Source organism: Lepidochelys olivacea, assembly GCF_965140295.1.
Source record: "Lepidochelys olivacea isolate rLepOli2 genome assembly, chromosome: 3".
NCBI lineage: Eukaryota > Metazoa > Chordata > Testudines > Cheloniidae > Lepidochelys > Lepidochelys olivacea.
Genome location: NC_140413.1, coordinates 46,228,482 through 46,300,570, shown reverse-complemented (window position 1 = coordinate 46,300,570; position 72,089 = coordinate 46,228,482). Strand labels below are relative to the sequence as shown.

Here is a 72,089-nt window from a genome sequence, read left to right as displayed (position 1 = left end):
GAGATTAAAAGGACTGGGATTTTTCAGTTTGGAAAAGAGATGATTAAGAGGGGATATGTTAGAGGTCTATTAAATCGTGACTGGTGTAGAGAAAGTAAGTGTTATTTACTCCTTCACATAACACAACCACCATGGGTCACCCAATGAAATTAATAGGCAGCAAGTTTAAAAACCAAACATAAAGAAGTACTTCCTCACACTAGGCACAGTCAACCTGTGGAATTTGTTGCTAAGGGATGTTGTGAAAGCCAACACTATAACAAGGTTCAGAAAAGAATTAGACAAATTCCTGGAGAATAGGTCCATCTATGTCTATTAGCTAAGATGGTCAGAGATGCAAACTCATGCTCTGAGTGTCCCTGATTGCTAGAAGCTAGGAATAGGATCATTTGATTGCCCGTTCTGTTCATTCCCTCTGAAGTACCTGGCATTGGCCACTGTTGGAGGACAGGATACTGGGCAAGATGGATGATTGTCTGATCCAGTATGGCCGTTCTTATGTTTCTATTGACAAAAACCCTGGTTTCTTATAAATATAATGCAATAATACATAAAGAACATTTAATTGGGGAAAATTGAGCTATTGTCATATTGACATCCATCTGACAACAGTATTAGTCATTCATCCAGGTCAGAAACCGAAATATAAGGCCCATGGAGCAAAACGTAGAGTTGCAGAAAATCATCTTTGAAGGATCCTATGTTTCCACTCCTTCAGTGATGAAAACAGTCCACCCCTACTGATTGGTAGTTCCAGACATTCCCTTAGCTACCAAAACAGCAACCTGTAGTCAAGGGCATCAACATCTGCTGTGGTCCAGCATAAAACAGAGCTGCCAGCTGAGTTAGATTTATAACAGGAGATCACTTATGATTATTATGTAGGGTCATAACATAAAAGGAAGTTTGGACTCTATACAGAATATCAGGTAACACCAATGTGATCTGCAAAGAACAGACCCACTCTCCAGCTAGAGGAAGGGTGACCTCAGCACTGGAGTTTGAGGGAAAGGGATGAAGTTGGGGCACACTGCAGACACAATTCCTAAAATATAAGTTTATATTTCCTGTAGTTGAAATACTAAACAAAAAAAACCACACACCCCCCAAGCAATAGTTACAGTTTAGTTGCATTCTTTCATACAAAGGTTTTGCTGGTAACATTCATTTACTGACATGACCAGCATGAAGTCATCCAATATCAAATCACGGTGCAGCAACAGCGTACTTACTTGCCCTTTTCAACAGGATGCAGCTGAATAATAGGTCCAGCTGTCCCATAGATCTCTTGCTGCCGCCGAACATTTCTGGGTGGTTTTGCCACACTGTGTATGTAAGCCAGTTTAACCTGTCGCCCTAACATAGAAACAAGGGGAAGGGTGTTTTTAAAGTTAAATATCAAACTTGACTCTTTCCAAGACAAGAAAAAAACATTAAGATAACGATTGTGTGGCAATGTGATTTCCAACATTTAATGAAAAATGTTAAATATAAGAAAACAGTGAAAGGTTTACAAAACTTTACATCAAGGTACCCACTGAACAAGGACAAAGTAATATTACAGAACGTGCACACCTTTCTTCACAGAGACAGTGTCTGGGATGGCTCTAGTGATGGCCCATACAATACAGGAAACAGACAGCCTTGGCTCCCAAGCTCTAAACCATCAAGATCAGACATGGTCTAAAGCATGAATCAGTTACATGAATGAATCTTGTGTGTAATCTTTAAAAGCATTTGAACGCAAAGGAATAGCAATCACCTCTCCCGGAGATGAGCTTTTATTAACATTCAGTGCAATTAAAATAAAAGTCACTAAATCCCACACATTGCATTTCTGAAAATTAGAAAATTGGGAAGGGGGGGTGGTATTCAAGGAAAAGTTACCTGTAGACTTTACTTACCTTTAGGTTTCTCAGACTGAGCTGAAATAATGTTTTTCGTGAGGGTCTTTAGTTTTTCTTCTCTCTGACTGAAGAGCCGCACGTACATTTCACGCCATGACTCATATTCCAGGAGATGCTCGTTTTTAAAATCCTTTTGGCAGTGTTTCTTCCACAAATGATCAGACTCTTCTATAAATGTCTTGGTTTGAAGCAAAAAGGTATTTAACAACACTTAAAGACTTATGGTAAAATTTTCAAGAGCACCTATGGGACTTAGGCACCTAACTCCTATAGATGTTTAATGATAGTTTAGGATCCTAAGTCACCTAGGCACTTTTGAAAATGTTATCCTCCGTTTCAAGACTGAGGAGCAAGCCAAAGGAACTCTAGTAAACATCTCTTCCCACCATGTGCCATAACATTCAGAAGCCTAACAAGCCACATTCAGCAACATCTAATGTATCCATTGGTCAAAGATTAGATTAGGTTTCTTTATACTGTAGACAAAGACGGTTAGTCAAAATTTTCAAACTTGAGTGCCTAAATCTAGGCACCTAAAGAAGCATGGCCTGATTTTCCAAGAGTACTAAGTATCCACAAATCCAGTTCAGAAATAGTATCATGTAATTGAAGCCCTTTCACCATACACATATGTAGAAGAGGGAAGAGTTGAGGTTATTGCAGCAAATTTAGCTTTGACATTTCCTGATTTGTGTGCTTCATTCTGCAGCCTTAACTATTTTTCTCTTGGGAATACATAGATGATTCAAATACTCTCATGTGTTCCAGCTATTTCAAATTGGTTCTGTCTCCTTCCTTTTTTTATTTTAGGGGCAGAAGTAAATGTGTGTCCTATGCTGGCTTCCCTGATTCACCACTAGTAACTCCCCTGGTACTTCAGATCCTGGACATACAGTGAAGAAGCCAGGAGGCACGATAATGACAGTAGGACTAAGAAATCACAGTGATGGGTGATTAGGGTAGACTGTACAGATTCTCTTAACAGCTATAAGGAAGCCAGGGAAAGAACCTTTATTCCCTGCATGGTTCCAAGCTAAGAGTAATAAAAGCAGGCTGCTTGCATCCTCATTCCCTTTTACTACCAATGGCTTCTCCAGCTAATAACCTCCCCAACTCACTCCAAACAGGTCAGTGTAGGAGTCTAGTTCCCCCTCCTCTCAGCTCCCAGAACTGTCTCTGTAGCGATGTGGAGCTGTGTGGGAAGAGGCAACTATCTAGTGCAGTGTCCTAATCTGTCAGATCCCCTTCTGCTTGGTCTGTCACAGTAGTATAAACAGACCCCAGTCCCTGCCTTCAACCAGGAGTTAAAGCAGGAGCTGGGAAAATGAAAATATAATAAAAACTATATTAAAACTATCCCAGAAACAAACGGTGGTCGTTCATTTAATTTTAAATTTCAAGCTAAGAGCCCATTCTTGTCCCCTGGACCTCAACAGGTACCAAGTTTCATCTGAAGTTTTGTTTTGAGCCCTTTCATGTTAACATTGCCAATGCCCTTTTTAATTTTCCCTTGGTGTAGAGGGGACATTTGTCCAGTGGGAGTAAAACAGTTTGAGGCTATGGTCTGCTCAATGGAGCGATGAAGGAGTTTAATCAGTAAGGGGCTAACTTTACTAGGAAAAAAGTAGAATATTGTAGGCAAGGACAAAGATAATTAGTGATGGGGGATAAAACTGAAGTTAATAGAACTCTACACATATTAGAATTAAAAAGTAAAAGGTCAAGGCAGAAGACAGGGAGGGTGACTGTAGTAAGTTATGTTTTGCCTTTCAAAAATATTCACCCCTTCTTCCAGCCCTTTGTGTGTTGTCAATTTGGATTACAAATGTTTTGATGCAGGGACCTGTCCAAGCACACATTATGTAAAGCATGTACCACGCTTCTAGATGCTAATAAATATTCTTTACAGAGTTTAACTCCTAAAAACTGTAGACAAAAAGTCCTACTATATAGAGGGTCTGATCAGTTTGTGAACTAGCCACTGGGTTGGGGGGGGGGGGTGATACTTCACAATTTCTACTTTGTAGTTTGATTTAATGAAAGTTAATTCGATTTTGAGCAGAAGCAGTCATGAAATAGGTTAAGGCATTGAACAAGACAGGCTTTACCGGATTGCACTCCTCTATACGAAACAACTGCTCTGGTGTACAACGTGTTAGCACGGGCTCAAGAATTTCAAAGGGCACTCCTCCTACTTCATGTAGTGCTACAAAGCAAAACAATATTTTAAGTATCCCACCTATATGTGCCCAATAAGATTCACCACTTACCCAACAAAAGATATAGGATTATTTTAATATATACCAGCAGAATATATGTTCTGAAGTCTGGACAACCTAAACTCGTAGATGAGCTGTTCTGTACTGATTATTAAAATGGTAGTCTGAGAAAACATAGTAGGCATCCTTGTCTACCCATTCCACCATCTCTACCCATTCTCTCTCTCTCTCTCTCTCTCCCCCCGCTCGTCTGGATGCATTTTCTCACCCAGACACACACCAAAGCTCAGAATACTCACATGCCAATTAGATGCAAGGAGTGAATGTACATACCAAGTATTTTCTTGACAGTTCATCCCCAATTTATACCAAATACAGGTTTACCTCAGATTAAACATGAGACTAATAGCATCTAGACAGAAAAAAGCAAGAGGGCTTTTTTGGCTTTTGTTTCATGAGGTTTCTATTGCCATGGCATCAGACATCATAATGTAAAGTTGGAACTTCATAAGAAACTTAATTCTTCAATCACAAAAAATATGGTCTTACACTATTGAAAGCCTAGCACTATAATGCCACTCAGCCTGCTGAAACCCATATTAAAGTACTTACAATCAATGTTATTTTGAAGTATGCGGATGCACTGTTCATACAGGGTTAGCATCTTTGAAAGATAGACTGTTTTAGAGCCAGAGTAAACCTGCATTTTAGAGTTCAATCTCCGTCCTGTGAATTGATTTGTATCACTGCTCTGCTGGGGTACTTCTGCAACTGGTGCTACAGAAATTACAAACAAAATAAATCTCAAAAAAGCATTTTACCTATATACTCAGATTCATATTGCAGTTCTTTAAGGATGTTCAAAGCGATCTAGTTTCCTAAAGGCATATAATTAGCTAATTGAGAAACATGGCTGGTAGAAAAAACATGCAGTTCGTTTTTATTGCAATATAAAGTTCTATTACATCTATTCAGGACTTATGGACATTGTACGTGGAGCAAAAGTGTAGATTCAGTTTCAGCTGAGGCAATGAGTTTAAATGCCTTTTACCCATAGAAGCCAGAGTTCAAATGCTGACTTATACCCCAAGTCAAAACACTCTGGTGATTTAGTTCTCGTAAACATTCGTCTAATTTACAAAAAATTGTATGATGGTTTGGTAAAATTAGTAGTTAAACTAAAGAAGCCAAGAGTTGTAACAGCACGGATATTTCAAGGCCAGAATGCAGTTTATCAGTAGAACTGTGCAGGGAAGCCCACATAGCATCCACCTGCACGTTCTCAGATCATATCATGCTCCACATTCAAGGAGTAGCATGTCTGTCAGTTATTATAAGGTTGTCACATCTGCAAGTTTCAGTATTTGTTTTATCCAAACAAGCCTGGTTAATAATACAGAGTGCTAGATTCTCCCCTACTAGGAGGTGCACAAGAGAACAATGAATAAATTGAGAAAAAAAAGCCAGTGTGCCTGAAAGTACATTGGATCAATGTGGCATGCTCCCTCCCCTCAACAGCTTCTTCCACCCCATGGAAGACCCTCCCCGCCATCTCTGTACGGTTTGAATTCCACAAGCGTTGAAGGCCTTGTCGAAGTGGGTGGAACTGGGGAATTGGCTCCTGTATGCTACATTCTCCCTTTAGAGTCTATTGGATCCCCTATGTGGGAGCCAGTGCAGAAGATGAAGTGCTGCACTAGTACAAAACACTGGCATGTTCTTTGTGAGGGTGCAATACAGCCCACACTCACCAGGACTGCTTTGCTAACTGAGCTCATTTTAGTCTCATCTGTAACAGTCTTGCATATTACTTACCTTTGAACTCTGTAGAATATGGGGGAGAAAATAAGGATATCTCTGGCAGAAATTTAGGCAGTGGAGTATTAAGTAGCTCTTGGAGTGATGCTGTCTTGGCCTACATGCATTCAAGGAAACACTGTTACAATATCCCTAATTCTTACTGAAGATAAAGAATTCTTCAAATACATCAAATATTAAAGCAAAACCAAAAGGGTAACTGGACTTGTTGCTTTCTTACACTAAACATTACTTCACCATAACTATGAATTACTTTTCACTTTATCCATTCACTCATCACCAACACTATATTACATACAAAAACCCAATAGGTCACAGGTCCCTTGCTACAATCTGTGCACAAGGTGGGCTTAGAAATGAATCACAAGGGTGTAGTAAATGAGGCTTTCATCAATAGGATGCTGGTCCAAATCATTGGAGAAGTTGCAAGGTGGATAGTGAATGAGGGGACTGCAAAAAGAGAAGAGATGGTTGTATGGTTAGAGGACAGTTGAATACTATCCTGGGGAGGCAGGGAAAGGGACCTTACACCTGCCTCTGCCATGGACTTCCTGCATTTTACTGGGTAAGTCAATTAGTCAAAAGTTTTCACAGATGGCCACTAATTGCGTGTTCCTGCCCAACTTGAGGCATCAGGCTCCTGAGTTTTCTAAAGTGCCAAGTACGTACTACTGCACGTGAAGACAATGGGAGCTGCATATGTTATATGGCGATACTCTTTTTTAAAAAGTTAGGCCCTGGGTATCTTCAGTGATTGGGCATATAACTTATCACTCAAGACTTTCTGCAAATTTTGGGCTTAGTCTCCCTAAGACTCATACCCCCATCTCTAAAAGTCTTCTACTCCCACTCAAGTGTTGTGAAGATAAATTGTTTTAATGATGAGAATCAGATATTTAGGATGAGTGCCATAAGAAAGCCTATGAGGAGTTGTACACTTATTTGGTGTCGGTTCTTGATATTGTGCATTAAGTAAGGTATGGAGCTACCACACATTGAGGAAAAATTACTGTACAGCTACCTCATTACTTAACCAACTATCCTGTCCATAAGGCCCTGATTCAAGGAAACACAAAGTGCATCCCTACTCAGAAAAGCACTTCAACCGTGTGTTTCAATCCTATGGAATCCAAAGGGACTTCATGTTCTTAAAATTAAGCACATCTTTAAGGGATTTCATCAACAACACTTTCCTGAGTCAGGGCCTAAATAAGGCAGAGTCCTGGGGAAGAACAGTATAATCTCATCATTAAAGACTATCATAATCCATATACACAAGGAGGCACAATTAAGGTTTCAAGGGTAATCTCAAATCTGCAGTTTTATTATTTTGGCACTTGACTTTGCAATCTTAAAGATTTAAACTTTTACTCATTATTTGATCCAAGAAACAAACTACAGTCCTATTTCTCTGGGTCAAAAATGATTCCCAATTATTAGTAACCACTTCAGTGTGTGGCTGATATGTCAAAGCCACGCAATCTAAGGTTTGAGTTAAAACATATGGAATTAAACTGCAAAATAAATTTGTTAATATATTAACTATTAAATTAGCACTTTATTTCATGTTAGCTTGACTAAATAGTTTACCTTTTTAGTGGGACTTTCTGACTGATCATCTTCTGATTTGGGTGGTTCTTCCTCGCTCTCTTTCATGACAGGGGATATGGAATTTTTCTGCGATAACGAGCAGTTTTTCTGTTCGCAGCCCTTGACGTTTTTTGACTGTTCACTTGTAGCGCAAGTCTTCCTCTTTCTTTTATTTGAAAATTGATCATAATTAAGATAGGATTCAAAAGACATAACAGGGGGCTCAAAGTCCTCATCACTGGGCAACTTTAGTTTGCTTTCCATACTAAGTGTTTGTTTTAATTTTCCTGGGTCCTCAGAGTTTCTCTGTTTGGAGAGATCCTTACAAGACCCTTTTGTTGGAAATAGATCTTTTTTGTTGGCTCTAGGAGAATGGTGCTTTTCTGAAGGTTTTTTGCTGGCAGCAGAGGTTGTTTCTTTGCAGTCACTTTTTGTGTTTTCAGGATTGATGCTTTGGGACGTATTTTTAGAACTACTGGAGCTATGTATTTTGCTTTCATGCCCTTTATAAGACTCTGTATCTTTATTTCTTTGCTTATTCTCTGTAAAACTATACTCCTTCTTCCATTTATCAGATGTGGGAGATCTTTTACAATCTTCTAAGGCTGGTTCAGATGTTTTTGTCTTGCCAGAGTGCTTATTCTCCTTACAAATTGATGTTTTTGTCTTGTCTTGTTCGTTCCTCTTGTCTGTGTTCTGTTTTTTCCCCTTGCGGTCACTGAAATACAAGACAGAACCAAAACAGACTCCAATTTAATGCTCAGTTACCAAGAGTGACCTTCAGACCTTTTACCAATGTTATTAGTAAAAGGGAAAGTTTTAAAGTCACATGCAACATGCTTCAATGTTTGAGTTGTTTAAAAGTCTTCTAGAAAAGTAATGAAGACATTTGTATTGTTATGAGCTGAATGAAACTTTGTTATGAGTTGACTTCACATCTGTCAATCTCAGCAGGAGGTTAACTGTAAGTATAAGCCCCCCACCTAAAACAAAAAGAGGTGTGAACGTGCCCAGAGCTTTCGGCTGAGTATTGTTTTGGGTAGGGTATGTGTGAGTGAGAAGGGAGATCACACAAAAGGAGAAAAGACAAGTGAGGCAGTCAGGGAGGGGGAGAGAGAGGTTAGCCAAGAAAGCCAAGCAGGAGCCTCTAAGCAAACACTGGTTTCAGAGTAGCAGCCATGTTAGTCTGTATCCACAAAAAGAAAAGGAGGACTTGTGGCACCTTAGAGACTAACACATTTATTTGAGCATAAGCTTTCATGAGCTGCATCCAAAGAAGTGAGCTGTAGCTCACGAAAGCTTATGCTCAAATAAATGCGTTAGTCTCTAAGGTGCCACAAGTCCTCCTTTTCTTTAAGCAAACACTGACAACTCCGAACAAAGCTAGTGCACGCACTTTTGGCTCTGGTGTTGGCTAAAGAGGCTTGGGAGCTGTAAATTAAGAAACTGCTCCTTTTGTTTTTGGTTCCTTCTGCATTCAGAGACACAGGACTTCATACGTGTCTTTTAAATAAAAAAGATTGCAAAGAAAATACCAGACTCCATCAATCTCTACTTCTAGCAGGAACATCCCCCAGGACCCCAAACTTTAACTAGTCGCTCGGTCAAAAAAGGGCAACAGAATTAATACCTTGGTTTTCTACCATGTAAAATTTTCACAAATCCAAGTGTTGGACTTGAAACACTTGATGTCCCTTGAAGCAAAAACACTAGTTCCAGTACTGACAAAGCAGCCAAGTTCAATTTCAAAATCCAGGTAGTGCTCCTAAAAAAGGGACTTCTGAGAAAATACAAGTGTGAAAAATGGTGTGTGTGTGTGTGTGTCTTTAGAGTTTAGTAAATGCAGCTTTAGAAAACTGTGCACACCTGTTTTCCATTAGTGGGGCAACCGATATAGACAGGACTGCATGAAAGCAGTCTGAGCAGTGTTTACACTAGCGCTTACAACTGCACGGTTGTTGGAAAAGGAGTACAAACACATTTTAGTGACAGGGCCTACAGGGTCAGGTGTTTGATATGAAATATTTCCTTCAATCTATTAAGTACCTTTGATACATCAGGCTTTTCTTCCTTTTATTTGCCACTTCAGCAGCTAGAGTAAATCCTATCTGAAGGCACCCCACAATCTCTCAGCCCCTACAGATTGGCATGCCAGGAGCAGCAGCTATCAGCAGATGGCCAGATGCAGCACCTCTCTGCTTGTTCCCACAGCAGCAGATCTCCCTTAACAGCATGCTTTGTTAAATGTACCAGAAATCCTAGTGCTGCTATAACTCTTCCACATTAGCACAGGGTCCAACCAACTAGCAACTGCTGCCACCAGAAAGTGAGAATAAGCAAGCCACACAATCATTTCCCCAGCATGCTTCCTTCCAGAGAGGAACAGCAGCCAAGTATTTATTACCTATTTCAATATACACTGAATTCACCCCAGATTCTGGGCAGTTTAGTGATATTAAAAAAAACATTCAATAGAAATTTAAGATGTAAAACTTACAGTTCAACTAATAATGTACCATGGATTTTTCCACAGCAAAAACAAACCACGAACAAATTACAGAATACCTCTCCTACCCTACCTGACCTACCTAACCCCAAATCCACTGGGACCTTCAGCTCTCAAGCTATCAGCTTCTCTCTGTCCCAAAAATATCAGGTAAGGAACTGTAAAGGGCCTAAAACACATCTGGCCTGATGAGGGCAGCAGTGGCTGTATCAAGGAGACGGAGATTATGTCTATTCAGTGGAGCTAGTGAACAGGAGCAGCAAATGCGAATTTTGCAAGGCAGCTTTCCAGGTGAAGGAGGAGTGACGTGACCCTTTGGGTGAGTTGTCTGTTGTGTGCTTGCGGCTTGACTGTAGCATGTATTTTTATTTATTTATATATATATATATATATATATAAAATGGTTGGTTTGGGGGGGGTGAACAGGGGGGCAGGCCCATGTGCTGAGCCTAGAGGCCTGTTAGGAAAGGCTGAGAGCTTCTTAATGAGGCTTTGATCCCCTATCCCTTTAGGCTCCACTAACCATTAACCAGGGGGCAGGGCTACTCAGGGAAACCAAGGGTTTAAAAAGGCAGCTCTTAAGAAACCATAGGAGCTAGTGAACAAGAGCAGCAAACAGTTTTGTGAGGGAGAGTGACACCCAGATACACCAAACATTATCCAAATCAGTGGTCACCAACTGGTCGATTGCGATCAACTGGTTGATCCTAGAGGATCTGCCAGTCGATTGTGATCTGTCTGAGCACAGCAGGGTTGCTGCTAAGACAGGCTCACTGTCTGCGCTGGTCCCATGCTGCTCCTGGAAGCACACTGCTCCTGTGTGCAAGCACCGACCCCGCAGCTCCCATTGGCCGGGAATGGGGAGCTGCATCCAACGGGAGCTGTGGGGGCAGTGCTTACAGAGAGGGGCAGCACATGGAGCCCCCCCCCCACCAGGAGCGGCAGGGGCATGTTGGCCCCTTCCGGGAGCAGCATGGGGCCGGGGTAGGCAGGGAGCCTACCTCAGCAGCCACACTGCACCACCAATTGGGAGCCGCCAGCGGTAAGTGCTTACTGCTGGAGGCCACACCCTGAACCCCCTCCTGCATCCCAAACCAGCCCTGAGCCCCCTCCCAGAGCCAGCACCCTGTGCCTCCTCCTGCATCCCCAACCCCCTGCCCCAGGCTCAGCCCAGAGCCCCCTCCCACCCTGCGAACCCCTCAGCTCCCGCCCAGAGCCTGCACCCCCTCCTGAACCCCAACTCCCTGCCCCAGCCTGGTAAAGTGAGGGTGTAGGAGAGAGTGATGGAAAGAGGAAGGGGAAATGGAGTGAGGAGGTGGGGCTTTGGGGAAGGGGCAAGGGCAGGGTAGATCCTTGGTTGCCCTTAAATTTAAAAAAAGTGATCTTGGACGTAAAAAGGTTGGAGACCACTGCTCTAAATTTAGGCCAATCAACATCCTACCCAGCCTCCTCCCAACCGCCCCCCAAAAAGCTGCAGGAGTAAAAAGAGTGCAGGTCGAAGCTCAGCAGCAGAATGGGGGCTATCTAGTTTATTGCACTGAACGCAGCATGAGCAGGTAGCATGTGTGTGCATTCAGTGTCTCTCAGAGAGACATAAGTTCTTTGGAGAGTAAGGGCTTGAGACCAGAGTGGCTGAACTGGAAGAGCTAAGGGAGACCAAGAGGTACATCGATGAGACTTGTGGTGACACTGTAGAGTGGGGACAAAGTGTGGTCCCACTCCCAATCTGATAGCCTCTGTGCTGTTGAGGCAGATGAAAGTCTCAGGAAAGGAAAACATCAAACTGGAATGGAGGGAAATGATCCCATAGTTGGGATGCTCGGATGTCAGGCCTTTCACTGAGGCTATTTCTCCAGAGGAGGGAATCCCAGATATTAGGAAGAGACAGGGAATAGTAATGGGGAGATTTGAGCGTAAGGAATACAGATAGCTGTGTTTGTGATGACTAGGAGAAGCACATGGTGAATTGCCTGCCAGGTGCAAAGGCTGCAGATCTCCCAAGATGTCTGAGTAGCATGGTGTGGTATTGCCACCCTTACTTCTGCGCCACTGCCAGAGGTGGGTCTGACTCAGCCCTGGGGCACCCTCAGTCCTGCCCCTCCTGAGCGCTTGGAGGTTAAAGGGGCCTTGGACTGGCTGGGGGGGGAGGAGGCACAGCGCCCCATGCAGCCCAGCTGTAAGGCTGGCCCCTTCCCTTCCCCCAAAAAAGTGACCACTCTCCCACACCATGACACCCTCACTTCTGCATTGCTACTGGCAGTGGTGCTGCCTTCAGAGCTGGGTGCCTGGCCAGCAGCCACCACTCTCTGGCTGTCCAGCTCTGAAGGCAACAGCAGCGCAGAAGTGAGAGTGCTATGGCGACAGAGCTTGTCACTTTTTGAGGGCGGGGCAGGGTCAGCCTTACAGGTGGGTGATGTGGCCAATACTGTGACCTCCCCCCCAATAGCCAGGTTTCACAAGGGAGACCAGATTTCACAGTCTGACATTTTTCATGGCTGTGAATTGGGTAGGGCCCTACATATGAGCAGTGCTGGGGAGTGGCCGGTGGTCATGGTACATGTAGGTACAGTGACATAGGAAAAGGTAGGAGAGGTCCTGGAGGCCAAATTTAGGCTGCTAGGTAAGAGATTAAAGTCAAGGACCTCCATAGTAGCATTCTCTGAAATGTTTCCAATTCCATGTGCAATCAGAGCTACAGGGTCTCAATGTGTGAATGAGACAATGGTGTAGAGAGCAGGGTTTGGGGTTTATTAGGAACTGGGGAGCCTTTGGAAAAAGGAGGTATGGAACAGCTTCCATATGAGGAGAAATTAAAAAAAAAGACTATTTCAGTTTGGGAGACCACTAAGGGGGGGATAAAATAGAGATCTATAAAATCATGACTGGTGTGGAGTAAGTGAATAAGGAAGTGTTAGGTGAAGCTGTAAACACAAGAACCGGGGGCACCCAATGAAATTAATAGGCAGCAGGTTTAAAACAAAAAAAGTACTAATTAACACAACACAGTCAACTTGTGGAACTTGTTGCCAGGAGATGCTGAATCCAGTTTTGGCCTTCACAACAAAGAACTAGGTAAGTTCAAGGAGGATAGGTCCATCAGTGTCTATTAGCCAAGATGGTCAGGGATGCAACCCCATACACTGGGTGTCCCTGCTAGATGCTAGGATAGGACCACAGGGGATGGATCACTCAATAATAGCCCTGTTCTGTTCATTCCCTTTGCATCATCGACACTGGCCATTGTTGCAAGACAGGATACTGGGCGAGATGGACCATAAGTCTAACCCAGTATGGCCGTTCTGATGCATTTGCTCTGTATGCAAGTGGGAATCAAAAGTCAGACAAAGAGGGAGAATTATATAGGAACCTCATATAACTAAGCCATGGTACCATTACAATGCCACAGTACTCAGAACACAGTTTATAGTAAATGCCACTGAAGTCAGAACCAGCAAGTATCAGGAATGGCCCTCAAATACATTAACTTGGAGCTAACTTGAGATGCTTCACACATGCTCCACTTTTTTGTTCTTCTTGAGGAATATTTCATGCATGTTAATAAGCTTGAAGTTGTGAGGTTCCTCCTCTTCCTCTCTTGGAAGTAGCATGGTCAGGGAAAGGAAATCAAATGACTGGAGGTGTGATGAGGAAGGAACAACATTTAACCAAGTACCACCACATTAGCTCCCTTCCTGATCTGTACTTGCCACTTCCCTAAAGAATTAGACAATGACACCCATTCACTGGATTAGTCCAGCCTTCATCAAATCCATGGGCTGAGGACGGGCTGAGGACTGGCTGTTTGTCTACAATTGGTCAAATAATTATTTGCAAACAATACTGTTGAAAGTTTTGGCAATATTTTACCAAATAGCATTCACAAACTAATCTTCCATTCCATCTACTCTATTTCCAAATATGAACTTCTCTTATCTGTCTTATCTTATCATGCTAATTTCATTATATAAAAAAAACAACAGTCTGAACAGATAAAAATATTATATTGGACAACAATTTATCTCAAAATTAAAATTAGACTCACACCTACCTTTCATTTTCTGGTGGAATAAGTTTTTTCCAGTGGTTTACCAGAGATTTAGCTATATTTCCAGCAGTGGCATGTTTCCTAAAACTGTTAACTGTTTTTCCTACTCCAGTTTCCTATTGGAGACAGTGCAAGGAGGACAAACACATGACCAACATCCCAAATATACTTTTTCTACTAACTAATTAAATTCACACAACAATAAGTTGGTAGTTGGAAAAATCCTTTGACAGATCACTCAGATCATAAAGATCATTTTTGTACCAGAAACAAATATTCCAAGGGAGCCAAAGCAAAACCACACGTTTATAACCCAAAATACTGAGTATTTGTAATGCGAGTATCTTCCTATATTTAAGTTTTATGAAACTTCAGCAGAGAAATTAAGTTACTTCTTATCCTTTAGTGGTCTAATTCTAGCAGTTCACTCACCTTGAACATTTTTGTCAGCCCTGTCTACACAGGCACAAAAAGCATCTCTCTCAATAGGATTGGGTTAGATTGATTGACACCCCGCTATTAATACTGACGTAGACAGAATTTAACACCTTTAAGATCATTTGAACTGATTGTGTTGTAGCCAGACTTTATCCACACAGGCATTAAGGTATGTGTGAAGTTTTACTAGAATTAAACTATTTGAACTATTTCAATTGAAAAAACCTACACTTTTTTGCCCAGGCAGACTGGCCCTTGAAAACTAGACTGTTCAGGTTCATTTTCTGGGACTCAGTACAATTATTATTCATATTGCAGTCGTGCTTTGGGGCCCCAGCCATAGATCAGGACACCGCTGTGTTAGGCACCACACAAACTGTCCTTGTCCTGAAGAGCCTGTGGTTGTGGCCACACAACATTGCAGGCGAATTTTCATCATGAGAGCATATCTATTTATATTTGGTTACATAGCCCCCTCTTTTTTAAAATGTACACAAACACTAAAATGGTCCTTGTGACACTGAGCCAGAAAGAGTTAAACAACCACCAGGCTAAGTGACCTAAAGATCACCCTTTATGCACATATTAGGGAAGTACTGACATGGCAAACAGGGCCATTTCTTGTAGATTGTTATCAAAGCCATGTAAGTAGACTAACTCCTTTGAAACATAAGTCTTTTTTGTAAGATAATTAGAAGTAATTACTTATTGTATTTGTCTGTGTTTACCTATATCTGTTAGAAGCCTCACAATGTGATTTCATTAGCTGGTAGATGATACACATCTATTCCTGTATGTTACTATAGTCTATTGATTCAGAGACCAAAAGGAATATTAGCAATTAGATGAAATGTGTGGTGTAATAATATCTTTATTTCTCTCTGAAGTTTGTAGTAAACTACCTGTGGATCTTTGAATGATTAATTGCCTTATGCTCATCAAGGCAACTAATTACCATATTCAACTTGGCTGTCTGGGTGGGAGCCCATGGTTGGATTGCTTTAGAGGAGCTGTATTTTGGCTTCTGGGTAACCCATAAGGTATTGCAGAAGCTGTTTTGTTGCTGGCTTGGTGAATCTAATTATTAGAATAAATCACCAATTTGGGGGATTGGCTGCCCCATTCTTTGGGGTTTGCCCTGATCAATCTCATTGAGGCCCCTCCAGCAACCATAGTAAGTCCTACACTAAGTTCTCTCCAGCTAAAGTGACAAGATATTCCTGTGACATCTGCAAATAAGAGTTATATGTGCTTTTCCTGCACAACCAGCTGTCCATCTGGCTGTTCAAAAAAATTATTTCACTTAACACAGAAGTGGCTTCAGTGACATCATCCAATACTTTTCAGCAATGCTTCCTACATGTATGATAGTTCCCAGTTTGCTTGAAATTCATACAAGAGAAGCTCTAGCTTTTCCTAGGATTAATGTTTGAAACATCTCAGGATATAACAGTACAATAAAATTATATAGAATCCTTAATTGTAACTATCACCCTCTTTTTCCACTTCACTTAAAGGATCCCAAATGGCCTGTCACATTATTATGAACAATGTCAGAGAACTTCAGTTAAATAAGTATCCCACAGTGCTTTCTGATTTTAAATTATCTAATCACTACGTGAAGGGGATTACTTTATCCAGTACTGAAGTGCAGCAACACTGCACACAGGTATGAGACAAAGTGAAGAATACTATATCCACATAGAACTGAATTTAGGCATGCAAGATGCCATGAGGAGATTTGGAAATTGGACAGGATACCTAAGAGAATACATTTCCTTTCGTGAAAAATATCAGGGCATCTTCACAGTCCACAGGTGGTTAGGACCTTGATATGCAGAACTCCGACACCAAGATGGAGAACTGGTTTACTAGTGACTGCAAGGAAGAAAAATGCCACCACTTAAATACCTAAACTATGCCCTATAACGCAAAGGCATACCTTGGAAGTCTCCCATATATGTACTGACACTCCTTATCACAGAAAATCTGATAGGATGTGAGATGGTGTGAAAAATAAAATCCTAGCAGAACCAAGAGCATCATTAACCTGTGACTACTAGGATGCTTGTTCTAACTGCAGAATCACAATTAAAAAGGGATTTTGTGTTCCTTGGAGGAATGGAAGAATAATCACGGATCTAAAAATATGAAGTGGTCATGTTTGTTTCATCTTAGGTACAGAATCAAAGCACCAGCACATGTAAATATAAAATATAATTGTGTGAGCACACAAACCTACTCCATCATATTGGCACAGAGGCCACTGCACTTGGAGGAAAACCCAACCAGCCCGGGATTCTGTTCTCTGGATACTCAGTAGAAGAGCCTAATATTGTCACTATATGCCATGCTGCCATATTTGCTAGACAAGGCAAAGTGCCTCTGGGTGGTTTTTGGGAAAAGACTCCATGGTCCCATATAACTTTTTATATTAAAAATGATTTGGGATTAGGATTCAGGATTGCAAGGTGCAGTAACTTTCCTGGCTTCTATGGTCACAAATCACTGAAGATGCCACAGATAACTTCATAGATGAAGGCTTTCAGCACACAATTTCTCACTTACCACTAGAATGTCCAGTGAAATATCCAAATCCTGAAGTCCCTTAAGTGCTTTTATAATCTGGAAGAAAACATTATGTCAGTCTACAAGTAACATTTCATGAATTTTCTCCTATTATTCTTACCCTCTCCTTGTAACAGAGATGCTATTGAAGAATTCCTATCCTAACCTCTAAATTGATACTTGGCAATCTCAGTGTGTTTATTAGGTTAGAAGTGCACATACTAACTCAGAAAAAATAAAAGCAGCCCTGTGCTCCCAAGTATATATGAGAACATGGAAGAGAATTTCAGATTAAATCTCTTCCACTTACTTCCTTAGTTTTGTGTTTCTGACATTCCAATCTTCTTCGACTGGTGTATTTGATCTTGGGTGAGTAACTTCTATTTTACTGAGAGTTAGCAGTTTTGGCCTATTGATTATGAACTCTATTCTGTTGCCCCTTGAATAATCTTTCCAGCCAAGGACAAGTTTGGCAAGTTTAGCTGTACAGCTCCATAGAAGTATTTCAGCTGCACCCTTCAATTTAGAAGGTATACACAAAAGTCCAGTAAATATCAGTGGCATCACTGTAGAAATGAGGCCAAACGAGATCCTACAATAGAGACTATTTGCATATTCCATCACCACACCTGGCTTGGAGATCTCCAGTCACTGATACAGAGTGTGTCATATGCCAGAGTAGTAAGTTTCCCACTAGATCTCCCCATATGCAAATTACTGACTCTTCCTCAGACAGGGGCACAAAATTACAAAACTCCCTTTTAATTCAAAGGAAATGCAGCCTGAGTTAAAGGTAGGATAAGGCTCCAAGTTTTTATTCCAAGTTATTGTTTCTTTTTGAGGAAGAGGGAGAGCCATTGTTATTCTGTTTCACATGCACATAACATATCAGCCCTGTTCTGAATCCAAATATTTTTCATTGGCAAGCAAAGCAGAAAAAACCCCACAGCTTGATTTTCAGATAATAAACTGAGCTTCTAGTCAATTCTGGCCCAAAAAACCCCAAAACTTTGTTTAGACTTGCAAAAAAGAACAAAAAAATTATTTTAAGCAATTTGATAATACAACTCACAAAAGTATCATTCTCAGAGTCACTTTGCTAGCCATAACCACACTTTAAAAACAGCCTCCCTGCCCTTCCCTTTCCAAAGGCCTTTTTTCTTGTACTATATTAAACCTGTGAGGAAAGAATTAATGATGGACTCCAAGCACAAGCTTCAAATCTATGCTTTTAACTCATCCAAAGTTTGGGAGTATTTGAGCTATCCTTTTAGTCATGCCCATCTCTACAGGCAGCAGATTACAAGAGGATTTTGCCAGGAACATGTACAGGTGCATAGATCATGAGGTAAGGTTCAGAACCTGTTGGCAGTAGCAGACCCTTGTATGTGAACTATAGATTAGCTGACATTTATAGTTTTAGATTAAATGTGGCTACTCAAACCCTGTCTCACATTTTATGGGCTTTTTAGCTACTCTTGTACCAGCAAAGTTACTATACACAAAAGACTAGCAAAAAATAGTGTCTGGTTTTTTCCTCCTTTGATTTTACTTTGTGCATAGTCAGTTTCACTCTGTCTCCTGTATACTGTCAGTCTCCCTGTCTGCATGGATCTTTTATACAGTAAAAAGGGGGAAACATTTTAAAAGAAAATAAGTACACTTGTAAAACCACGAGTTGGTAGAGGGACTCAGACTGGCATAGTACCTGAAGCTGTTACTTTACATTTTTTTAAAAAAAGTGATTTCAAGATTAGTGTCCCTTTAAAGGACTATAAATTTCCTGTATGTAATTCTAAAATTGCAAAAGCAAACTGAAGTTTTAATTAAATAATTAACAATAGGGCTTCCGGGAGCCAACAGAAGCAGCATCATATATAAAAGACTAATTTTGTAAGTGTGTATGTAGTTTGTATCTCAAAAGGTGACAATAATATTTTTCCTTACAATACCCCATCCCCAGTGCTTGGCCTGATTACCATCCATTTAGTAGATCAAACAGTTACAGAGTTGAACTTAGATTAGTTCTCTTCCCTAAGTAACCCATCAGAAAAATCTGATGCACCAGTGGTTACAAAGTAAGGCATTTGTTCATAGGCCTTCAGTAAAAATTATTAGAAATGAAGTTAGCAATATTTAAAAATATAAATATATATTATATATAGTTTCTCTAATCAGTATATAAAAGTAAATTGCATAGCACCACTATTTCTTTTAAATTTATTTTAAGAGTCAAAAGAAGGACATAGCTCAGACATTTAGCCATATAAGATGACTGGACACAAACTAGAACTTATTCCTCAAACTTTGTAAAGGAAAGGTCTTCAGAGTCAAACCTAGAGTCATGGTAAAATTAAGTGTTTTGATCACTAAGAACAGAACAGGAAGAGTTTAAAGACAGTTCAATTTTTTATAGACTTCTGAAAAGTAATTTGGTTTTGTGAATTAACTTATCACAAAGGATCTACAGTAAGATTTCAGGGAATACTTATTGTATGATCGGCAACGTCAACATCAAATCTATTGGACACACCACTTCAAAACCAGCAGACCAATGTACCACAAGTACATGTAGATGGCAAGCAATTCTGATAACATACCAACATATTTTAATAGGAGATTTAAAAGTTCTCATCCCCAGTAGAGTTACTATACCAGGGCTGCAATATCAATTTTGTTTCCTTGAAATACAGGATACAATTAGGAAGTTAACACAAGAACCAACTGATTGCATTAAAAAAAATCTAAACTAAAAGAATAAATCAGATTCCCTGACCATCCTTTTTATGGAAAGCACCTCCTGTTCACTAGAAAGCATGGGACGGCTGAGTCTGCAGTGAGATCAGTCACTATGTATGGGAATACCAGAGGACAGACAGCTCCATTTACTTTGTACTATAAATGGGCAACGTAAATGCCAGCAGCGACTCTAGCAATAAAAAAAATGGCTGACCTCACAATCCAATACAGGAGAGTGCAAAGCATGAACAGTGACAGCAACACACACAGATGCAACCGTTCCTGTCTCATTTAGGAGCCAAACATTCATACAGGTATGACCAAAGAAGAAAATGTAGCTTATTGAACAAGCCTGTAGTTTCTGAGCTGTCATCTGAAGAAATTTGCTATCTAGTTTGCCAGACAGCTTTTATTTCAGCTTTTTCTTAAAATCTGATTTTTACCTAAGTAACCATGATTCAATGCCTATCAACATATGGCCTTTGCCAAAATTAGAGCATACAACAAGGCATAATAAAAATACACTTAAACTTTTCATTTGACAGCCTCAGAGCTCTCCACGATCATGAATTTAGTTCCAGAATACTCCTTTGGTATTTCTTTATGTAAAGCAAACTAAGGCAGAGAAATTAAGTGATTTGCCCAATATCTCAGAGTTATTAGCAGGTCTTCAAATAAAATCTGAAAGTCCTAGTTTCTCTGCTTTGCTCTAACAGCTATGAGAATGCAAATTATGGCCTAACTATACTTCACTCATGGGACTGTACTCAAAAATTGATGTAGTTTTTCCCATAAATATTTTATTTTACAGAATGTTATTCCCTCCACTATTTGTAAAGATAAAACGTTTAAGCTATTTTATAACAAAGTGACATTAGCTACATTCTTATGGAAAGTCCCATACAATTTGATAGTGATCTACAGAAATTCTTTTTAAAAAGAAAAACCTATAGAAGGTAAAGAAAGCCTATCAATAAAAAAAATAAAGTTATTTCCTAATTATCTGTATTATGGCAGCACAAGAGGCACCAAACCAAGATGACTGTACAGTGCCTAGAACAATCACACAGTAAGGGATAGGGGAAGGGACTAAGATCCACAAAGGCCCAGATCCACAAAGGTACTTGGACAACTAACCCCCTAGAATTAGACACCTAAGTCTGGTTTTCAGCCACCACTGCACTCCCCAAAACCCTTGTTCAGCTGCCACCTAATTCTGTAGGTGCCTAAACTCACTCAGTGCTTAAGTTTTTCCAGTAGAAGTTTTCTAGGTGCTTAAGTTTCTGTCTCTGGATGTGCACACTGATTCCTCACTCTAAGCATCCGGAAGCCTATCTCCTTTCTAACCCCCAGCACAATCTATGAACTAGGAGAAGATGGGCCTTTGACTTCCTAGCTCACCCATAGGGCCCAATCCTGTAGGTGTGCTTAGAAACTCCCTACCAGATTGGGTCCCATTCAAAATCTGTCCAGAACAGGAGGATGAGGTGAGGGGTGGGGGGGGGGGGGTCATGTAATGTAAGGCACTGGGTCGCAGCGGTGCTAGTCAGCACCAACCAGGCCATTAAAAGTCCCGTCAGTGGTGCTGCCTTGTTAAGTCAGGCTAGACCCTACCTGTTCTGACACTGTGCTGCACCCTGGGAACAGCCAGCACCAGGTCCAGCTCCTAGGTGGGGGCGCCACAGGGCTCCATTCACTGCCCTCGCCCTGACCACTAGCTCCACACTCCCATTGGCCGGTTCCTGGCAAATGGGAGCTGGGGTGGAGGGGTGCTGCCTACAGGCAAAAGCCATACAGAGCTGCTTGTGTGCTTCTGCCTAGGAGCCAGACCTGCTGCTGGCCGCTTCCAGGGCACAGCGCCGTCCACCATGCCAGAACAAGCAGGAAGCCTGCCTTAGCACCCCCACTGCGCTGCTGACCAGGAGCCACCCAAAGTAAGCCCACGCCCCAACCCCACACCCCAACCCCCTTCCCCAAATCCAGAGCCCTCCCCAAATCCATAGCCCTCTCTGGCACCCCACCCCCCCCATCCCCAGCCCAGAGCTCTGACCCCCTCCAACACCCAAACCCCCTGCTCCAAAACCAGAGCGCCCCCCCCCCCACCCACACACCCCAAACCCCTCATCCCCAGCTCCATTGGGTCACGGACATCAACAATTTTCTTCAGCTGGGTCGCCAGAGAAAAGTTGGAAAACCACTGGGTTCAAGCACTCTCCTGAGAGGTGAGGGAGACTGTCATTCAAACCTTCTTCTCCAGCTCAAGCTGAGGGGGGAATTGAACCTGTGGTCTCCTACATCCCAGGAGCAGTGCTCTAGCCACTGGGCTAAAAGTTGTAATGTGGGCAGCACTTCCTCCTCTCCCCACCCCCATTTTGGGTGGCTTGCGGCAGGTGCCTTACTCATTTTCACAGGAAATTACTTAGACACCTAAGCTGCCTGATTTCAGGAAAGGGGTTTCCCAGTTGTGGGTTACAAACAGACAGGCACCACCTGGAAGCCTGGATTTAGATGTCTAACTCCACGAGAGGGGCAGGGCTTAGGAAACACCCCTCTTGTCAGCATCTCCCACCATGGACTAGCTTAGGCAGCTCTCTGCCTAGCATGATGGCTTTTGTGGATCGCATTCTAAGGCGCCCATCTCTCCTCATGTATTGTATAGCGGGCCCAGGTACTTAACTGGGCTTTACAGATCACATTGTTGTTCCAATGTTTTTCTAGATGCTCAAGACTTGTGAAGCTAAGTGATGCAATACTTAAGTCCCTTTGTGGATCCTGGCCAAAGTTGTGAAGTTCCCCCCTTCTCCCCCCAGTTATATAGACACAAGTTTTAAAATTGCCAGCCATGCAAACTCAGCCAGGGCTCTGAAAGTCAAACATGATCCCCCCTTCTGATCTTCCATCACCAATAATAAACATTCCACAGGGCAACTAAGGCTTGCAGTCACACCTGTGTAATGCCAGTAATGATTAGTGAGTTTGAAGAGCTGAAAGTGGGAGCATAATTTGCAAGCAACAGTTGCACAGGTGTCACTGAGGATATGGCCTGCAGAAACAAAAACCATTCAGCACAGGAAAACAACCTGCTACTTTGACTCGCATAGCCAGCACATATAGCAAATAGCTTCACTTATATTTCAAGGGTAAGACACAGGTGTCTAAATAAAATTATGAATTTTTATATTATGTATAAAATCACACACAAGAGAGGGAAGACAGAAAAATGTAACCATAAATGAGTTCCAAGTTTTAAGTTCAGTAACCACTGATTGTTATTTAAAAATTATTATAGCTGTTCTCTGCATACAACAGCTATGACAGAAATTGAGAACTTTAACCTCTTACTACATTCAGTCCAGGCTTGTAACTTTCAACTATGGTGCCTGATTAAATGTTATACTTCGGACAGGTCTACACTGGGAACTTGCATCCAAAATCCACACCCCTGAGCAATGGTCCCTCTAATTTTTGACAGGTTGTGTTTGCAAAAAATTTCTTCTGTGCAAATTTTTGTGTGCGTGGTGTTTCGCCGTGTGCGCCGGGTTTAGGATCTGTGTGCACACGCACAGCTTAGAGGGAACAGTGCCCCTGAGACAGGTAAGTAGGCTGACCTAACCCTTGGTATAGGCAGTGCTAGGTGAACAGGAAAATTCCTTTATTGATTCTTGACCTATCTGCTGCCTCTTGGGGAGGTGAATTACCTTCAGCAATGGGAGAACTTCTCCTGTTGGCGTAGGTAATGTCTTCACAAAGCTCTACTGCTGTAGCGTTTTAAGCATAGACATACCCTCAGTTTCCTTTAAACATGAGATTGGATGCCGATTAGTTGTCAAGATATTGTGACTGGTAAAGGGATAAACAGCAGCCAGTGGAATCCTGCTAATCTTCCCTCTCAGGTCTGGTTTCATCTTAGTTTGCTTTAGTGGTCAAATGCTGATCCTTCAGATCAGACAGATCTGCGTTTGAGGTTTGGTTCTGGGTACTTTCCATCTAGTTCTAACTTCGTAGGACTCCTGGGCAATCCTGCTATCCTACTGGTTACTGGATTCCTTTTTAAGTTTAGGAGCAGCTTTGTCCTTCCTATATGACTGGAATATGTGATAACTTTCTTACACTGACAGTTCCATTCTCTTTGTTGTATAGTATTAGCAAAGTCATAAAGGCTCATCTGTCACACTTAGAACTACTATCAAATACAAAGTAGTTTGCACCCCAGAAGCTCAACATGTTTTAGCTTTCTAGTCTGAGTGCCAAGAAGCCTTCTGACAAACACTGTCTGTTACCTTGGGCTTGTCTACATTACCTGCTGGATTGACTGGCAGCAATCGATTTATTGCATCTAATCTAGATACGATAAGTCTACCGCCGAGCACTGTCCCGTCAACTCCGGTACTCCACCAAGACAAGAGGCGCAGGTGGAGTCAACAGGGGAGCATCAGCCATCGACTTATCGCAGTGAAGACACCACGGTAAGTAGATCTAAGTAGCTGAAGTTGCGTAACGGAGATCGACCCCACTCCCCATCCCCCAGTGTAGACCAGGCCTTAGACGAGTTTGCTTTAGATGCTCGGTTATATCGAGGTCACAAGTTTTAATGATCTTCTCACTTTTCTGTTCCTTATTATCATAAGCCACCACCGCTATTCTAGAGTCTCCTGATCTTAAAAAAAAGCATCCCCCTGTAAACTGGATAAAATTACCATGACTTGCCCTATTCCAGGTCAAAATAACCAAAGAGAAATTACAACAAAGGCCAACTGACCTTGGGCAGCTTTTCAAGTTTAATTCATTAATGATTTGGAGGATGGTGTGGACTGCACCCTCAGCAAGTTTGCAGATGACACTAAACTGGGAGGAGCGGTAGATATGCTGGAGGGTAGCAATAGGATACAGAGGGACCTAGACAAATTGGACGACTGGGCCAAAAGAAATCTGATGAGGTTCAAAAAGGACAAGTGCAGAGTCCTGCACTTAGGATGGAAGAATCCTATGAACCGCTACAGACTAGGGACTGAATGGCTAGGCAGCAGTTCTGCAGAAAAGGACCTATGGGTTACAGTGGACGAGAAGCTGGATATGAGTCAGTGTGCCCTTGTTGCCAGAAAGGCCAATGGCATTTTGGGCTGTATAGGTAGGGGCACTGCCAGCAGATCGAGGGACGTGATCGTTCCCCTCTATTCGACATTGGTGAGGCCTCATCTGGAGTAGTGTGTCCACTTTTGGGCCCACACTACAAGAAAGATGTGGAAAAATGGGAAAGTGTCCAGCAGAGGGCAACAAAAATGATTAGGGGACTGGAACACGTCTTATGAGGAGGGGCTGTGAGAACTGGGATTGTTTAGTCTGCAGAAGAGAATGAGGGGGGATTTGATAGCTGCTTTCAACTATCTGAAAGCAGGTTCCGAAGAGGATGGATCTAAACTATTCTCAGTGGTAGCAGATAATAGAACGAGGAGTAATGGTCTCAAGTTGCAGTGGGGGAGGTTTAGGTAGGATATTAAGAAAAACTTTTTCACTAGGAGGGTGGTGAAGCACTGGCATGTATTACCTAGGGAGGTGGTGGAATTTCCTTTGACGTTTTTAAGGTCAGGCTTGACAAAGCCCTGGCTGGGATGATTTAATTGGGGATTGGTCCTGCTTTGAGCAGGAGGTTGGACTAGATGACCTCCTGAGGTCCCTTCCAACCCTGATATTCTATGATTAGTTTATGAAGTAACTCATTACAGATATGTTCTTACAGAAGACCTCCCCCCCTCAGTCATCAGAAGGCACCCAAATTTCAGAAAGTATCTTGTACTGACACGTCAATCCTTTTATTTCTGAAGTTGGAGAATTTGCTCCTACAAATTAGCTTAAAAAAACACTGAGACTCAGCACCACTGGAATATCAAAACAAATGAGACAGGATTTAGCTAAAGAAATGATTCTTCAAAAACTTCTAACCAAGAGTAATATTATGCAATAGAACCTCAGAGTTACGAACTGACCGATCAACTACACACCTCATTTGAAACCAGAAGTAAGCAATCAGGCAGTAGCAGGGGTGGGGTGGGGAGACAAATACACTGCAGTACCGTGTTAAATGTAAGCCACTAAAAAAATAAAAGGGAAAGTTTTAAAAAGTATTTGACAAGGTAAGGAAACTGCTTCTATGCTTGTTTCATTTAAATTAAGATGGTTAAAAGCAGCATTTTTCTCCTGCATAGTAAAGTTTCAAAGTTGTATGAAGTCAGTGTTGAGTTATAAACTTTTGAAAGAACAACCATAACATTTTATGACTATTTCAGAGTTATGAACAACCTCTGTTCCAGAGGTGTTTGTAACTCTGAGGGTCTACTGTACATGTGAGCACTCTCATTAAATTCAACAGGGCTACTCATGTAAGGCAGCACTGATGGAACGGTCATTTCAATATCATTGTTATACCATCATCATGGCTTCCCTTAGAGATATTAAGCACATAAATTAAATATAAGAGGCATGGGAATAAACACTGAAGTTTGCATCAACATAAGCTTTAATACATAACTGAAAGGTAAAAGTTAAATCAGATAAATTTAATTAGTTAAAAGTAAATTTCACTATATACAGTGACTTTATATTTTGCTTTCAAAAGTACATTATAAAACAAATGCTTAAGATTTTATTCCTATTGCTTTTTAAGCTTGTTTGTAGCACCTCCCTCTAGGCGTCTTTCTATTAGACTTGCTGTGCACATCAAACAGACATTGGAGTCTCTCCAGTAGGCATCCACTCATTGCAGAGGTGGGCAAACCACGGCCTGTGGGCCACATCCAGCCCACGGGACCATCCTGCCTGGCCCTTGAGCTCCCAGCCATGGAGGCTAGTCCCCGGCCCCTCCCCGCTATCCCCCCTGCCTCACCTCTGTGCTCCACCGCTCCTTCTGGGCAGCCTGGCGGTGTGGTGGCTCTGGCTGGGTGGCAGGGCTGCGAGCTCCTAGTGCTCTGAGCACAATGGTAAGGGGGCAGAGGGGTTGGATAAGGGGCACAGGTCCCGGGGGGCAGTCAGGGGCAGTTGGAGGAGGTCCTGGGGGGTCAGTTAGGGGAGCGGGAGCAGGGGGGTTTGGATAGGCATGGAGTCTTGGGCGGCCTGTCAGTCAGGGGGCAGAGGTGTGGATCGGGGTCAGGGGGAGAGGAAGTTGGATGGGGTGGGATTCCAGGGGGCAGTTAGGGGCAGGGGGTCCCGGGAGGGGGCAGGCAAGGGACAAGAGGCAGGGGTGGGTGGGTGAGGGATTCTGAGGGGGGCAGTCAGGAGGCAGGAAGTAGGAGAAGGCAGATACAGGGCAGGGGCCAGGCTGTTTGGAGAGGCACAGCCTTCCCTACCCAGCCCTCCATACAGTTTTGCAAACCTAATGTGGCCCTCGGACCAAAAAGTTTGCCCGCCCCGACTCATTGCCACAGGACTGCAGCAGGATGGCTCTCCTTTTTTTGTCAAAATGGCTTTTTAACTTCTTGTTCAGGCACTTTAAAAAATAGCTCTGCTTGGACCACGCAGGCCATTCAGCACTAGGCTGCGCAATGCTAAAGCAGGGGAAGTTTCAGGCCTAACAAGTGCCATGGGGGATAAATGGATCTAGGTGCTCCTAGGATGAAGCAGAAGCTTAAGTGAAAAGCAGCCAGGGGTTATCAGCTGAAGGCAATGAAGTCAGTGAAACCACAAACTCGCCTTGCAGGGGGACCTGCCAGAGGGATCCCGCAGCTTGTGTGCGGGAGTCACGGGGGGGGGGGGGGCGGGCAGTCAGCCAGAAACAGCCCCCAGCCCAGCACCCCCGCAGGGCGCTGACTCCAGCCTCCTCTCCCGGGGCGCGGGAGCGAGGCGGTACCTTTTGGGGATCCTGAGTCTGGCCGAGCCGCTCTTTCAGATACAAGACCCTCGGCACCACGCTCGCAGCCTCTGCCATAGCAAAGCCCTGCCGCGCCCAGCAGCCCCGCGCCCGCGCAGCTCCGAGCTCTCGGCGGGCCGCGCCTGCCCCCCGGCGGCGCCTCTTATAGCAGCGGCCCCTGGGCCTGTCCCTCCGCGCCCGCTGGCGGGGCGGGGCTGGGCTCTGAGAGGCGCCTCTCCCCGGGCTCAGCCCTGGCAGCCTGGGCCGCCCGGAGCCCCGCTTGCTGGCCCCGGCCCTCACGGCTTGCTGAGCCCGCCCACCCGCTCTGCCTGGGGGCGCCCCTTCCTCCCCGTCCAGCCTTTCCCCCTCTCTCGGCACGCCTCTCCTCCCTTCCCCACACCCGCTTCCTCCACCTAGAGCCCCAATGAATTGTATTGTCAAGTCCCTCTGGTTGTGGGCGGTGGTGTCGTAGCCCGGTGGGTCCCAGGATCAGAGAAGGGCAGGTGGGGGAGGGCTGGGCATAGCATTGCAATTGGACCAACTTCTGTGGGAGGAGAAAGCCGGAGATGAAAGTGGGCCAGTCCCGGGTACCGGTAAGCAAGTGGCCGCCAGTACAGGCCGGCACACAGCCGACGTTAAAGCGCTCTGGCAGGGCCGCTGACGCGGGGGCAAAAGGGGCAGCTGCCCCAGGTCCAGGCGATTTAAAAGGGCCCGGGGCTCCCAGCAGCGCAGCACAGGCCAGGCAGCGCTGAAGGGCTGTCTGGGGAATTCTGGCCCCAGCTCTGCCAGTTCCACCCAAGCACCCACCCCTTCAGGGGGCCCAGAGCCACCCCTGCAACCTTGCCCAGGACCCTGGTCGCCCTGCATTGGACCAGTAAGTTCTTTAAGTTACTTTCACCTTTGGAGAGAGCAAAGCTTTGGAGCCTGTACAGAGCTCAGCTGCACAGCCTGCCTCTCTCCCCCAACTTGGGCCAATCAAAGCTATGTCTCTCCCACAACCTAATGGAACATTTTCAGGAAAACTCGGCTCTGTTGTTGATGATTTTATTTTGTCCTCACATTTTCACCCAGCTCCAGTTTGTCTTTTCTCCAGCTTGGAGGAGCAGAGCCCACATGGACACCCCCAACCCCTTGTTAATTTTGGGCTCTCTCGTTACGCTCTCTGGGTTAAGTCTGCGACTCTCTAAACAGCCCATATTCCTCCCGTCTCTTCTCTTATGCTCCCCAGTGACTGGATGAGGGGTTCTTCCAGTATTGTTTCTATTTAAGGAGCAGACATGAAGAAGGCAAAGCCTTTGCTTGCCTTTTTCTTCTCATCCACCACCACTACCACCATCGTCACTATGGTGGGGCTTAATTTGTGTGAGGGCGTGCCAGAACTGAACGCTGGCACCACAAGGCTTGGCTTGGCAGTTCATAGCCAAGTTCAGTTCTGGGCTTGCTTGGCAGTTCAGTTCTGAGCTTGCTGCATCAGTTAAGAATGTAAAAAAATTGCTTGAGCCCTATCATATAATTGCTTGAGCTCCAGCACCCCTTGTATTACAAATTAAGCACTCTTCAGGCCCCTCTCCCTGGCAGGGTTTATACCCAGGCAGTGGTGGAGGATGTTCTGGCTGCTCTTGCTACCACCACCACCACCAAAGCAGACCCTGCCCCTTCCACCAGCCATTAAAACCCCTAGGAAGCTTTGAAGATGCCATGATTTCAGAGACATTGATTTGTAGGTGCCATCAGTGCTTAATTTGTAATGAAAGAGGTGCTGGAGCTCAAGCAATTAAATGCTAGGGCTCACACAATTTTTTTATGTTCATCAGTGATGCAGCAAGCCCAGAGGTGCTGGAGCTATCAACTGCCAAACCTTGCTGTGACAGGGCTCAGCCCTGGAAAGCCTTAGCACAAATTAAGCTCTGGATGCAGTTAATTTATGTAGTCCTACCATCTTCAGCATGGTGGAAAGGTGACCTAGTGGATTGGGCACTGGACTCAAGAGAGCAGGGTTCAGTTTTGGACTCAGCCACATACTTTCTGTGTGACCTTGCTTAACCTGCACATCAATTCCCCTTTAGCGAAATGGAGATAAGGTTTCCCTACTTCACAGGAGTAGTGAGGACAAAAATCCATTAGGATCTATGGTGATGATAATTATATAAAGTACCTAGAGAGAGCGAATTTGGTGGTCAATTATTTTTATAATATTCTCATCATCATGAAGTTTGTTGTCGTGTCTCCCTATGATAGCATTCCAGGTTTTCACCAAACAGCAAAACTCCTCCAGTAGAGGGTGCTAGAAAGGACAAGTCCAGATATGTCCAAAAATAATATTATTATTCTGTAGCAAACACAGGTGCTTCCTAAATAATATGAAAGGACATGATCCCTTCTTGGAAGACCTTACGCTCTTCAAACATGACGTGAGAGGTGAAGGAGAATGAAGGTGACACACAGTAGGGTAGGGGATGGGGAGTAAGATCAGAGTTGCAGCAATACAGTAGTACAGCAACTCATTTTAGGCATATGTCCTTATTGGTGGCTCTGTTAAGCATTTTTTATTATCTTATTTCTTTTTTAAATTTTTATATAATTAAAATTATATAAAATCAATTTTATATAGATCCAGATCCAGTCCAACATTAAGGTTGCTTAGCTGGCCACTGGAGAATCCTCCCTGCCTATTAGAATCCTCAGGCGGCGTGGCATAAAGTTGTTGTAGTGAGTTCTACTGTCTGGCATGGCATGGATGATGGGGGCCTGAGGAAGCGATGTGACTGGAAGTCCCTTATGCCCCTGTGACACTGCACCCCATATTCTTCATAGAAATATTGTTATGATGTGAATAACTAACTAACTAACATAACTAAGGTATGTTTTATGCAAGATGGGTCATGTGAGGTATCATTGGAAAGGTTATGATCTACTGAATGTGATTATCCAATTTGTGTGTATATATCATTTCTGTATCTGAGGTTAGGAATATTGACAATGTAACAATTACAACTGTGTGTGTATTTGGGGAAACACCCACCAGACAGTAGGTAATCATCCTCAATGGGCCATTAGGAAGAACAATAAGACTTGGAAGATACTAATCTCCCACCTTCCTGAGAAGCTCACTGGCTTTCTGCTTTGACACTACAGGGTCAGGTGATCGGGTCACCTGGTATTAGACGCCCATCTGGGGCTTTCAGTGTTTTTCCGTTAAGAGGAGGTAAGGGGTCAGACTGGGAAACAAAAGATTCCCACTTTATGTAAATTCTATTTAAGGCTGGGAAGTAAGGCAATCAGGACTCTTCTCCATTGCCTCCTAGTCCAAGAAGGAAGATAGCTAAAAACACCTAAAGGGAAAGGGAAAGGGAAAGGCAAGGGCTGAGTCCAGGATGAGATGGGGTCCAGTCTGTAAAGAGAAATAACTGGAACTCTAAACTACAGAAGCTCTGCAACTTGCCTAAAACAACATTTAGGGTGAGAAATCATACTTTGTAACCTCTTTCTTAAGTGTATTAAGCTTAGTTTGTGTGTTTTGTTTTATTTTCTGAGTAGTCTGCTTTGTTCTGTTTGCTATCCCTTATAATCACTTAAAATTTACCTTTTGTAGTTAATAAACTTATTTCTTGTTTATTTCAAAACCCAGGTTTTGCAATTCATATCTGCAGGGAGTAAAAAGCTGTGCATAGCTCTCCACATTGAGGGAGAGGGTGAATTTTTATGAGCTTGCGCTGTGCAGATCTTTCTATACAGCACAAAACAATATTATTTTTTGTTTATACCCCAAAGGGTGTGTGCACATGAGTGCTGGTCCTTCTCCTAGCTAAGTGCTCCCACGCAGAGCTGATTCCAGTCTGTGTCTGCATCTGGGTATGGCCTTACCTGTGTGAGTGCTGGAGAAGGCTTGAGAGCCTAGCACATCAAGAATAGGGTGAGGAAACCCAGGCTAGTGGAAAGGGCAGGCTCAGAGAGATCCCAGCACATCAGGTGGCACCCTGGATGGGGGGGTCCAACCCATCACAGGACCCCCTCCCCCCCATCTGCAGAAGGCCACAGCCACTGTTTACCAGGCTGCAGCCTGGTGGATGGATAATTCAGGAGCAGTTGGTCACAAAAGGCACCTTTGCACCCTTCCACCCATCCCACTTCTTCAAGTACTACTCAGCCACAGCTGAGGATCTGGTCCACTCAACAGATTTTACTCACTTATTGTGGGTATCACGGAATAAGAGAATTTTCAGAAAACAGTAGTGACTTGACATATTGGTGGAAATGCATGCCCCTATATGAATCTATGTGTGATGAAGAGTAAATGCTTTACTTTATTTTACCTATTTTTCTTAAATAAGCAGTGCATTGTTTAACAAGCAGATGTAATTAGGGTTTGTCTTTTGAATTGTGTCGGAGGGGGAAAGCTGCACCTTGTGCCAAAATGTCCTGGAAAGGCTCTGTCCTTAGGGTGGGAAGAGTAAAACCGTGAAGTCCACCAATACATCAGTGCCAAGGTCACATAAATGGATGAGGAGTTTCTCTCATAAGAGGTGCTACAGATGATGGACTGGAACCAATGCTGGCATTGGAAGCCCAGCGCACTTACTGATACTAGGGTACAACAACCTGCTGTTATAAGTTGTTTGGCATTTTTGTTACCTGATAACACAGCAACAGGACAGAAGGTTAAATCCTGACTCCATTCTGCCTGTGGTACTTATATGCCCCCCATCTCTGTAGTATCTGAACATCTCCCAGTCTCTAATGTATTTAGCTTCACAACACCCCTGTGAGGTGGAAATGGGGAACTGAGGCACAGAGAGATTCAATGACTTGTCCATGGTCACATAGGAAGCCTTTGGTAGAGCAATGAATTGAACCCAGGCTTCCTGAGTCCTAGGCTAGCACCCTAACCATTAGACAGCTTTCCTCCTGATGGGAGTTTTGCTTCTGAATTGAATGGGGCCAAGCTTTCCCCTAAATCTATGAAGCTGAATGACTCACTCGCAAAAAATGCTTGAGTTCATTGTATGCAGTGGATTTTAAAAAGTTAATTTAATTATAATGAAAATTGCTATACTTATATAACATCTTTCATGTTTTAAAGAAATATTAATAAGGGGGTTAAAAATTAATGTATCAATTCTATTTAACAAAGGGATTTTTAGGTAGGTAGAATGGAATTACCATTATATTTGAATTGTCTTTCCTATTGGGGTTAATGCTCCTATTCTTGAAAATGTACCATGGAATATTTTTCTGATGACGACTTGTCAGAGCCTTGGTTTTGCATACTGCACATCTTATCCAAAAGATGGCAGCTCTAGCCACACAGCACACCCTAGCACTATGATGGGGATTTGGTTCAGTATGAACTCAGGGGAAAGAGCACCATGTACTGAATGGCCAAAACCACATCCTGATGTACTCGTATTTTGCTTGGACGGCTCTCATTGTGGAGGGGTTGTGACTGTAGTAGGGCTATCACTGATGAAAGTTGATGGACCTCAGGAGGCTGAAGTTATCTTTTTTATCTACGGTATAGAAATAAGACCGATAGAGGCATTGCAAGCTTCCCTGAATCACTACCTTGTCAACTGTATCAACCCTACTCTGGAGATACTTCTTGCAGAAGTGAAAGGATTCTGTGTCCATTCAGTATCTGAAAAATGTCAGCTGGTGCCAATCATGATGGAGATTTGTTTGTTTCTGAGATGTGGTCAGCTGTCCAGTAGGAACTGAACTCAGTTTACACAAGTCACTTATGGTAATTGTTCTTGGTCACTACTGGCTTGAAGGACATATTTCACCATCAGGCTTGCAAAGAAATCCTCTTGTTCTGAGTAAAACTCAGTGGCAGAATCATGATCTATGTTTGAACCATTAACCTATGAAGGGTTCAGTATCCCATTACTAGTCCCCCTGGGATACTCAGTACCCCTTGTCTTGTAGGGAGAAGGTTATCTGCATTTCTTTGGAATAGGAATGCAGTTATGTTATTGTGGGAGTCCACAGCACTATTGTGATGATGATCCTCTATCTGAATAAGATATGTGGCCTGTATTTACTTAAACTCATAGTGACAGAAAGAAACCTACACTGTAGATGGTGGAGAGAAGAGGTCTGAATCAGGTTGTATTTTGTCCATCTGGGACAAATAATACAGTTATCATAAACAATTTCTCCCCGAGAGGTTGGCATGAGGGTGGACGGGAGAAGAATGTCCTTTCCAGGAACTTTCCCTTGCATATCTGTGTTTATATCTGAGAGACAAGTTTGTTCCCTTCATTTTTAAAAATTAGGCAAGCAAAGGAAACCTAACCTCCCTGGGTGGCAGAGAGAGAGAGAGAGACGAGGAGGAGGGATCACTTTAAAGGGCCCCAGAGCGCAGACACCAGCCTCTTTTATTCACTGTGACAGCAAAGGGTCACGCTAGAAACTGCAATTGCTGGGACTTGTCAGGTGGCCTCTGATCTCTCTCTCTCTCTTTATCATTCTCTCTCTTCTCATTCTTCCTAGGAACGGACATTCCTACTGACACCTAGTTGGACAGCTGTAGACAGTGCATTGCTGAGGAAGGTAAGGTTGCTCCTGCTGTTGCCGTTGTTGGTCATATTCATCATGTTTCTAGGATAGTTTCCCCCCCGCCCCATATCTAGTACATTTTTGGACCTGGAATGTCCTTTGTCATGAATTATTCCTCAGCCGAAATCAACATAGCCTCTTCTATCTATGGAAAGGAAAAAGTCTGTAGAAAACCAAATCACCCGAGGCTTGCAAAACTTAAAAATAAAATTAGGATATTTTCATGGTGTGGTGGTTGATATGTTTCTTTGCTTTTGCATTTCCTTTAGCTTTTCCTTCAGATGCTTTTGCATTTAACTCATTGGCTGCTTATCAAATAAACTAGATCATTAAATTTCTGTTGATAGAAAAGTACATGGTAATGAAAACTTTGGAGAAATATTTTTTATAACAAACAACATTTAAAATTATTGGATCTAAAAATAATTCTTGTTTTCATGAACAAATGGTGCATGTGTTAAAGTTTATAAAGTTTAAGTATCTCTGAAAATATTTAAAGCCACAGTTATGCTTGCCAAGGTAATATTATCTAGCCATCTATAAAGTTTGTGAATAGAATATGTAAACACATCCAAAGTTTGGTCTCTTTTTCAGTCTGTAACAATGAAATATACATTGCACTTTCTGTTTAAATAGGTTGCAAACTGTCATTTGAAACAATCAAGTGTGTCCAAAGTGGCAAATACACCTTAAATTGAACCTGTCTTAAAATGGCAAGCTGCTGTGTGAGTGTTACTATTCCTAGAACTGACTCTGATAGGTTTCAACAGATGCAGCTCTTGGAATGCAGCCGGGGTGGGCAGGGAGAAGGGGAGCAGCTGACCCACCTCTTTGGCAAGGAGACATTTTGGAATCTCAGCTCATTCTGGCATGCAGTGACACTGAGACACTGACGTTTTCGGCACACATGGGCCTCTCTCGCACTGCACATAGTCATCACCAAGCAGGAAAAAAAAAAAGCCTGGTTCTTACAGCGGAACTAACCATTCCTTTCTATAATTAAAATGCTGACTTATTATAAGCTGCATGCTTTGGGGAAGTTGAATATGATGAGATTTTACAAGGAAATATTGCTGGAGAGGCTTAATTATTAAAAAAATCTAGTAAATGATGCCACTGTTTATTTTATCGTTACATAGCATTCCTCCATGTTCTATCCTTGTCTAGGAGGTTAGGACTAGAATATGACGAAATTGTGTCAGAATGCAAGAAAATAGTGTATCTTAGGTATAATGCTGTACTTGATTAGTATCAGTGACTCATTTCATTGATGTATTATTCAAGACAAGGACCTTTCTTTAATGTGTATTTGCTTATATTTTGTAAATGAAATAACTCCTCTGAAGAACACACAGGGCCTTCCCACTGAATTCAGCAGAAGTTTGGCCACTGATTTCAGTGGGAGCAGGAATTTGCCCATAGTTTATATGCATAATTTAAACAATTAATCTAACGTTATTATATAAAAGTGAGGATTCTCTTCACACAGAGAAATGGCTTCTTAAAGCTAATACCTGTTGCTAAGTCTGTATCAATTTGTACACATTCTTTTACAAAACAAAGTTAGCCTTTTTTTCTTTTTTTAGAAATACCCTCAATAATTGACGCTGAAACTTTAGAAACCATAATTTCAACTTATGGACAGTATGATATAAATATGGGAAAGCTTGTGAAGTAAATTATATGTAGAAGGGCATTTGTGAATGGCATGGAAATAGTATTCCATAAGCCTAATAAATTTAAAGTCGCAATCCTGAAAGCACTCAGGCTCAGATCCTCAGTCTAAAAATACAGAAAACCATGACAAAAATACACTTTCCCCCAATATGTTTCATACTCTTTAGTTGTGGAAAACTTTCCACATTTTTAATTTCCATGTGTCAGATTCTGAACTCATTTACACCACTGTAAATTGGGAATAGCACTTCTGAAAGCAAGAACAGAATCAGATCCTATACCTTTATTGTTTGTTTGTTTGTTTGTCTAAAAAAATTATAGGTCTGGGTCCTGATTTTAAAATATTATTCTATTTTTAAAAGTTTATACTTAGCCAAACTCATTTTACTTCTGAGAAATGGAAACTATTCTAAATTTGGATTTAGGGAACTCCTGCAATTCCACTGAATTTGCATCCTAAACTCATTCTTGGAGAAACTTGATTTTTGTGATCTTGTTATAAACAAGAGTTAATTTTAAATGCATTCTTTCTATATAACTATCATTCCAGAAGAATCATATTCAGTATTTATTATTAGCAACCACACTCCAATGCAGGCCAATAAAACACACAATTTTAAGTCTTCAGGCAGTAGTAAGATATGTTACTTTGTGTTCTATTCTTTCCGTGGTTCCATTTATTGATAAAGTTTAAACTCTGTTGGGTCATCAGTCAGATGTTAAATACTTATAACTGAAATGTAACTCTAAACTTTATCATTGTATTTTTCAGCAAGCTCTTGGCTGTGATATTCCATTGCAGTCATGGCACCTAAAAAGAAGAATGTAAAAAAAAACAAAGGCGATATCAATGAGATGACTATAATTGTGGAGGATGGCCCCCTAAGTAAACTAAATGGTTTGAACGGGTTCTTAGATGGAGGAAATGGTTTCAGCTGCATCTCAGCTGAGGTTTCTGATTCTTCTTATAGCCCAAATCTCTTGGAAGGGCTAAGCAGAATGAGGCAGGAAAATTTTCTTTGTGACTTGATTATTGGTACCAAAACCAAATCCTTCAGTGTTCACAAGGTGGTGATGGCTTCATGCAGTGACTACTTTCATAACATTTTAAAGAAAGATCCATCTACTCAAAGAGTAGATCTCAATGACGTATCCCCATTGGGCCTAGCCACTGTTATCACTTATGCTTACAATGGAAAGCTAACTCTTTCACTCTACACAATAGGTAGTATAATTTCCACAGCAGTCTATCTTCAGATTCACACCCTTGTAAAGATGTGCTCTGATTTTTTGATGCAAGAAATCAATGTTGAGAACTGTATGTATATTGCCAATATTGCAGAGACATATGGACTAAAAAACACCAAGGAAGCAGCCCAGAAATTTATTAGAGACAACTTCATTGAGTTTTCAGAAACAGATCAGTTCTTAAAACTTACTTTTGATCAGATCAATGAACTCCTTGCAGATGACGACTTGCAGTTGCCTTCTGAAATTGCTGCATTCCAGATAGCAATAAAATGGCTGGAATTTGACCAAAAAAGAGCAAAGTATGCTGCAGATCTCTTGGGCAACATTCGTTTTGGTACCATCTCTGCTCAAGACTTGGTCAATTATGTTCAAACTGTACCAAGAATGATGCAAGACACAGACTGCCACCGACTTCTAGTGGATGCCATGAACTATCACTTGCTTCCATATAATCAGAATACACTGCAGTCTAGAAGAACAAGGATTCGTGGAGGTTTCAGAGTCCTAGTTACTGTTGGGGGACGTCCAGCATTAACAGAAAAGTCCCTTAGCAGAGACATCTTATACAGAGATCCTGATAATGGATGGAAGAAGCTAACTGAAATGCCTGCTAAAAGTTTTAATCAGTGTGTGACTGTGATGGATGGATTTCTCTATGTGGCTGGTGGTGAAGACCAGAATGATGCCAGGAACCAGGCCAAGCATGCTGTCAGCAATTTCTGCAGGTAAATGGTTATTTACAAGGGAAGGAGAGGCAGATTCCACATTGTGCAGGAGCAAATCCAAGTTTGAGTGCAAAACTTAGCAAAACCAGATAACATCTTTTTTCTTCCCTGCTAATAATTTTATTAGATATTTAAAATTTTAGCTATTACAAACGTACGACTAAAGTCATGCAAAATATCCATCCATAATCACAAATGTATAAAGAACAACACCTCCAAATCAGAAAATCTACGTCAAGCCAAAATTAAATGAATAATGGCTATTTAAATATTAAAACGCAGGAAAATTGTAAGTAGCATTAATATTGTGACAGACCAAACAAGGCAAGAATTCTTCAAGTTCAAGAGCTGTTGATGCCTTGTGGAAAATTTTGAAGAACATTTTTTAGAAATGATTGTGATTCTTTTTTTATTTTCAACATTTTTTCTATATTTCATTTATTTTGGTCTTTATTTCTCACGCCATAGGTTTAGAAGCAATATCTTTGCTACTTAAATGCTATGTTGTTCCCATCTGGGTCAAATACGCAAAATGCTGCATAGTTTCCAAAGACTGCGGTTCCAGTGCGCTGTCCCCCTCGAACTACATGAGTGGCGGTAATGTAGAACACAAAGAGATCTCAACCTAGAGGCCTCAGGTCAAATTATTTTAAAGGGGAACGTTCTACTGATTTTTAAAAGTGTTCTGCCTAAAAATTAATGGCACATTATGGCCCCAGAAATGGTCCAGAAATGGGAAAACTCATAGATCTCAGTATATATCTAATAATAATAATAATAATATATGAGCATAAATTGTATGCCTCTCTTTGAGCAGCTTCCCAGCACACACAGCTGTTACTCTGCTGCTGTTGAGGACAGCCCCCACCAGGAATGCCCAAATAACCCCTCCTAGAAGGGTGGTCAGAGAGTGTAGAGGGAGAACTAATGCAGCACTAACTTCCTCTGTTGTTTGGTTGGTCGATTTAGTCCTTTATGCCAATTTCCTAGAGAAAAACATTGCACAGAGGAGATAGTCCCCCAGCTACCCCCCCACACACACCCTTATTTCAGGCCCTGCCTGACCTTTACGCAGCAGAATTTAGCCCACAGATTATTTTATATGGACTGCATGGTGGAAATTAAACAGCAAGCTGGAATAATACCACAGTCACAGGAGTCAGTGTGACCCAACATGAATTCTATTCCTAGCTCTGCCATTGACCTTGAGCAAGTCACTTCACTTCTCTGCATTTGTATAATTGCTTTCAGAGATATGGATGTAAAATGTCAGACAAGACCTAACTCTTATTATTTATATATCCCTTCCAAGAGGTTGTCCCCAGCTCCTTTTTTATGTGAGCTCTACCCATCTGCTGGTCTCTGTACTCTCTGAAGACAGGAACATGTGGGCCTAGCAATTTATCTGCTTCACCTCTTATCCTTCCAAAGAAGTCATAGTCTTCTATTTGTGACCTCAGAATTGATTGCTGTGGAGATGCTTAATGTTTTGAACAGAGAATGTCACTTCCAGCAGGCAACTGACCTGTGGAACCAGTTGAGGTGTTAAGAAACAAAGATCCTAGTTTCATGTATATCTTATTTAAAACAAATAGAATGAAAGGAAATACATAAAATATCATAGATATTAATATGCAGAATCAATAATAAATGGAATGTTAGAGACTTTTTCATAATGTGAAAGCAGCCCTCAGAAGCTGAAGCTCTTCCTTGTTTTCTCCTGTATTGGAAAATTAAGTACAACATCATGAGTATAAAACAGATTATCAGCTTTAGCTTTGAAATACCTTGCTTTGGCTCATCTGCATCATGAGCCTAGGGTTATATGTACCCCTCATCTCTCTGTGCCTGAGCATGTGGCATGACCACTGATATCCACAGGATTTGCATTGCAAATCAAAGGTAGTTTATGACCTTCAGTGTTATGTGTGTTTTAGTGTATTCATCAGATGTTTGATCATTTTTAAACACTTGTTTGCATCTTTGATATAATGCACTGTAAAAACTCTTTTGTATAATGACCTGATCCTACAAATTCTTACTGATACTAACAGTCCCAATGAAATTAATGAAACTTTCTCTGAGTAAGGATTTTTTGCATTAATAAGTAGTTGCCAAGTTGGCCCTAAATATTTAAAATGCATCTTTTTACTGACACAACAAATATACAGTTTAAAATGCTTGTATAGTGCTTTGAAGATAGAGAGACTTACAAAGTGCCATGTAAATTCTCAATTATTACTGCCAAAAGGCCCAATATGTCACACATTGGAGTGTTTGGCAAGATTCGTATTAACTTCAGTGGCAGCAATACATGGCTTTAAAATAACATATGACCAGCTACAGTACAGATTGTATGAGAACAAATTTAATAAATACATCATTGTATTTATTACAAAGGAGCCACTATGTCACTTTTAAAGACTGGGCATGTAAAATCTTGAGATGCATATTACAAGACACATTTGAAGTTAAATTATAAAAAATAGAAAATTGTATTTGAAATTAAATACTGTACAGGCACAATAGTCACTTTCCAAGGTTCTTAGGAGGTTGATTTTTTAAAAAATCAAATTACTGAAGGTAATTAGATCAAATTATATGCTAAATACATGCCAGATTTAATTGACAAAACTATTTTTGAATTACAAAGATACATTTTTCACCTGTTAAAGAATGAAACCTATTTTTACTGAAATTTAGCAAAACTCCAACTTTCAGTTCAAGTGAATTGTAATAGCCCAGGGGTTCTCAAACTGGGGGCCTCATGGGGTCATGAGGTTATTACATGGGGGGTCACGAGCTGTCAGCCTCCACCCCAAACCCTGCTTTTCCAGCATTTATAATGGTGTTAAATATATTAAAAATTGTTTTTAATTTATAAGGTGGGGGGTCACACTCAGAGGCTTGCTATGTGAAAGGGGTCACCAGTACAAAAGTTTGAGAACCACTGTAATAGCCAGACAAGACAAATTAAACAGTGATTTAGAAGCCCCCACAATTTTAACTATAGAGTGGCAGATGTGACATTGTAGGCCTTCCCATAGAAATATTTGAGTATTTTGATTGCATCAGTTATTCTCTTTTCTTAATGCTTGCAGATATGATCCTCGTTTCAACACATGGATTCACCTGGCCAACATGAATCAGAAGCGCACCCATTTTAGCCTGAATATATTCAATGGCCTCCTTTTTGCAGTGGGTGGTCGCAACTCTGAAGGGTGTCTATCCTCAGTTGAATGCTATGTGCCGGCAGTTAACCAGTGGCAAATGAAGGCTCCACTGGAGGTAGCAAGGTGCTGCCATGCCAGTGCAGTCATAGATGGTAGAATCCTGGTCACAGGAGGTTACATAAACAATGCTTACTCCCGCTCTGTGTGCATGTATGACCCCAGCAATGATAGCTGGCAGGATAAGTCCACCCTTAGCACTCCAAGAGGATGGCACTGTGCTGTTTCCCTTGGGGAGAGGGTCTATATCATGGGTGGGTCCCAACTGGGAGGTCGAGGTGAAAGGATTGATGTCCTCCCTGTTGAGTGCTACAATCCTTATGCTGGCCAGTGGAACTATGCTGCTCCCCTGCCAACTGGAGTGAGCACTGCAGGGGCTTCCACTCTGAATGGGAAAATTTACTTGGTGGGTGGCTGGAATGAAATAGAAAAGAAATATAAGAAGTGCATTCAGTGCTATAATCCAGATCTTAATGAATGGACTGAGGAAGATGAGTTGCCTGAAGCCACAGTAGGAGTATCTTGTTGTACCATTGCCATGCCCAATAACAAAACAAGGGAATCCAGGGCTAGCTCAGTATCTTCTGTGCCAGTTAGTATTTAAACATTATAATTAGGTGTCAGCAAGAATAAATAAAAAACTTCTATTTACACAGCTGTGTAGTTAACCCTTTAAGTAGCCTTCTCTGCTTATGTGGGGCGGGAAATTGCCATTGTAAAAATTTTAATTTTACAAAACTGGCCAATTTTCATGATCTTTAAAATACATGGTGTGAAACAACATCTTTAAGATACAGTGAATTTACTTAGTGGGGATATAATGTTGTGCCACAGTTAGAACAGGGACTCAGTCCCATCCCTAGCTTTGCCACTGACTTGCTGTGTTACTTTTGGCAAATCACTTAACTTCTCTCTTCTTCAGTTTCCTCATCTGTAAAATGGGGATAATAATCAATTAATGTTTTTAAAGTGCTTTGAGACTTTGGGATAAGAGGCACTAGGGAACAGCCAAGGATTATTATTAATAAATCTCCACATATTAGTAATATGCCATGGCATCATAAAGTTGGTCAGTTTTGTTCTCTTTAGAGATTTTATATATGGTGAAAGATATTTAATGACAATTTATTGCACATATAAAGTATGAAATATATATTTTTCCCCTCTGGGTAGTGATGTCCACAAACAAGTCCTCAAAATTCTCTCCCTCTATTAGAAAAGAGGTTCCCATGATTTATGATGTAGACATTTAATTTTTATAGGTAGATCTGTGACAGGGATTTCAAGAGCCAAACTGCAGAAATACAGAAGCTTATCTGTCCATTATAGGCCAGTCCTGAGGGCCTTGCTCAGGGCATCCTCCACACACACACAAAGGGGAGATTTCACCTCTGTTACATACTCACTGGAAATCACTCCATGGGGACTTTGCAGTGTACAAGGTCAGCAGAGGTGGAAGGGGCAGGCCCATCAATAGTCTTGCTTCTACCTGCAGAGGAAGAAGAACACACTACAAGTTATTATACCCCAAAACAGTCTTCTGTGCTGTAAAAGAAACCCACCCTAGAAGTGTCCGGGGCAACCACCATATTGAGAATCCCAGGAAGCAGAACTCCTGCTTGGAGCCAGCCGGAACTGCTGGTGCCAAAAGCAGAGTGGATACAAAAATTATCTTTTCTGTTCAGTCCAACAAATTTCCATTGGATTAAGGAGTAAGGACTGAGTAAAGGCTGCAGAATTTGGTCCACCGCACAGATCTGGGTAGGGAAGAATCAGTCGTAAGGTAAAACTCTGGACTTAAATGGAATAGGTTTTCCAGACTATTAATGATGGGATGTTTTGATGCCTCCATTACCAGTCACAAACACAGTATTCCCAAAACTAAGCTTTTCCTGGCCTTACCTTTTGTATATCATAGAAGTGTAGGATTGGAAAGGACCTCAACAGGTCATCTAGTCCAGTCCCCTGCACTCAAGGCAGATCATTAACTAGATCATTCCTGACACAGCTCCTTGTGCTGCCTTGAACACAGCTCTTTGTATAATGTGACTTTTTATTGCATTTTTGCCAAAGACTTAGGATGAAATCTTGGCCCTGTGGAAGTCAATGGAAGTATTGCCATAGCCTTCAGTGGGGCCTGGATTTCATCCTTACTCTCTACAAATTACTCTCTAAGAATTGCTACCTTCGTTGCAGCACTGTGCATGGACAATTAAGCATGCGACTGCTGCTAATTTTCATTGAAAATGGGACATGCACACCCAATTTCCTCTGCAATGTGCCTAGAATTGACATCTAAAGATCCTGTTGTTAATAAAGATTTATACACCCTTCAGCTGGGTGGAACTAAGCCATTAAATGAACTAAAATGATTAGGTAAGAAGTCACTCAAAACAGGAAGAACACACTCTTATACAGATTCATACAGCCTTCACATACAATTTTCTCTGAATACAATAAACACCTCAAGGGGGCAGTGTCCATTAGAAGGCAAAGTCAAGCAGAAAGCAATGTTTACTGGTCACGCAAGTGCTTTACCCCAGTCACAAAGGGAATCCTTTCAAACTATCTGCAAATGCAGGCATTCTTCAGCCAAACATTTGTAGCACTCTCATAACCTGAGCGTTCTTTGGCAAGTACAGTTATATATTAAGCACTGGCAATTAACATGATATTGTGTTAGAAATCTGAGTTGCATAAAAGTGAGTCACCCAGTCAACTTGGATTAAACTGAGTTTTGCACAGTCCGGTTTTCCATTTGGTGTAATATAGTTAAGGATCATGACTACATCTTAAGTAATTCCTAATCTCCACATTCTATTTTTGAGTATTGTGCATTATTAGGATATACTGCATTGTACTGACTTACAGTCAGAAGTCTTATTACAGTAGTGTTATCACTGTCAGTATTGTATATCATTTAGTTTGGCTAATTTAATTTAAATACAATTACATTTACACTTTATATTGTATAGTTTAAATAAATAACTCAGATCTACAGTGATTTAATCTAACAATGTAAAATTGAGTATAATTTCATTTTAATATAACAATGATGTTCTTGCCCCCTTCAATCAGCAGTAACATTATTTGATTATTTTGCTCTTCTCATATAAGATCCTGGACACACAGTTTATGTGAAACCATTTAAGTGGCCCTTTGTAAAATCTTTTTGTCTGCTATAATAATTCTCTGTAAAGACTACAGTTATCCTTTTGTTAAAAGTGGGTGTTCAGCATCCGTGCCAATGCATATAACACATAGACATCTATGCACTCATGGTAGAGGTCTGCTAGGTATTTCTAAAACTCATCATCGTAGTAGTATCTAGGTAGTAAATAACTAAAAATACAGATAATCATTTTGGTGTTGAATTGTGTTTGGGAGGAAATTGTACCATGGAAAAACATAATTTCACTCTTTTTTTCTTTTTGGAATATCAATTCCAAAACTAGATGTACAATAAAATGTAGTCTGTTTTTGCAAAGTTCTCTCTCATGAGCAGATACTCCCCTATAAACAAACACTGATCTGCTTTCATTTTGCAAATGAAGTTATTTAGGAACTATGGGCTAAGTGTACTGGAACTACTCTTATGCTACTTGAAGGGTTAACCATTTGGGGCCAAATCCTGTTCATCTTGCTTATACAATTTTGAATAAGGTAAATAGGATTTGGCGAGCTGAGGCAAATTCTGTCAGAATATTGTACATAGGTACCTAACAAAATAATCCATTCCCAGAAGATGGAACACTATCTCAGTCCTTAGTCTGCCTCCACCCCATCCCCATGCCCCCCACAAATCCACAAGAAGTGTTGTGGGTGCTAGGTCAAAGGACATTTTACACATGTTGCCAATCCAGCTATGGTCCCTACATTTAGATTTGCTCAAATTATATGTGCTTCAGGCCAGAATAACCAGTACGTGGGTGAGTGTGCAGGGGTAGTTGTTACCAGCATCAGGGTATACCGTACTGCTGCTCTTGCAGTGTGTATATCTATACCTGCTTAGGCTACAACAGCACACTGAACCTGGATTTGACTCTTAACATGTGAAAGTGTAAGGCTGAACTTAATTTCATCTTGATTACACCAAGTATCTATTATTGCTTAAATTGTGACTTTTTATATAATATTAATTAGAACTGTGAAAAATGGTTTGTACACTACACGTGGAACAATTTTCTATCATTGTCCTGTATGGTATTTTTGATCCCAAAATATTTAATAGTAACAGCTAGGTTGAAACTGGAAACATTGTATATTCCTAAAAGGGACTTTAAAGAATGTAGTTTAGGAAACAGAGTATAGGATAAAATTATTAAGAATACAAACGATCTTCCATCTGAATAAAATACAGATTGTTAAATTAACACAACATCAGAATTTGACTTTGCTTTAATACTATAGATGTAAAAAAAAAAAGTAATTAAACTAACCAGATGAATTTGAAACTTCTAACTGCCTATGTACTTAAGAGTTCACATGACTAGTATCTGTGTGCCTCCCAAGAACTTAAAAATAGAAATAATTTTTCTACAGTCTGTAAATGAAATAGTTGTATAGGTTTATAGTTTGCCTGCTTATTTCTCTTTGGGTGGGTGAGAGGCTGTGTTATGGGCCTGTGTGTCAGAAGAATGTACTGTGGGAAAACTAAGTTAGAAAGGTAAGTTTTGCTTTTAATTCTTGTCATGATGAGGCCAATTGTCATATTCATTGTCAAGTTCTGAAATTAGTTTTGGGAGAGGGATTAAGGTAAAAGACTGTAGATAAACCAGTGGTGCTCACTTGAAAGTGTGGCATTGTCCACAGTACTGTCTTCAGAAGATCTCAAGGGAATAAAAATAAATGTATGCAGTATCAGATATCTGAAGCTTTCATCCAAGTTCATATGATAAGGTTGCAATGTAAAAGACTAGTATGAAGATATTGTCACTGAGAATTAGAGTTACATTAAAACTGTGATTCGTTCACCAGTGACCAAAAGATGTTGAGTTGTGGGGAATAAATGGCAGTATCTTTCAATTGATCAGAATGGGGATACATAATATAATGCAAATTAAACTATGCATTGCCTTGGCTATCTAATTGTTGTAAATACTTAAGAAGTTTTACTTATTTGTGCTTATCAGTTGCCTATTTCATAATTGTTATACCTACTTCTTAAACAAATACATTAATTAAATACAAATACTTTCAGGGTGGAATGCGATAATTACAAGGGAACACATTTCAATAGGAAAAGATTGTACAATTTAATGTGATAATTTTATTACTAAAAATATAGAAATGTGTAACATGGTGGATGTTAGTAGGAAGTCCATAGTAGCATATTAATAATTTTTTCATTGTTTGCTTATAAATTAAACAGCTAACATACAGAGAAAACATAATTTATTCTTATTTATTATTCTACTGACTTCACATGTTCCTATATGGTTAATTTATGATTATGATACAAAGGTTTTGTTTTTTAAACCCCTTGCTAGTTCTATATTTCATACCAGATAATTGGAACATTCATTCAATTTTAACTGTAAATTCAGCATTGGATTAAATTGTATTGTAAAACAATAGGGGCCAATCATGTCCTACCTTTTTCATTTCTTTTCTAACAGAATTTTTTGCCAGTTTTGTTTTGGAAATTGCACTCAGTGATTTATAATATCCAGCATGCCTGACAGAGGATGGCAAAGCTATCTGGATTATAAATTTCACATGAGAAATATTAGCAATGCATTAGAAATAAAAAATCTAAATTGCAGAAGAACTGCAGGGCAAATCCTGGAGTCAGTGGAAACTTTGCCATTTATTATTATACACAGTGTCAAAAAAGTGTGCTTGGTGCTTTACAACTAAAATACTTCTGGAGGGTTTGGTGCCTCTGTACCAAAGTTTTCTATTTTCTATTTTACTGCCAGTGGAAATTTATCCCTTACTGGATCGAGATACCACAGTTGGATTTTTAAGCAATGACAAATGTTGATAAAAGCATTGAGACCCTAATTCAGCAAAGTACTTCAGCATGTACATAACCGTAAGGCTGAGTAAAATGTTATGCTGTAAAGACTAGTCTGTGAGATCTGGGTGATAAAGTTCAAACTTATTTGTTCTCAATTTGTAAGAAAGTCAAACTGTTAAAATGAAAATTTTAAATAGATGCAGGTCCAGGGCTAAATTCTTTTTCTACGAAAGTCAACAGAAGTTTTTCCATCACTGGGTTCATGATTTGACTGTTGCATACTCTAGTCTGGTCTGGTCAGTGTAATTTCTACTATACTATCATTGATAGGTTACCATCCACCTACTGGACTGCGATGCAACGGGACCATCTTTCACTGTCAAAAATTGACAAAAGGTATAGGTGAGGATCTTTTATGCTATAAAAACAGGACTGATGTTAGGAATTCATTTAAATCTAATTTATTAAAAGAGAAGGAGAATATTATGAGCTTATTTGTAACTGAGGCTTTAAGAGTTAGAGGAGGAAAATTGAGGTTTAGTGATATTTTTAATAGAGGTATTTTTGTAATTATGAGTATAAATAAGTATCTGTTTTCCTAGAAAGATATGTAAAAAAAAGTCAATCCTTTTTCTCTATGCACCGGCTAAAACTACTTTTAGATTTTTTTAAACACAAAAATGATTAGATGGAAAGTTAAAAACCTGTTAAGATGTGTATTAGGTGAGTATATACCCAGTGAATATTTGTGTATTATGTATGCACATCCGCACACACTGAATAATACACACGTGTGTGGTGTGCCAGGCAGATCACAGAAAATAGGTATCTGTATATTTCTGCAAGGAGAGTAAAACTGCAAAAATAAAATAAAAATCTTTTCTTTCAAAGTAACAGAGGTTTTACTGAGGCAGAATTCCTATTAAAGTCAGGGAGAGTGGTGATGCAAAATACATAAATAAAGTTTGCCCTAAACTACATTCTTAGGGTTGACCATGACTATGACTGCAAAAGTAAATACAAAAGGATTATAGTGTACATAGTACTGCCTTTCAAAAGTGTCCCATCCATTTTCACTAAATACATAGAATCTAACGGTATACAAAAAGAACAGGAGTACTTGAGGCACCTTAGAGACTAACCAATTTATTTGAGCATAAGCTTTTGTGAGCTACAGCTCACTTCATCGAATGCATTTTTTTTGCAAATACAGACTAACACGGCTGCTACTCTGAAACCTAACTGTATACAGTATAAAGAAAAGGAGTACTTGTGGCACCTTAGAGACTAACCAATTTATTTGAGCATGAGCTTTCATGAGCTACAGCTCACTTCATCGGATGCATACTGTGGAAACTGCAGAAGACATTATATACACAGAGACCATGAAACAATACCTCCTCCCATCCCACTGTCCTGTTGGTAATAGCTTATCTAAAGTGATCATCAAGTTGGGCCATTTCCAGCACAAATCCAGGTTCTCTCACCCCCTCACCCTCCTCCATGCCATTATGTGCCAGCAATGCCCCTCTGCCATTTACATTGGTCAAACTGGACAGTCTCTACGTAAAAGAATAAATGGACACAAATCAGATGTCAAGAATTATAACATTCATAAACCAGTCGGAGAACACTTCAATCTCTCTGGTCACGCAATCACAGACATGAAGGTCGCTATCTTAAAACAAAAAAACTTCAAATCCAGACTCCAGCGAGAAACTGCTGAATTGGAATTCATTTGCAAATTGGATACTATTAATTTAGGCTTAAATAGAGACTGGGAGTGGCTAAGTCATTATGCAAGGTAGCCTATTTCCCCTTGTTTTTTCCTACCGCCCCCCCCCCAGACGTTCTGGTTTAACTTGGATTTAAACTTGGAGAGTGGTCAGTTTGGATGAGCTATTACCAGCAGGAGAGTGAGTTTGTGTGTGTGTGTGTGTGTGTGTGTTCCCCGGGGGGGGGGGGGGGGGGTTAGAAAACCTGGATTTCTGCTGGAAATGGCCCACCTTGATTACCATGCACATTGTAGGGAGAGTGGTCACTTTGGATAAGCTATTACCAGCAGGAGAGTGAGTTTGTGTGTGTGGGTTTTTTGGAGGGAGGGTGAGGGGGTGAGAGAACCTGGATTTGTGCAGGAAATGGCCCACCTTGATTATCATACACATTGTGAAGAGAGTGGTCACTTTGGATGGGCTATTACCAGCAGGAGAGTGAGTTTGTGTGTGGGGGGGGGGGGCGCAGGGTGAGAAAACCTGGATTTGTGCTGGAAATGGCCCAACTTGATGATCACTTTAGATAAGCTATTACCAACAGGACAGTGGGGTGGGAGGAGGTATTGTTTCATGGTCTCTGTGTGTATATAATGTCTTCTGCAGTTTCCACAGTATGCATCCGATGAAGTGAGCTGTAGCTCACGAAAGCTCATGCTCAAATAAATTGGTTAGTCTCTAAGGTGCCACAAGTACTCCTTTTCTTTTTGCGAAGACAGACTAACACGGCTGTTACTCTGAAACCTGTATACAGTATACTTATTTTCTACTGGGTAGTGTCAAACTCCCATTGACTACAAAGGGGTCTGAATTTCACCCAACATAATTTGAAACAGTTACATAAAATAGATTGGTTTTCATTTTTTTGCATAATTGGCATTGAATTGTATTTAGATTAAACAAGAAGTATTTACTTATCTCTATCACTGAGGAAAATCCATATATAATACAGATCATATTGGTGCCAATAGCTGCATAATTTCACTTTTTGCAAGGTTTCCACCCACATCCACAAAATGCTGATCTTTAATTGCTCTACTCCCGATTTTGCCTTCCTGTCTCTGTTCTGTCTCTTCCCCACAAGGGAGGGGTGGGGTTTTAGTGCATTTCCTGCATCTGCTCCACTGTTACTGACCTTTAAAGGACGGAATGGGGTCAGCATTGAGGGGATCCTTTCAGGAGTGAAGAACAGCAATCACGTCCCCTCCCAACCCATTTTCCAGACCTTGTCAGTCAGTGGTATGATGCCGATTAGCTTACTTATTGTTCCACCACCAATTGAGTTTTCCCATACCACTCTCTGAACTGGTGTCAGGTTTGCCCTTGTGTCCACCTTAGGGCTGTGTTACACCAGTTCAGGTGGGATGGCTGTCATATTTGATAGCAGTTGTCATTTGGGGAGGGGTAGAGGGGGGGAAACGGAAGATTGAGGCGTGTTAAAATGAGGAGGGGAATGTGAAAGAGAATTTGTAGATTTGATGGAAAAGGGAAGCCGATTGTAAAAAGGAAAATACCTTGAAAAGAAAGGTGAGATGAAATTGAATGGAGAGGGAGAAATAGACACAAAGTATTTAAAATGACATAAAAAAAGAAAAGATGCTTAAAATATGAATGAAGATATGCACAATAGTACAGTATAAAGAAGGAAAGAGTGGGGAGAAGAAAGAGAAAAAATAGACATTAAAAACAGGAGGTCAAGTTAATTTTATATTTTGCTATTTTTAAATAAATAAAATATCCAGTGATTTGATTGCATATTTTTCGTAAAGGGTGGTTACCATAAAAATGAGTCCTCTTATAGGTGTAAGCCTATTGCAGTATAACAAGGTAGAAATGGGGAGAAAGTTTGCCCTATTGCAATGATAGCCATATCAGAGTAATGTAAATGTTTCCATTTTTATGACAACTTGTGTGCGGGCACTTACGGGTATATCTGCCTGAGGAAACAGGTGAGTTTTGCAGCATGTGACACACGTTCTTTCCTTGTGTTCTAAATGTAGATTCCAAATAAGTCAAGATGCTCTTTGTGGGGAGGGCAAAAGGACTTGTGGGGAAAGTAGTGAGAGAAACTATGAATGCATGTTGGGACAGCTCATGCTTTTACCTCCAGATTTTGGCCCCACATTATTCCTCTGGTTACCAGGATAAAACATTGAATGCTAATGATCTGTGTGTTAAAATGTGCTGAGAGATCCAGTGTAATCTTCAGCTTACACAATAGAGCATGCAAAATTTTAATTGAATGTGATCACACCTTCAAACATGCATGGGAGGGGGGAGAGCAGATTAAAATGGGAAGATGATTAGCTGGTGTGTGGCGAAAGTTGACAGCAAGCAACAGATGAACATGTCAAACAAAGCCATCCTGAGAGGTAGCACTCTTTCTGAGGCATGACGTTCCCGCTGTATGGGTCCGTGGGCCTTCTTAAGCAAATTAGGATAAAAATCACATACTGTCCATATGCAAGAGGCATATTTCAAATACCGGTAGCTTGGTTATTTCTAAACCAAATTTCATCACGTCAAAACTACGGCAAGAAAATGCATCTTTCTTAAAGTGGACAGACTCATGCTCAGATAATTTAAAAATGACATAACAGAATTTTACCAACTTCCTAAATCAAAATCAAACCAACCGCTACCACCTTTTGGCTGCATATGAAAGTGTCACAAATTCTTTTTCCAAGAAGCAAAATGCCTGTGAACAGGGGCACATAATGAAAATACCTTGTGAGCCATAACTACAGTACTTCTACTCAACTATAAATAGAATGCAGCTTTTATTAACTTGATACTGAATTGAACAGACGATTTTTCTCAATTTAGGTTAATGGCAGTTGGAAGCATAAATCCTCTGCTATTGAGGAGAGCATACACCGCTTTCTCTAGTAAAAACAACGTTTCCCCCAGTCCCAGTGTGGATTTATGTTAATGTCAGCATTGTTCTCAGTTGAGTGGTTAAATTATACTTTTTGTTTTGTAGTAGTGCAGAGTTTGACCCTCATTATTTCCAGTAGAATATTACTTATGCTATGTGTGTATGATCTTTTCTTCCCTTTGTTCTGCTAAATCATTACCAATATTAAACACTAGAGGGCAGAGTGGAATTGATAGCCTAGTTTGGTGCAGGATCTCTCAAGGGCATGTCTGCTGAGGGGGGAAAAAACGTGATGTGTTCCTAGCTTGGATTAGCTAACATGGGTTAAAAAAATCAGTGAAGACAAGGCAACTCATCTTTTAACTTGGGCTAGCAGCTCAAGTTCAACCCTGGGCTGCTCTAGAGGCTTAAATTTGAGTGCTAACCTGATTAAAAGCCAAGTTGCTGTGTCTTCACTGCTATTTTATCCCAAGTTAGCCCATTCATGTTATCTAAATAAAGTTACAAACACTTTTGGGATTGGGGGCGCAGTGTAGCTGTACCCTAAGGAAAGGGCAGTGTCAAAGACAGGTTTGGGCCATATTGCAGCTGTGATCCGACTGTATTGGACATGTGAGTCAAGAAATAAGTCTCACGATACTGCATGCGAACCAAGAGTCTATCTTTTGATCATGTACTGCTGAAACAGAGCAGAGTACAAGTTCCCATACAGTGCAGTGTATGGCTGGTGAATTGAAAGAACTGGGTTTGTATTCACTAGGATGACCAGACAGCAAGTGTGAAAAATTGGTATGGGAGTGGGGAGTAATAGACTCTTATATAAGACAAAGCCCCAAATATCAGGACTGTTCCTATAAAATCGGGACATCTGGTCACCCTAGTCAACAGACCTTTGATGACAGCACAATGAAGAGGGATACCCCAAAGCAAAGTGATAAAACATTCTGCAGTCATTTAGGTTTCTTTTGAGTAGTTTAGTGATTTTTTCTTTCTTCACGTGTAAGTCAGACCCCCAGAACAACTCGGAATGCAGGAGATCATGTAACTGCCATATGTCAGTAAGCTTACAGCATATTTGCATTTTGCCTGGCTGAGGCTGTGCTAGCCAATTAAATTACAGTTAACAAGTAAGTAGGTTTTGTCAATGCATCCATCATCATGCTATGGTATCTTTGCACCTAGTACAACATATTATTAATTTATCAATCTGCCTCTTCAACCACACCTGTCCAGCTTTTCCAAAGATCCGTTGGGATAAGAATGTTTAGAATGTTACAGCTTTTTGAATGTAGCAGTAATATCCATTCTGCAAATCTCTTACTGTTATCACGACACAGCTCTAGGTATTCTTCCAGTTTAAGGGAGAATCATAGAAATGTCGGGCTCGATAAGTCATCAAATCCAGCCACCTGCGCTAAGGCAGGACAAAGTAAACTTTGTTCATGTAGAGGTTGCTTTAGAATTCAACATCTTTCTTTAACATGGTGTCAAGAATGACTAAACAACCATGCAGTGTTGTATATGAAAGGCTAAAGACGTGTACTGAAGCATGTTGCTGAGGGTGGCACAGCTAACAGAGTATCTGAGCCAGCTGCTATCCTGAAGCATTTGCATTGGTCCATGCATGCTGTGCATATGAGAGTTCAGTCAGCGAGATATAGTTTGCTATAATAAGAATGTTCAGTTTTCCATTCGGTCAGTATTACTATAACAGCAGCTGATGTGCTGAACCCGCCAATGCAGCAATAGCTGACGTTTCAGTTTTCTCTCTTTTGCTTTTTCGTTAGGGTCAAGCAGGTTCTAGTGAAAGGACATTGCTCATGTTGTCTGAATTTAACAGACCACTGAAGGAGTAGGACATTTAAAGCCAGATTGGTAGCAACCGCTTTAAGGTGTGTCTATGAGAGGAGTTAATCCAGAATAGATATTCCTGGTTGACTCCATGTGTACATGCACTTATTCTAGAATAATAGCATCCACGCATGACGTTAATCAGAGATAGTTCATACTTTTAATTCTTACCTTATTCCAGATTAATTTTCATGTGTAGGTAAACCTAATGGCTCCCAAAGGATCTCAATAAACGTCTAATAAATAAAGGTGGAGATTATAAACCATGTGTAATATCCATTGTAGAGCACTATCACAGTACTGTGTAAATAATAAATAACACCACCTCTAGCCGTTAGCTACACCTTGTACAGTTCCTTATCAAACCATCCAGTGCAGAAAAGATTTGCATATCTCATATACTGAAAAGAAGGCAGTGCTGGGGACAGGGGGAGATTAGTTCACAAAGCAGAATTAGGATGGAAAGATATTTATCCAGCTTCTTATGGCATGTCCCAAGGTTGGATAATATGATTCTCATGGGAGAAAAGGTTGTCCAGAGAGTTCATTTGATCATCTTGTCTTGGCAACACAATTTAAAGGGCCAAACTATTCATACGAGTTGGAACACTGAATTTGAGTAATCACAACTGCTACCTTTTCAGGGGGTCTGGGGGCCTTTATACCTATTAGCTCTTGTTTGATAAGATCAGGAACACCTAATTCCCCTTGATTACAGCTGTCATCACTTTTTTTTTTTTTTTTTACGTTACATGTTACACAGTTGTCTCTGTGCTCAGTGTTTGTTGGAAGTTCACTGGCATTCATGCCACCTAGCACCTTTTGCCTGTAGAATCCAACCGGTCTTGTTTCTTTCCCATGGTAAAGCAGCTTGACATATATATATATATATTCAGTACTAGTTTAAATCATTAACCCTAGAAAGACCAGTACAGAATAAAGGTCTAGGTGAGAGTCTTTGTTGTGTCTCCAAAAGGACCACCTTTCCACTCCCACCCTCATCCCTTCCCAGGCTCTTCTGCACTCCTGGCATCATTGAGACAGCCTTTGGGACCTGTACATTACGGCAGCCTCTACCTGGCTGCCTATGGGATGCAGTGCTACATGCTGCCATCCTGTCACTGACTTGCAAGGGGGTCTTTATGGCTGCCTTCTCCTGTGTCTGCTCTGGGGAAATCCCCTCTGGACAGATCCAAAGCGTTTCCAGCCCTGTCATAGGCTGACTGGTCCCTTTAAGAAGGAACGTGTCTTGTTCATATGTGATTGGCTAGTTACCTCCCAACAGGCCTGAGAGAAGGTCCTGGCAACTATAAAGATCCAGGCAGCTTTGAGAAGGGGAGTGGGAGGGAGCAGCAGGTCAGAGTTACCTGAGACCCAAGAGATCAGCACCCAAGATCTCTTGGTGGTGATGAGAGCTGGCACAGAGAGAACTGATGAGAGCTCCTGGAGAGAACTGGCCAGAGCCGGGGAACCCTGCCAAGGAGGAGTTTCATACACAGGGCCTTAGGTACAGGAGGAAAAGCAGATCATCATCAGCAGGACTCGCAAGAGAAGCAGCCTTTGGGAGCGGAACACTGTGGGGAGCCCTCTCACAGAAGCTCTGAGTTGAGGGCTGTGGCAGACGAGCTGCAAGGAATATTGAGAAATCTCTAGAGGTGTGGAGGCTGTATAAGAGGGGCCCAGGAACTGAAGAAGAGCGACTGTTAACTCTCAGGTAGATCACCTGGGGAATGGGGCCCTGGAAGAGGGGCCCAGGAACTGGGGAACAGAGGGGTTGTTGACTGTGTCGGTCAGTGGCCTGGAGATGGTGACCCTGGAGTGGGAATGAAGAACTGCTGCGTTTTAACTGGTCATACTTTGCGGGGGTTGAGAATGCTCTGACTCTGAGAGATCTGATGAAGGTTGCACCTATACTAATGAATTATGCCTGGAAGCAGGGCTTGACTTGGCCCCAGAGGAACAACGTTCCTTTCCCAGGTGGGGTAGGGGAAGCGATCATCTCTCTGATCTGTGGTGGAGGAGATGGGCAACTCAGCTGGTCCTGGGGAATGTATTGTAAACTGAGGCAGGATTTGCCTGTCTTGCTGCAGTCAGCTACAGGAGAGTGCCTGGACAAGGCCAAGCCCTGTTACAAGCCCTTTATGCCACTCTGGCCCTATTAGCAGCCAAAGTGGGACTGAGGATCTAAAATTATTATAACTCTTGTTCTTGTTTTTCTTATCAGACACGGAAACATTGTTTGAGGTAACCCTGCCAGAACTATCCAACTAATACAATGACAAAGTCTCTACATGTGCTAGAAAAGAAGGAAAGGATTACTATAATTCTGACTCTCTTCCTTCTCTTCTCTCATTGTATTGTTCACCTGCCCATTATTCTATTCATTCTATATCACCCAGTTACCAGATTGTCATAACAAAGCGCAGCTGCTATTGAACCTGGGCCCTGAGATGACATCCTGAGCCTCTGTGCCATGGTGGCACACTGAACGATTGTCCCTGACCAACAGCCTTAGTGCTAAAGGCTTCCACAGCCACAGCAGCCACACCCCAGCTACCTGATTGCTGTCTGTCCAGCAACTTTCATTGGGTACCTGGACTATATAAACACTTCAATGAGGAAACTGTCTGAGCAATAGACCATTGCCCTCCGATTACTCCCTAGACCTGCCCAACCTTGCCTCTCTAACCCATTGACCCGACCCCTTGGATTGGATCTTCCAGCTACTGACCCCTTTGAGAACTCAGACCATTGCCCTGGACTGCCTCTGATACCAATTGTCCTCTTGGCTACCCAACAACCTGTGCACGCTTGACTACGGCTCTGGACTACCTCCTAGCTCACCTCAGCCACTGGGCATTACACACCAGCACAAAGCAGCTCAGGTGCCACTGGATTACATTTCGATTCACTAAATTATTTAAGACTTATTATGTGGGAGTTGCGCTTCCTTATCCTGTATTACTCACTCTTTGTCCAGTTCAAATGCCAGAGGGGTTGTTGCCCAACTTCTGCATTTAGACATTTCTCTTCACTTTTCAGCACAATGGGTATGAATCATGCTTTTGCCCATAAAAAGCTGCACTCTGCCTTACTGTCTTTCAGCATAAGACTTTGGGTCAGATTCTGAACAATGACCTTTGAGTAACGATTCAAGTCCATTGGCCCTACTAATAAATTCTGTGTGGCGCTCTAAGAACTGTTTGCGTTTTTTGGCTTTTATGTAAAGAAATCAAAACTTAAGCAGACATTCGAACAAATTGGTGCATTCTTTACTAGTTCTAAACTCTGCTGAGTTACTGACTTCCTCTTCTGCCATGAGCAAGTAATTTGATCCCTTTGTCCTTCTACAATCTACTTTAGAAATTGGGTAATAAGTTACACTTTACTGAGAATGAAAGGGTGAATTTGAATGGAATTATCTTCAGAAAATAACAAAACAAGTTGATTAGTGAGGAATCTTAAGATGTTAACACTTGTAGGAGCAGTTGTGTTTTAAGTAAGCTAATGCATACAGACGCTGCATGACTCACCTGATCAAATACTTAGTCATTGTAACAAGGCACAAAAAGCTGGATGACCTATGGTATGAAGAATCTGCTGCGTCAGTGACAGTTCAGGGTCTAAGGCTCCAGAGGGTTGATTTCTGCAGGCCCCATCCTCTGATGTGCTAAAATCTTCAAGGGTCTTTGCACCTTTTTCAGACATGCCTCATGTTCTCTCTCTGCAAAACATTCAAGTGACTGAGCTTTACTGACAAAGCTTGGTGGAAAGCACATTTCAAAGTCACTTGCACAAAAATTCCCAGACATCTCATTTTAAATCCACACGAGTCAGGCCGGTAGCACTAGTGCACCCATTCAGTAAGGGACTAGAACCAGTACTGTGGTTCTTGTCTCAACAATGACAGTACAGCTTGAATTTCAAATAGCTATCAAACAATAGAGTAAAAAAAGCATTATATATTGAAAAAAAAAGTAAGGAAATCACAATGTGCTTGCAGATATTTCCATAGAAGCTAAATTCTTTTAATAACCTATTTGTTGTGAATTCACTTCTCTAGTTGCTATCTGCGCTGTTCAATGGATTTGTCTGTTTCAAGTCCATCAGGGACCACTGTGATCGTCTAGTCTGACCTCCTGTTTGACACAGGTGAACTGGGTGAAATTCCTGCATCAAATCCAATAACTTATTGATGAACTAGAGAGATGTCAAATCTTGATTTAAAGACTTCTTGTGATGATTTTCAGTGAAATAATCAAAAGTCAAGACTTCGACCATCTTTACTGTATATCGCTTGAACTAAAGTTTCTCACTAGAGCAGGTTTTCCAGACATCAAATCATTGTTGTGGCTCTTTCTGAACACTCCAATGTCTCCACATCCTTTTAAATGTGTGGCCACTAGAGCAGGACACAGCATTTCAGTAGTAGCGTCACCAGTACCTTACATAGAGGCGATATCACCTTCCTACTTTACTCAATATTCCTCGTGTGGGAGGATCACGTTGGCCCTCTTAGACACAGCATCACACAAAAAGCTCATGTTCAGTTGATTATCTACTGTGACCCTAAGGTCTTTTCCAGGATACCGTCCCCAAGTCTGACATGTATTTCTTACTAGAAGTATGACCTTACATTTGGCTGTTTGATGTTGGTTAGTTGCATTATATATATTATAAACCCAGTTTACCAAGTGGTCCAAATCACTCTGGAAAGTGACCTGTCCTCGTTGCTACTTAACAATTCATTGATATTTGTATCATCTGCCAGCGATACTAGTAATGACTCTATATGTCCTTATAGTTCATTGATAATGAAAGGAGATGCAGAGAGGGAGCCAAGTTAGGCACTTACCCTAAACTAGTAGGCTAGATTTTCCCGTAGGAGTGCTCTCCTGCTTCTTGTCCTAAGATGGCGGAAGGCCCCTGATTGCTCCCAGGAGTGTCCTGTGCAACCATATGGCTTGCAAGTGCTCATCCGCTCATGTGATCTGGGTACAACAATGATTACTTTGTTAACTGAATGTCTGTTAGAGGCCCTGGAGTTGCAGAGCACTCCAGATTCCCCCACACCCAAGGCACAGGGAAAAGCAATGATCAGATTACTCAGAGACTGGCCACCACATCTGTGTATTTCATAAAACAAAATGTCCTTCCTCACCTCTTGTAGGAGCAGTACAGCTTCACACTACTCTCTCTCTTCACACTACTCCCAAGTCCCTGCAGGTTTTAAACCGGGGTGGCCAACCTGAGCCTCAGAAGGAGCCAGAATGTACCAATGTACGTTGCCAAAGAGCCACAGTAATACATCAGCAGCCCCCCCCATCAGCTTCCCCCCACCCCGCTCCCAGTGCCTCCCACCCACCGATCAGCACCTCCTCCTCCCTCCCTGCACTTCCCGATCAGCAGTTTTGTGGCATGCAGGAGGCTCTGGGAGGGAGGAGGGAGCAGCGAGGGCACTGCAGGCTCAGAGGAGGGGGCCGGAAGGGGTGGAGTGCGGTCAGGGCCTGTGGCAGAGCCAGGGTTTGAGCAGGGAGCACCCCCTGGCACACTGGAAAGTTGGTGTCTGTAGCTCCAGCCCCGGAGTTGGTGCCTATACAAGAAGCTGCATGTTAACTTCTGAAGAGCCGCATGTGGCTGCGGAGCCACAGATTGGCCACCCCTGTTCTAAACCTCTCTTCACACTCCTCACTTCCCCAGTTCCTGGTGGCTCTCCCCCTCTTTTCATCCTTCCCACCCCTTCACCCTGATGTTTCTTCTCATGTATGCAGGTAGTTGGCAAAAGACATGCTACCACCGTCTACTACGCCCCTGGGGAGTTAGTGGTTTTCTTCCTGAGGCTGAATTTCTTTGATGCTCCTGCTTCAGAGGCTGCCACAGGAGCTGGGGGTGAAGGATAGCAAGAAGTCAATTGGGCAGTTAAGCAACTTCCAAGAAGACATCAGCCACCTTCCTGGCCCCCCAGCAGTAGTGGGAGATTCCTGCAGTTCAAGTGGGTAACTAGTGGCTCTCTCTTCCTTTTCTGGTCCTGTTTTCCCCTTTTGTACACCCTGCAGCTTCTCTACAGGCCAGTCAGAGGCACAGGAGTGGAGCAGCCTTCAGAATCGGATTCTTCCTCATGGGGCAGCAGCAGCAGCTCCTGCAGCATCCTGGATTAGCTCCAGTCCCTGCTGGGTTAGGATTTTCATTCATGACTGTAGTGAATCATACCAGCAAATTTACTCACCAGCACTCTTGGGGAGGGTGGCCAGGTGCCCAGTTTTTGACCAGAAAGTCTGGTCAAAAAGGGGACCTGACAAGGTCTGGTCTGATCTATGGACTGGACACCCAAAGCCTGGTTACTGCGGGTGGGGAAGGCACTGGGTCATCACCAGAGCATGGGTTTGTGTCCCTGACCATCTTGGTTAATAGCTATTGATGGCCCTGTTTTTTTTTCAACCCAATTAGACTTCTGACCTGCACAACAGCCCCTGGCAAAGTCCACAGGTTGACTGCGTGTTGTGTGAAGTACTTCCTTATGTTTGCTTTAAACCTGCTGCCTATTAAGATTTATTTGGGTGAGCTCTGGTTCTTGTGTTATATGAAGGGGTAAATAACACTTCCTTACATTCTCCATAACATTCACGATTTTATAGACCTCGGTCATCTCTTTTCTAAGATGAACAATCCCAGTCTTTTTAAGCTCTCCTCCTTTGGAAGCTGTTCTATATTCATAATAATTTTGTTGCCCTTCTCTGTACTTTTTCTAATTCTAATATATCTTTTTTGAGATGGGACAACCCCAAACTGCATGCAGTGTTCAAGATGTGAGTGTACCATAGATTTATATAGTGATATTATGATATTGTCGGCCTGACTATCTATCCTTTTCCTAATGGCTTCTAATATTGTTAGATTTTTTTGGACTGATGCTGCACATTGAACAGATGTTTTCAGAGAACTATCCATGATCTTTATGAATGGTTGTGATGCTCTGTACCTCGGGGAACACCCTACACCCCATGTTCATCTTTATAAAATGATTGTGTGGTATCCAATGCAAAGTTTGTCATGTTGGGTGTCTTCCAAAGGCTCATGATGCACTGAGCATGGTTGTTACGGTAATGTTATAGTAAGGTTATAATTTCATGTATTAGTTTGAGGCTGAAAATGTATCTTCATGGCTTAAAGCAAGCCTATGTAAAAACTCTCCAAGAACAGAGGCAATTCACAACTCGTCAGGGCATGGAGGGGGACAAACACAGCCCAGTCTCACAGGAACAATGGACACTGGCTTAGGCAGCAACAAAAGAATCTGTTAGACCCTCCAGGGAGTCATCCCCTTCCTTTAGGCAGTTTGGGACTGCGATGAGGTAATGTTCACCTGACTCTGAAAGGTGGTGGGGGGGGGGCAGGGCCGCAAAGCCAAGAGGAAAGAAAGGACATGATAAAAGAGAGAGAGATAGAGAGAGAGAGAGAATGGCAAAATGTCTCTCCGTCTTCCACCTACATCTACAGACACCACCACCACCACTCTACTGAAGCACTGATCAAAGGGGAGAGCCTGATGGAAAAGTAACCAGCCAGCCTGTAGTGAGAAGTATCTAGGTTTTAAGGACATTGAAAGTGTTAAGAGCATCTTAGAATGTGTTTTTCTTTTATTTCATTTGACCAAATCTGACTTGTTATGCTTTGATTTATAATCACTTAGATTTTGTTTGTTTATTCTACCTAAAGCAGTGCATTTGGTTTGAAGTGGGTCAAAGGCTCCCCTTGGGATAACAAGCCTGGTATATATCTATTTGTTAAATTGACAAATTTATATAAGCTTGCAGCATCCAGTGGACATTACTGAACAATGCAAGATGGAAGTTCCTAGGGTTGTGTCTGGGACCGGAGATATTGGCCAGTGTCATTCGCTTGCAGGTAACTGGGAGCAGCTTACATGCCGAGGCTGTGTGTGAACAACACAGGAGTGGAGGGTTCTCACAGCAGAGCAGGGTAAGGCTGGCTCCCAGAGTCAAGGATTGAAGAGGCCTAGCAGATCACCAGTCCAGCTAACACCAGAAGGGACCATCCTAGCGGTATCTGCTAATTTAGACCAAGTATCAGAAGGATAGCCCTGTTAATCTGTATCCACAAAAACAATGGAGGAGTCTGGTGTCAACTTAAAGACTAAACACTTATTTGAGCATAAGCTTTTGTGGGTAAAAAACCCACTTCTTCAGATGCACGGAAAGAAAATTACAGATACAAGCATAAATATATTTTGGCACATTCTATTAGACTTTAACGTGGCACTAGACTCATCGTTGCTAATTTAGACCTATCATTGTATGTATAACAAGTTTGCTATTGTGAGACATGGCCAGTCAAGTTTGATTGAGCATAAACTGCAAGGACCTTCTACATTACAGAAGCACACATGGCATGAAGGAACAGCTTCTAGCACTTCACATAGAGCCCAGCCTTTTTTTCTCTCCTTAATCCAGGACTGAAATTGGGAGGGGCATATGTGACGAGTCCTCCCTCCTCCCCCCACTTACCCCCAGGATGCCACATGGAACTGGGGTACCGCTGAGCCCTCTGACCCACCAGTCTGGGCTCCCTCTCACACTGTGCTGCTGTGACAAGCTGCAGACCACTCCTGGTCCTACACTCCCACCAGCATTCACACAGGCAGGGACACACCCAGCTGCAGTTACGTGCAGGCTCTGGTCAGCCACTGCATGAACCCACAATAGAGAGGCCACAGCCAAGATACCCCCAGCTTCCCATCCTAGGGCCCCAGAACTGTAATGTCCCACCCTGGTCAAAACACCGACCAGTGTGAATTTATTACCCAGTCCGCCCCTCCCTCAGTGTGGAGAGGACGATGCACCCCAGTCCTTGTTAACTGAGCTGAGATTTTCCAAAACACTTCACTCAAGAACACACTGGTTAAGATAAAACAAGTTTATTCACTACAGAAAGATAGATTAAGTGATAGCAAACAGATCAAAGCAGATTACCTAGCAAATAAACAAAAATGCAAACTAAGCCTAACATATTAGACGGCTAACACAAATCCTCTCTTTCTCTCTCACCCTGACAGATGATACAAGCAGGCTTGCAGATTCTTGAGGCATAAGCTGCAATTGCTGTGCAGCCTAGGTTCCCGTCCCCAGTTCCAAGTCCCTTGTCCTCCAGAGGTTCTTTCAGGTGTTGAGTTGTGGGGGAGTGAAGATAAATCATGAGGTCACTGCCCACCTTATATAGTTTAACCATATGGCAGGAACCCATTGTTCCAAGCTAAGTTCCCAGCCCAGTTTGTGGAAAAATACAAGTACCAAAATGGAGTTCAGTGTCATGTGGTCTGGCACATGCCCTTGCATGCCTTGCTGAGTCATACCAGCCATTATTCATAGGCTGGCTGAAGCGTTCCCAGGTGAGGCAAACCTTTTCTATTGTCTTTACTGATGGGCCATTAGCACCTTCTAGCTTCTTCATTGTTGTACCTGAAAGGCTAGTTGAAATATGTTGTGAAGTTGGAAACACCCCCAACAACACACACAGCACAAAATTTCGCATACAATGACAGCATATACAATCCAATGAGATATTAACATTTAGCAGATCAAGACTTTTAGAATGATCTGTCAAAAGTCATACTTTGTACAAAGCATAGAACTATATGACAAAGGTGAATACAGGGTGCCAGGGTGTTGCTTTGGGGCACAGTGTCACAGCATAAAAATCGTGTTTTCATTATTAAGTACTGTACAATTCTCACATTCCTATTTGTACATGGTCTCAGGGTGGTCAAACAAGAATATTGCAGCTAGTCCTAGGATTCTCTTTTAACAAATGCTGTGTCATAACAAGAATAAATTCGACTTCTGATTTCAAGGAACCTAAATAGAATTTAAATGTTAAACAGAGAATACAGTGAGTCAGGAAAGGAAAATATGGTGGCTGCATGCCCTGTACATTGGTAATGGGCTAGAGCCATGGGTGGTGGTTATCATAAGTGGGGTAGGCTGTACCCTCCCAAACAGCCTAACATGGGCCCGCCCACAGTCTGCTCCCAGGCCAGGCAGCCTCCTGCGGTTCCCAACGCTCTGCCTTGGCTGGCCCAAGCTGGCTGGCCTGCCTCCTGCAGGGAGTCAGTCAGGGCGGCTGGTGCTGGGGCTGCACTGCCTGGAGTACTGGGGCCAGGAACAATGCCGCATGGAGCAGCAGGGCTGGCCGTGCCACCTGGAGCACCGGGGCTGACTGCACAGCCTAGAGCACCGGGGTTGGGAGTGCTGCTGCCCAGCTCACCGGGGCTGGCCTCGCCGCCTGGCCATCTGGACCGCCAAGGCCAGGAGCGCTGCCTAGAGCGCCAGGGCTGGGGCCTTGTCCCCTGGCCACCCAGCGCTGAGGGTGCTCTGGGCTCCTGCAGATGGAGAGAGGCAGGGCCTTGGGCACAAGGGAAGGGACCGGGGGCTAGCCTCCCGCAACGGCAGGGTCACCGACCACCCATGGACAGAGCCTTTTCTTTTTATGCCACGCCATTAATTTTAGTCTGTTACAAGCTGGTAGTGACCAAGAGTCTTTATTCTGATAGCTGTGGAATGAGTTAGTGGGCTCATCATTAACACAAAGCAGCATTGCTAAAGAACACTTCCACAACTCCTGCATGTTGATGTTTGCAGGTGCGGTGCCAAGCTCTGAATGGTTATGGAGGCTGAACTAAAGTTCTCACCCAGCTCCCCCACAGCCAGGAGCAGTGAGGGGTGCAGACAGGGGTAAGAGGGGGCACAGCTCAGCATCCCCACCTTAAAAATTGTTTCAGCGCCACTGTACTGCAATATTTTTAAGTCCTGATTTGCTGCTTACATCACTTTCACATCACGTGGAACAGTGCACTGCGGTTGATGTTGAGATTAGAATGTACATGCAAGAACTGGAATCAGAATTTTCTGACAGATTTCAAGCGATTTGGCCCAATGCTTTCTTTTCTAGTTAAACCTGAAAAGTTCAACAAAAGTGACTTGCATTTGTCTGTATTTCAGTGGATGGGTGTTGAAGATTTCAAAATGCAGCTCATTCAATTAAAAAGCTCAGAATGGTGGGCAAAGTTTGGAGATCTGCGGAATGCACTTGAAGCTACCGAGAAAAATCATGGGGTCTCTATTCTGACCTGCTGGACGTCCCTGCCAGTGAAATTTAACTGTTTGAAGAAAATTGCATTTGCAATGCTTTCAGCATTTGGATTCACATATTTCAGGTATTTTCACACATGAAATCTGTCCTCTGTCCCTCTTGGAGCCGGTTAACAACTGATCACTCAGAAGCCTGTGTGCAGCTTAAAGTATCCAAATACGTGCCAGACATTGGAAAACTCAGCAAGGAAAAGCAAGGGAAAAGATCACACTAAACTGATACGATCTGCATTTTAATTTAATTTTAAATGAAGCTTCTTAAACATTTTAAAAACAATATTTACTTTACATACAACAATATCTTAGTTATATATTATAGACTTATAGAAAGAAACCTTCTAAAAAGATTAAAATGTATTACTGGCATGCAAAACCTTAAATTAGAGTGAATAAGCGAAGACTCGGCACACCACTTCTGAAAGGTTGCTGACCTCTGTTCTAAACAGTCATACGGCTGTTTGTTGAGAAGTGCTAGCATCTCCATGCTTTGGAGCAAGGTTTTAAGTTTGGCAGGGGGTGGCTTTTGTGTCCAGGCTATGCTTTTTGCTGTGCCCATAAAAAGCTGTACAAGTTTGACCCATTTATAGACCTTTGAAAAGAAATCTCAGTTCACACATGCTCAGTAGAAACTTGTTAGAGTTTAGTACCTAAATTCTACGATATTCTATCTCTACTGAGCATGCTTCAGCCCTTCACAACTCTTAGTGCTGACCCAACTGTGCATGCACCATCCCCAGAGAGACTGGGCGTGCCTCAGCCCAGGCTGCCAGGGCTTTACCTGGAATTGTTTTTCCTAACTGCTGTGGTGCCAAGCATCAGGACTGAGAGCAGAAAGACGGTTTCTTCTGGGCTCTCAATGCTCCTGCTGCTGGTGCTTAGGTAACATGAAGGAGGATGTAGCCTAATTCAAATGTAGAGGGATGTTGTGCTGAGCCTGGGGAATGGAGATAATAGATTGGGGCAAGCTAATCTGACCTCCTGAACAACACAGGCCTTAGGATATCCCTGAATTACAATATTGCCAACTGCAAAGGTTCCAAAATCATGAGTTGGACCCCAAAAGTCACCATTGGGATGCCTCCTTGTAGCCACATCTGGGGATTAGCTCCTTTCATTCACTGCTCACACCACACACCCCCTCACTTTCCAGTACTCATGGTGCTCCCTGTCTGTGACTCAGCCTTCCGCCAAATTGCTGTATAGCCCTCACCTTCCAGGGTATCAAAGCCCTCTGGATCAGCTGTCCTCACACCATTCCAGACAGTCTTCTGGTCCGTGACCAGGTCTTGTGCCACTTTGCTAACAGCTGGTAGGGGAACCCAGGCCTGCCAACTACTCTGGGTTCCAGCCCAGGGACCCCATATCCAGCAACTACAGTCTGTTTGCTCCCAGACCCAGTTGCTATTTCCCTGGACTTTTTTCTCTGTCTACTGGCCTTCCATGGTAGATTTACTGCCCAAACTCCCAGTGAGTAACTGTAAACTATTTCCCCTTCAGCCCCCTTCTGGTTTCAGCTTCCTCCCTTTATACAGGCCCAATCTGCTCCTTACCAGCTGAACTTCATCTTCCATTAGGGTTTATTGTTCCCTGGCTCTCCTCTATGTGACTATAAGGTCAAATGACCTGATTTAAACTACTCTGCCTTGTGTGGGGGGTACATCCCATCACAGAGCCAAAAATCGTAAGTGTTTTTAGAGAGAGATTATATCATGTTTTTTGTCGGTTTTGATTTTTGCAAACTGCTCCTGGTTGGTGTGTGTGACAATTAGTGTTGCCAATGTTCCCAAATTAAGGTAATTTTGGCCCCCACTACAGGAGCTCTCATGTCTACATCTGCCTGTCCCCCTGCCTAGCAACTAATTCTGCCCCTCAACCTCCCCATCAACTCTGCCCCCACATTTGCCCAGCCTCCCTTCTGCAGAAGAGAATGTTGTGGTGCATCTGGCAAATTCATGGTCATAACTGGGGCTTCCCACATACCCGTCAACAGCACCTTCTCAGCTGGAGCACTTGTCTTTCTGTTCATTCATGCCAGCTCCAGAGAAAATGGCCTACATAGAAACAAACGTGATGGTAGCAACATGATCTATTTTAAAGTTAGCTTAGGCCAAGTAATTGAGATACTTTAAGGACAGGATTCTAAAGGGTTGATAATAAAGGCACAAGTGAGTCATTGAGTTGTTTACCATAAGATTGCTGTGTTAGACACAAGTGGTGACTAAAAGGCTATTCTGTCATTGTTTTAAATAGAAGGAAGTTTAGCTTTCCAAAAAAGCTTACAAGATCATAAGTAATGAATAAACCTAACATAACTCAGGTGAAAAGTTGGCAGAGTGGTGATTCCTCTTCACGTTGTCATTAGCACAAAGAATTCCCACTGACTGAGGTGAGGAGCACAGAGAAAAATACAATTCAAAAGAATGTCCACACGTTGAAGAGTTGGCCCAGTTTATAAATATTAGCATAATAATTAAAGAAGAGGAAGCAACTTTAAAGGCCCCAGATTGCTCCAACTGCATTAAGTGGAATGCACTGCATGTACCAACACTACAAAAAGAAGGATTCTAGGTGGACTCCTCCTGAAAGTCGAGACAGCAGACTGGACTTCTACATAGAGTGCTTCTGCCAACATGCATGGGCTGAAATTGTGGAAAAGCAGCATCACTTGCCCCACAACTTCAGCCGTGCAGAACACAATGCCATCCACAGCCTCAGAAACAACTCTGACATCATAATCAAAAAGGCTGACAAAGGAGGTGCTGTTGTCATCATGAATAGGTCGGAATATGAATAAGAGGCTGCTCGGCAGCTCTCCAACACCACTTTCTACAAGCCATTACCCTCTGATCCCACTGAGAGTTACCAAAAGAAACTACAGCATTTGCTCAAGAAACTCCCTGAAAAAGCACAAGATCAAATCCGCACAGACACACCCCTGGAACCCCGACCTGGGATATTCTATCTACTACCCAAGATCCATAAACCTGGAAATCCTGGGCGCCCCATCATCTCAGGCATTGGCACCCTGACAGCAGGATTGTCTGGCTATGTAGACTCTCTCCTCAGCCCCTATGCTACCAACACTCCCAGCTATCTTCGAGACACCACTGACTTCCTGAGGAAACTACAATCCATCGGTGATCTTCCTGATAACACCATCCTGGCCACTATGGATGTAGAAGCCCTCTACACCAACATTCCACACAAAGATGGACTACAAGCCGTCAAGAACACTATCCCTGATAATGTCATGGCTAACCTGGTGGCTGAACTTTGTGACTTTGCCCTTACCCATAACTATTTTACATTTGGGGACAATGTATACCTTAAAATCAGCGGCACTGCTATGGGTAGCCGCATGGCCCCACAGTATGCCAACATTTTTATGGCTGATTTAGAACAACGCTTCCTCAGCTCTCGTCCCCTAACGCCCCGACTCTACTTGCGCTATATTGATGACATCTTCATCATCTGGATCCACGGAAAAGAAGCCCTTGAGGAATTCCACCATGATTTCAACAATTTCCATCCCACCATCAACCTCAGCCTGGTCCAGTCCACACAAGAGATCTACTTCTTGGACACTACAGTACTAATAAACGATGGTCACATAAACACCACCCTATACCGGAAACCTACTGACCGCTATTCCTACCTACATGCCTCCAGCTTTCACCCAGACCACACCACACGATCCATTGTCTACAGCCAAGCTCTGCGATACAACCGCATTTGCTCCAACCCCTCAGACAGAGACAAACACCTACAAGATCTCTATCAAGCATTCTTACAACTACAATACCCACCTGCGGAAGTGAAGAAACAGATGGACAGAGCCAGAAGAGTACCCAGAAGTCACCTACTACAGGACAGACCTAACAAAGAAAATAACAGAACGCCACTAGCAGTCACCTTCAACCCCCAACTTAAACCCCTCCAACACATTATCAAGGATCTACAACCTATCCTGAAGGATGACCCAACACTCTCACAAATCTTGGGAGACAGGCCAGTCCTTGCCTACAGACAGCCCCCCAACCTGAAGCAAATATTCACCAGCAACCACATACCACACAACAGAACCACTAACCCAGGAAACTATCCTTGCAACAAAGCCCGTTGCCAACTGTGCCCACATATCTATTCAGGGGACACCATCACAGGGCCTAATAACATTAGCCACACTATCAGAGGCTCGTTCACCTGCACATCCACCAATGTGATATATGCCATCACGTGCCAGCAATGCCCCTCTGCCATGTACATTGGTCAAACTGGACAGTCTGTACGTAAAAGAATAAATGGACACAAATCAGATGTCAAGAATTATAACATTCATAAACCAGTCGGAGAACACTTCAATCTCTCTGGTCACGCGATTACAGACATGAAAGTTGCGATATTACAACAGAAAAACTTTAAAACCAGACTCCAGCGAGAGACTGCTGAATTGGAATTCATTTGCAAATTGGATACAATTAACTTAGCCACTCCCAGTCTCTAGTCAAGCCTAAGTCATTATGCAAGGTAACCTATTTCCCCTTGTTTTTTCCTACACCCCCCCCCTCCTCAGACGTTCTTGTTAAACCCTGGATTTGTGCTGGAAATGGCCCACCTTGGTTATCACACACATTGTAAGGAGAGTGATCACTTTAGATAAGCTATTACCAGCAGGAGAGTGGGGTGGGGGGAGAGAAAACCTTTTGTAGTGATAAACACCCATTTTTTCATGGTTTGTGTGTATAAAAACATCTTCCGTATTTTCCACAGTATGCATCCGATGAAGTGAGCTGTAGCTCATGAAAGCTTATGCTCAAATAAATTGGTTAGTCTCTAAGGTGCCACAAGTACTCCTTTTCTTTAAACAAAGGAGTGATTTACTATCTGCTGATAACCTTCAGCTTCTTATATTTCTCATGCTGAGGCATGATTTTGGCTTGCTTCTTTCAGAGAAAGAAGACTGCAGCAACATATGTTTATTTGCTATTTAATGGGACCATTATCCCAGAAATTATTAGGATAGCTTCTCCAAAGCTTTTGAGGCTGTAAGAGAGGAGAAAAAAGAAACTTTTTTCTTAAGAAACTATGGCACAAAGGTTTTGGATTTAAAAGAAGTCTACCCTGGCCTCAGTGGGAGGAAGGTAAGATGAAGTTAGATCGATTCTGACAACAAATTTTTGGTCTTATGCCATGGCTGTGCAGGAGTCAAAGCAGGTTCCTATTCCTCCTTCATAGCTTGTGTGAAGTCTCCTGGTGGTGTATGTGCTGGTTAATCCAAGCTGTCTGCACTCAGTTAGAGAGTAGAGCCTCTCTTGCTGCGAGAAACGTTCATGCTACTCACATTTTAATTTTAATTATTTTATCTAGTAATTTTCCAGACTAGGAGAGAACACATGAGTCTCCTACCAATCCAGTAATTGGTCTGCTCAGGGTCTCAGGATATTTTGAGATAGTGTTGATTTTCCTGAAGTTTATACAGAACCAGGTGTGTCATCCTGTTTGGACACTAAAACAATTAAGCTTTTCCAGTGACTTTATGTGACTCTTCAGTTACTGTAAGCTCTAGCATAGTATGGAGCTCTTGCTTTACAGTCTCCCTCATCTTCCTTGAAAGAGATCGAAATGTTCCTCTGATCCATTGTCCCATCTGTACATGGCGGGATGGGAAGCCAAGCCTGGCAGGGCTGAAAAGACTGGAGAATGTAGCTACCAATTGTTGCATTTGGATCTTCTTATCTGGCATATGATTCTCCCAAAGACATACTATCCCAGTGGTCAAAGTGTTGGGTATCTGTGGACTCAGTTCCAGCTCTGGTAGATAAGGAGCTATGGACAATTCCTCTAGCGCCTTCCAGGCTCTTTTTTTGTGCGTACTCTCTTGGGTGTGCTGGACATTCCAAAAAGTTCTCCCTTGTAGAGGTACCTATGTCTTCTTGCAAAGGTTAAGCACATACTGGACAACACTTTCAGTTCAAGGACCCTGTTTCTCCCATATCTCCCTCCCTGAGTTCAATATCACCCCAAGGTTGCCTCCCATATAAGAATTCAAAAAGGGAGAAGCTCATAGATGACTAGGCATCTCTTGTAGTGCAAACAGCAAAGGGGAAAAGCAACTGGTCCCAGTGGTGAACACTGTGGTGACAAATTTCTTTAGCATGTTCTTCAATATCTAATTAAAACATTCCACTAACTCATCTGGCTGGGGATGGTAGACAACTATTCTGAGACTCTTAATTTTTAGCAGTTTACATAATTCTCTCATAATCTGAGACATAAAGCTGGTTCCTTGCTTGGTCAAAATCTCCTGGGGCAGTCCTAACCTGGCAAAGACTTTCATTGGTTCAGACGCAATGGTTTTAGCATTCATAGAATGCAAAGCCACTACCTTGGGGTATTTTGTGTGGCAGAAGCCACGATTACTAGAATGGTCAGGTAGCCAGCTGTACTCTCTACAAGTGGTCTATGCCCATTCTGACTCTATCCAACAGGATGCTGACATTCTGAGCAGGAGGCTCAGAAGTCTTACCTATATTAGACCAACACAAACAAGCCATGGTTTGAGCCAAGGGTTATTCTTTGCCCAGATATCTGGCAAGGGACATGGCACAGGCCAAGGGCATGATTTCCTAGCAGTATGGCTGGGACAGCAGGAGCTGGGACCACACTTCCTCCGTAATATGGTCTCTCTCCAGACCAGCCGTAGGCAACCTATGGCATGTGTGCCAAAGGCGGTACGCGGGCTGATTTTCGGTGGCACTCACACTGCCCGGGTCCTGACCACTGGTCCGGGGGGCTCTGCATTTTAATTTAATTTTAAATGAAGCTTTTTAAACATTTTAAAAACCTTATTTACTTTACATACAACAATTAGTTATATATTATAGACTTATAGAGACCTTCTAAAAACATTAAAATGTATTACTGGCACGTGAAACCTTAAATTAGAGTGAATAAATGAAGACTCGGCATACCACTTCTGAAAGGTTGCCGACCTCTGCTCCAGATGATACAATCATTCATTCTGGATTTTAAACTGTGGAAAGACCTTGGCTTGCTGGGGGTCTACTACCTCCCCAGTCATGATTGTTGCCTGTGTTTCATCCATCGGTTGCTCCTCTGTGAAGTTGGAGAACCTTGTAAGGACACTAGTTTCTGATATTAGGTCAACCACTGGCTCTGGGTAGGGGAAGGGGTATAGGAAAGGGTCTGGTTGGCTGGAAGTCCCTTCACTTGGCCTGTCTCTCCTATCCTGACAAGGCCTATTGGGCCATGATCCCCTAGTGTTGGGGAAACAGAGGTCAAGTCCGCAGCATCATCTGGGGTCTCAAAACTCTCTTCAGGAAGTCCCCAAAA

The 72,089-nt window shown here is 42.3% G+C and overlaps 2 protein-coding genes and 1 long non-coding RNA gene across 4 annotated transcripts in view; 1 reads left to right on the top strand and 2 right to left on the bottom strand.

Moving 5' to 3' along the window:
* Window positions 1-27,943, bottom strand: part of LOC311517976 (elongin-A-like) — a 35,394-nt gene extending 7,451 nt beyond the window's left edge. Inside the window, exons 1-9 of one of the 2 annotated variants that reach the window (XM_084623339.1) lie at window positions 27,671-27,943; window positions 17,092-17,148; window positions 14,089-14,201; window positions 7,535-8,252; window positions 5,942-6,041; window positions 4,739-4,903; window positions 4,016-4,113; window positions 1,905-2,085; window positions 1,233-1,356 (exon numbers count right to left, since the gene is read on the bottom strand). In XM_084623339.1, the coding sequence (XP_084479465.1) occupies window positions 1,233-1,356; window positions 1,905-2,085; window positions 4,016-4,113; window positions 4,739-4,903; window positions 5,942-6,041; window positions 7,535-8,252; window positions 14,089-14,201; window positions 17,092-17,148; window positions 27,671-27,748 (1,634 nt within the window). In that variant the 5' untranslated portion in view covers window positions 27,749-27,943. The remainder of the gene's footprint in view (window positions 1-1,232; window positions 1,357-1,904; window positions 2,086-4,015; window positions 4,114-4,738; window positions 4,904-5,941; window positions 6,042-7,534; window positions 8,253-14,088; window positions 14,202-17,091; window positions 17,149-27,670) is intronic. The other variant, XM_084623338.1, reaches the window with a different exon arrangement.
* Window positions 27,944-36,709: 8,766 nt separating this feature from the next.
* KLHL31 (kelch like family member 31) lies at window positions 36,710-41,715 on the top strand (the record flags this gene model as incomplete). Its single annotated transcript, XM_084624484.1, has 2 exons — window positions 36,710-37,881; window positions 40,983-41,715. 2 exons carry the CDS (start codon window positions 36,710-36,712, stop codon window positions 41,713-41,715), a joined length of 1,905 nt encoding a protein of 634 aa, XP_084480610.1.
* Window positions 41,716-42,517: 802 nt separating this feature from the next.
* Window positions 42,518-58,562, bottom strand: LOC311517461. The gene is made up of 3 exons (XR_014710704.1): window positions 58,427-58,562; window positions 57,105-57,295; window positions 42,518-42,600 (listed from the first exon to the last, which is right to left on the bottom strand). It is a non-coding gene; the product is annotated as an uncharacterized lncRNA (long non-coding RNA).
* Window positions 58,563-72,089: the final 13,527 nt, after the last annotated feature.